At 41.1% G+C, this 52,987-nt stretch overlaps 2 protein-coding genes across 3 annotated transcripts; one reads left to right on the top strand and one right to left on the bottom strand.

The window, feature by feature from the left end:
- Nucleotides 1–545: 545 nt before the first annotated feature.
- On the bottom strand, nucleotides 546–33,604 carry TDRD5 (tudor domain containing 5). Its single transcript, XM_081121440.1, has 17 exons — nucleotides 33,556–33,604; nucleotides 32,746–33,012; nucleotides 31,742–32,149; nucleotides 29,847–30,040; nucleotides 24,770–24,853; nucleotides 23,240–23,296; nucleotides 20,290–20,443; nucleotides 17,430–17,638; nucleotides 16,126–16,346; nucleotides 12,894–13,106; nucleotides 12,307–12,373; nucleotides 10,539–10,739; nucleotides 9,892–10,047; nucleotides 6,200–6,382; nucleotides 5,319–5,459; nucleotides 3,671–3,881; nucleotides 546–1,108 (listed from the first exon to the last, which is right to left on the bottom strand). The coding sequence occupies exons 2-17, from the start codon at nucleotides 32,975–32,977 to the stop codon at nucleotides 861–863; spliced, it is 2,979 nt and encodes a 992-aa protein (XP_080977566.1). The 5' UTR covers nucleotides 32,978–33,012; nucleotides 33,556–33,604; the 3' UTR covers nucleotides 546–860.
- Nucleotides 33,605–38,808: 5,204 nt separating this feature from the next.
- Nucleotides 38,809–51,767, top strand: NPHS2 (NPHS2 stomatin family member, podocin). Of its 2 annotated transcripts, XM_081120268.1 has the most exons (9): nucleotides 38,809–39,097; nucleotides 40,966–41,069; nucleotides 42,877–42,949; nucleotides 44,575–44,657; nucleotides 46,747–46,950; nucleotides 48,004–48,059; nucleotides 49,354–49,432; nucleotides 50,561–50,652; nucleotides 50,916–51,761. In XM_081120268.1, the coding sequence occupies exons 1-9, from the start codon at nucleotides 38,836–38,838 to the stop codon at nucleotides 50,962–50,964; spliced, it is 1,002 nt and encodes a 333-aa protein (XP_080976394.1). In that variant the 5' UTR covers nucleotides 38,809–38,835; the 3' UTR covers nucleotides 50,965–51,761. The 2 variants fall into 2 exon arrangements, with proteins under 2 accessions (XP_080976394.1, XP_080976393.1); XM_081120267.1 differs by having other exon boundaries at nucleotides 50,561–51,767.
- The last annotated feature ends 1,220 nt before the right edge of the window (nucleotides 51,768–52,987 follow it).

The following is a 52,987-nucleotide window of genomic DNA, read 5'->3' as shown; positions in this document are numbered from 1 at the left end:
CTGGTATTTTACCACAAAAAAATGAGTATCATTCACATTCTTTAATTTCACTTTTCTAAGGCTTTTCTTTTCTCTTGATGTATGATTCATACTATGAGCTTAATGGAATGTCATAGTATTTCACACAATTGGACTTCAGAGAACATAATGTTATATAAATGCTTAAATACCACTGTGGAACTACTGCTACATTGAGGTTCCTGGGAACTGTGGTGACTACAGAGATGGCTCAGCTAAGTTTCAACAGTCAGCCTCTAACTTCGTTATCAGTCTCCAAGGATTTGCCTATACTGAGAGACAGCTTAATTTTTTTAATGTAAAAGTATTTCTATGACAAAAGCTTCAGGTATGGATTTTCTTACTGATCCTGGTACTGCAAAGAAATAAGGATGGGAAGGATTCAAGCCCTGAATTCTTTCTCTGATATGGAAGATTCCAAATGAAATAGAAAAAGCACCTTTAACATTCAGACATCCTTTTTCTGGAGACAGGGCTGTGAGATCATTTTTGCCTTACTAAGTATGGGTCATAAAACATTAGTTTTTCAGTTTTCATTTATCAGTCATGATATGTACAAGAAAAACATTTATATGGAGCAACATAAAAAATAAAAACTACATTAAACAAAGGTGAACAAAACTATACAGAATAAAAAACATCATCAATAAAAATAAAATTAACAATAAATACCAATACTTACACAACAAAGTAGACTTAGCACAATAAAGGTAACATATAGTCACACAGAGAGACAAAGGCCTCAACTACCAAAATACTATTTTGCCTCAGTGGGCGCTCGCTTTGGCCTGGGAAGTCACCAAGCCCGAGGCAGTGGGTTTATTTTCTAAATAACCGCCCCCTCACGCTTCCATTCTTTTCACGCTGGGGTACCAGTGCAGGAAGCTCCTGGATGTGGCTAACCGCGCAGCAGCTCCTAGGGCGGCAGTGGCTGTACTTCGAGGAATGTAGAACTTCTGAGAAATCTGGTGCTCAGGAGACAAAATCAAAGAGAGCTGGTCCATGGCTCCATAGCTCTTGTCTTTGAACACTGTGACCTCATGGCTGCCGGAAGAATCTTCATTCCTGAGGCTGTCTGGAGAGCTCTCCACTAAAAAAGCAAGCACAAGGCTTTTCAAGGGGTTCTCACACTCGCCGCCTTCTCTCTCCTATTCTAGATCTCTACTAACGTGTCACAATCATCTTTTGTTAGATGGTGACAGGACGAGACTTAGAAACCAGTCAGCAAACGGAAAGGATACGAGGATGAGGAATGGCGCCTTGAGATAAAGTAAACACCTGTCTCGATGAGGACAGAGAGAGGAAACGCACTCTCAGCAAGGGAGGGAGGTTTTCTTTCTGGGACATCATGAGACAGGTTGCAGAGAATTCCAATTCCAGGAAAGAGTCTTAAGCTGCCCTATTTCCTTCCCTGGGCATTCTCTATTGCCAGAGCGGCCCCAATTCAGTCTGTGCCAGTGTGAAAAAACTGACCAAGACTGGCTGCTATGAAGTTCTAAAAACCAGTTATCAGCTATAACATGAATTCTTTAGGAATTAGTTTCAACTAAGAAGAAGCTTTTAGGTGAAGGGATTAAGCAGTACAAATTGGTAGCTGTAAGATTAGCCACAGAGACGTGGACTGCAGCATGGAGAATGGAGTCAGTGATGTTGAGAGAACGGGGCATGGGGCCAGGGGGTGCCTGGGGCGGTGGGGGGACCACTGTGTAGAGTGCGTGGTTTTCCGGCCTCTTTGCTGAACACCTGAAACTGGTGTGGAATGGTATTGAATGTAAACCATGGTTGAAAAATAATAACAAAAAAGAAGAAAGAACCTTTTAAATTAAATAAATTGCTGGGAGCTCATATTTCTCAGAGTCCCGAATAGCCAAAGAAGGGAATGCTAGGTTCCCACATGTGTACTCTAGACAGTTCTACTAAAAGCAGCTGGTCTATGAAGTGTTTACTTGCCTACAATGAGAGAAGGAGCTTTTTCCAGCATATTGCTTCCTTTACACTTCACACACTGGCACCCGTATGCTGACTACATTTTGAAAACACTGATCTATACCTTAAAAACACAGATTTTTAGAGAAATTTAGAGGAAAAAGCAGGCATAATCCAGTATTTTATTCTCCTCTGCCTCTTTAGCTTGAGCTACTGCAGTAGCATATGGTATATGGTCCATGAATTTGTGATGAACTATGTTCAAGGAGGATTTGACAGGTTACTCTAAAAAGTAATACTGCAACCACAAAACTGTAACTGATGCCCACTAAGAGGAAGAGATGGTGAGTTCTACTGCAATCATGTGGTTTGACAGGAAGTCTTCAGTGAGCTCAGGTTTTCAAAGGTATAAAAATATGAAAGCAGGGTCACATGATTAAAAAATTTAAAAGAGAGGCAAAACTCTGCTTTTAAACAAGATGTTAATTTAACAAGGATTGAAAAACAATCTCTCCTGCTTTAAACAACTGGGGAACTGGACAAAATATACGAAACAACAGCTTTCAGACCTGAATAAGTATGCAGGACAGAGATGCTAGAGAGGAGGGGAAGAACAAAGTGAGCCCTACAAGTGCCTTAGCTCACTGGAGATAGTTTCCAGGCTCTACTACAGGAGGGAGAATTTTCCAAGCTAAGCCTGAGAGTCTTACTGGGCTCAGAAGACAGAGTCTGGAATTTGTGGGGAAAATACCAGAGATGAGGCAGCTGTGGAGAGAGAAGCAGCTGGAGGTCTGCAGAGAGGTACCTTTGAATCTTAGGCCAAGTAGTGCTCTGGCCACAATGTAAAATTCATAGTGTCTGCCATCCAATAAAAAATTACCAGTTATGCAAAGAAGCAGAAAAACATGACATGTTATCAAGAGAAAAAACAATCAATAGAGGCTGATTCCAAAAATGATACAGATGACAGAATGCAGAAACAATACATACGCTAGAATTGTAAGACAAGAGTACAACAACAGTTGTTATAAGAAAACACCAGGTTTTCAAGAAGGCAGAGGAAAAATATGACTATGATGAGGAGAGAAATGGAAGATATAAAAAATACCCAAACCAAATCTCTAGAGATGAGAAATATAGTTTCTGAGATGAAAAATATACTGGATGGGAAAAGAACATATTACACACTGAACAAGAAAAGGTTAGTACACTCAGTGACACAGTAATACAATATATCCAAAATGAAACAGGACAGCAAAGACAACTTGAATCAATCTCTAAAACATTTTGCTAAGTGAAAGAAGTCACTTTCTTCTTCACACATAAAAACTACATACTTTATAACTCCCTTAACATGAAATTCTAGAAAAGGGAAAGTAAGGTGTCAAGAGCCAGAAAACAGGGGGAGGGAATGACAGCCCAGAAACACGACAAAACTTTCAGACTGATGAAAATGTCCCATATCACAAGTGTGGTGGTAGTTATGAGACTGTATACATTTGTCAAAACTCACAGAATTGTACACTTGAAAACTGGCAAATTTTACATAAGCCTGAAACCTCCCAAATTGCAGGAGAAAAAGAAAAGTGGCAAAGTAAAAGGGGCAACTGAGTTCAGGACTTGAGACAAAGGCTAAAGTCAGCATTTTTCAATTTATGTTCTGAAAAAGATACGGTTTTTAGCTATATGGCAAGCCACTGTACTTGTGAACTTTATGTAAACCTACCTGAACCAGAGGGTTTTTCTGGGGAATCAACCACTGTTGGGGTTGAAGCAAGTGCTGCTGCAGAGAGCTGAACCTGCTGTGGCTGAGTCTGCACGTTGTGAGGCTCACACTGGCTCCCTTCTGCTGACTGCTGTGACTGGATGAGAGAGATGTAGAACTCTTCCAATTTGGGTAATGTGGAAGAACTGGAAGAACCTTCTAAGTTTGGTTGCTGCAAAATGGGAAAAATGAGGCAAAAGCATGAAAAGTAACTGTTAGTATAATGGAAGAATTAAGCCTGTTTTGTTTCCTTACTTATAAATAAAAGGCAAATATTTTTCATATCATAAATAAAACTCATTTTTACGAAACTAGATACTTTCTAGAAAAAACAAGTTCACTAACTTAGTGACAATTAATTCATAAAACATTCATTAAACACATATTATGAGCAAACATGCACCTAACAAACGCTGCCATCCACAGCTAAGGAAGAGTGGCAGGAAATGAGACACAACACTCACTGAGCATAGTGCTAGGTTATTTGCATGTGTTTCTTCATTTCAGCATCAGAATGACCACTTTTTGGTTGGGTGTTATGTTTTTGTATTACAGTGAGCTGGAATAAGTTATCCAACGTCAATCAAATAAATGACGACGCAGAGATTTAAACTCAGTCCAGTCTGTGTTCTCTGTGCCCAATCACACCACCTCCCAGGAAGACGTGATCCTGGTTCCTAAGGAACTCACAGTCCTCAGGGAAACAGTGTGTGTGCTGCAGCAGCCATGAAGACAGACATTAACTCAACACAAAGGAGCTAAACAAAGGCTCCTCAGAAGAAGTGACACAATGAAGTACTAAGGAACCATGGTTTTGACAGAAAAAGATGAACGTCCCAGAGACTGAATTTGGCGTAAATGAATGGAGTGTCAAATTTTAACACACAAAAGTAGAGAGGCCTAGTGGTCAAACTTCATGATTCACACAAATTGTCCTGCTGTTTTCAGGACGCTCATAACACAGTTGAGAAACAAGAAACAAATGTATTTTGTTCCAGGATTAGTGCGTCTGCCAAAGCAACATGAAAGAAGAAAACAGGCCTACATGATAAGACAGGTAAGAGTTTAAAACATATAGCTAAATTATACAAAAATAGCTGTTTCTCTACCCCTAACATAGACGTTTAATCAATCTTTTAATTTTAGGCTCAGGATTTTCTTCTGAACAGATGAATAACTATATTAAGTTCACTGAAATTTTAAAATCAACATACATTGTATATATATGTATTATACGAAATGCAAGGGAAGGATCATTACCCAGAATTTACTTTCTAAAAATGAAAGCACTTCCCCATGAAAAGCTGTGAAAATAACATTAGACATTTACCTTTTTTTTTTTTTGTTAAATCTCACCTTAGGATATTTTTTCCATTGATTTTTAGAGAGAGTAGAAGGGGGAAGTGGAGTGAGAGAGAGAAACATCGATGTGAGAGAGACACATCAATTGGTTGCCTCCTGTATATGCCCCGACCAGGGCCAGGGATTGAACCTGCAACCCAGGTATATGCCCTTGACCAGAACTGAATCTTCAACCCTTTGGTGGGGTGGGGGGCACAGGGATTGATGCTCTAACCACTGAGAACACTGGCCAGGGCTAGACATTTACCTTTTGAATGCTGGTTGTCCCAGTATTTTTTTCTTGAACATCCAGTCCTTCTGGTTTTTGAACTTCTCCCTGCATTCCATTCACAAGGCCTAAAGGCTGACATGAATCATCCCATGTATCTTGTGTAGAAAAACACCAATCCTACAGAGGAAAAATTGCAACAATAAACTGAGATACAGTGCCACAAGGCCCAAACAAAGGATAACTTAGGCAAGGTAAAGGCAAGGAGGGAATGTATATTAAACAAGAAAAAGTACTTATTAACTTTCTGTATCAGTGACTTTTCCTCCTGGCGTTATTGATCCATACCCAGTATTCTGAATTCCTCTGAATATACAGATTTCATAAAAACAAATGTGGCTTATTTGAAGTATTTTCTTCAATACTGTTTTCATGGCTAAATATTTCCATGATCATATAGTATTTAAATGGCATAAATGATAAGAAACACCTTAACTGCAGACATTTCTTATTTTTCATAACCAGTGAGAAATAAATTAAAATTTAAATATATAGTTAGGACCAATATTAGCAAATGTTCTCTCACTGTAGACATCCAGAAGTTATATTACAAGACTAGTGCAACAAAAATAAAATGGGGAAAACAGTTTATTTATATACCCTAAGGCCCTGACCGGATGCCAATGATGAAACAAAAATCACCATGGCTGAGGGTAGACAGGCACCGCATGTCCACGGTCTACTCGGCCCTGCTTCACCCTATCCCCTCCTACCACTACTATTTTTGAAAGAAACAGTGCATTTTTCTGAATTATCCTCTGATAAATCATTTTGAATTGCATAATGTATAGCTTCTTTGAGGTGCGAACAATTGAGTTTACATTTGCTTTTTTCAGTAGTGATTTACTCATGGATCTAACCTTTTCTGGCATTTCTTTACATGACAGGTATGGCTTCTTCCCACCACGGCTGGAGGTAAATAAGTGAGAGGCAGCATTGCCCTCTTTTCCCATTTTAGGTCGCAAAGGTAACCAATTCTCATCCCAAATATCATCACCTATGGTCACTGATTCTAGGCACGGCATTCCAGTGGGGATCTCATCCTAGAATGTATCAGAAGATTAAAAAAAGCTTTAACTTATAGTTCCTATATGAGCACATCTTAAAATTTAGGTTTATCATTTCTTCCTGACTCCAGGTAAAGATGGCAGTTTGAATACATACTTTATTACTCACTCCCTCCTGAAACATCACCGAAATAAATTTAAAGATTTAAGGTATAAACTCATGGTCAAAGAGAACAGAAGAGCAGAAAACACAGTCTACATTCTGGATACAGGAGGGCAGATAAGTGACAGTTGAGTAAGCAGTACTGAGAAAGTGGGATCCTAAGCTTGCAGTGGGAAAAACTGAGAACCACCCCAAATTTGTACCACAAAAGTGCAGGAATGGCACACAAACTTTTTGGAAGTGAGGGGGCAAAGTGAAATGAAAACAAAAGCATGGGCTGAAAGTCTGAGTAAGAAGCAGTTAGATCCAAACAAAATTGAAACAGACTCATAGACACAGAGAGTGGACTGATGGTTGCCAGATGGAAGTGGGGTTGGGGGACTGGGTGAAAGAGGTGAAGGGATTAAGATGTACAAATTGGTAGTTACAAAACAGTCATGGGGATATAAAGTACAGTATAGGGAATATAGTCAATATTATTTCAATATCTATGTATGGTGCCAGGTGGGTACTGGAAATAGCAGGGGGAACCCTGTAAAGGATATGATTGTCTAATCACTATGCTGTACACCTGAAACCAACACAAAACAATACTGAAAATAAACTGTGATTGAAAAATAAAAACAAAAAATAAAAAAATCCAGTAGTGGTTAGATGACCAGATTCCATCACCACCTCAGCCCCCATTTCAAGGACCCAGGCAACTACAAGTCTTCCTCCTTCTGGAACACCAGAGGGTATTCTCAAGAGTACAACTGAGGGTGGAGCACAAAACTATACATGTGATAAAACTGATAGGACAGTACATCAAAAGAAAGTCAATTTACTGTATGCTAGGTTAAAAAGAAATATTAACACTAAAAGAAAAATTATGCAGGGAAGGAAAAGCACTTTGCAGTCAGTGAATAGCATTTACAGAGTCATAACACTGTAAATACTGAATGGTGAGCTAAAAGGAAGTATGATAACTGTATTAGTGAGATAGTGGGGGGAGACAAAAAGGCTATGTTTGTGTGTGGTGGGGGGAAGTCCATATATACATATTTAAAACCAAAAAAACAAGAAATAACAACACAAGCATGTTACTTAATGAAAGAAATAGGAGTAAATTCCAAAAGCAGCAGCTAAAAGAGATGACAGCCCCCTTCACTTACGGGTTATCTGAATTACAGTAATTACACTTTAAAAAGCTACCTTTCCTTCTCCTACCTCATTTTCTTCCTTCAGGCCCTGCAGCCCTGGGAGAGGGCACTTGGCGTCTTCTTCACGGCTCTCATCTTGGGTTTTCAGAGAGCAGAACTCAGGACCCTTTAATGGCTTCTTTGACTGGTATTCAAGGTCAGTGACAGCCTTTGCATCACTCATATCCTGCTGTAGATATAAAGATAAATTATTTTACTTTTTTATACTAATGCTGTTTCCAAAAGCTGCATGCCTATATTCGGGGAGGGGAGGATTTTTTGCTATGGTTCACACAAATGCTAAGTTATTTGCTAACTTTATTCATGAACCTCAGACTTCCCATCCTGCTAAAGTAGTTCAGGCCAATAAACATTTACTTAGTACATACTATGAAATGTGTACAGGGTAGCTCTGTGAATTTAAAGATGAGTACAACAGGTTCCAGCTCTAAAAGAACTCAAATACAGCAGGAAAACACACCATCGGGTAATCACAGAACTACCATTAGTGCAGAGTCCTCACAGTGAAAGGACCAAAGAATGCTTAAAAGAAGAGTGGAATTACAGGGAACTAGGTGAAAGAGGTTGGGGGGTGTGTGTGTCTCTCTCTCTCTCTTTCTATATATATATATATATATATATATATATATATATATATATATATATATATATATATATATAATGTGTGTGTGTGTGTGTGTGTGTATGTTTAGCACACAGGAGTATTGATATGTTAAAATATGGAATAGGGGAGTTTTAAGACTTACTTCTTTTGCAAAAAAGATGGCCTTATTTCATTTTTAGGACTGAAATATGATTATCTGAAGACATCAACAGAGAGATGATAGGATAGTCTCAAAATTTTGAAGGTTGAATTCAATTCACTACTTAAGAATCAGGCCCGACCAGGCGTGGCCCAGCAGCTGAGCATCGACTTATGATCCAGGAGATTCCCCGACAGGGCACATGCCTGGGTTGTGGGCTCGATCCCCAATAGGGAGCATGTGGGAGGCAGCCGATCAGTAACGATTCTCTCATCATTAATGTTTCTCTCTCTCTCTCCCTATCCCTTCCTCTCTCTGAAATCAATAAAGACATTAAAAAAAAAAAAAAAAAAAGAATTAGGACATATTATTGTTCTAGTCAAGTAATAATGACTAAGAAAAGTTCAGGCGTCAGAAAGCCAAACAAGTCCAATTAATTTTAATGTAAACTAGAAACAGAAAATCCTTATATTGCTTTAAACATGCCCAAGTAAACATTCACACATATTTTTCAAAGCCAGTTAATCTCCCAGTACTCAAAATGGCCTTTCCTTTCTCTTTTCTAATAGCTAGTGTCTACTAAAAAAGTACAATCATATCAATAATTTTAAAGCCACATATATAAAATATATTTAAAATATTTTCATATTTTATTCAAAGAAAAGAAACCTTATTATGTTAAAAAAACCCACTTTCTTAGTGCTCCAATTAAACACATCCTATATTCTTAGCCCAGTACTTGCTGACAGGAGGAATATAAGACTCAAAGGACATGTTTATTTGTTCACTGGCGGAAAACCATTTAAGTACTAACTATGTGCTTCACTTACATGGAGTGGGGGTATGAAAGCACCACCCTGGTAAAGTGGCTGTGAAGACAAATTAACTAGTACGTGTGAGTGCTTACAACAGTGCCTGCCACATGGTAGGAGTTCAACAAAGGTTGAACTCATACTATGTTGCTGGTTATTTTATGTTTATTATTGCTACGGGAATAATAATAATAATAATAATATTTTTATTGCTGTGGGTGAGAGTTGCAAAAGTGTTTACAGAGAAAGGGAAAAATAAGAACACCTGAAGAAGCAGTTGAGGGGTGTCAGTATTTGGATTGGTGTTGCTGAAGTCACAGGCAGCTATCAAAGTTGAGTGTAAAGAGAATTCGTACAGGAGGAAGCATGATTGAAACAAAGGTTTAAACTAGCAATTAATGAGAGACATAGGTAAATGTCTCTCATTAGATCATTTCCCAGGTTTGGAAAGGCTCAGTTTCCTCACCTATAAAATAAAGATTATTACAGTAACTATATCTCAGGAATTTTATGAAGATTAAAATATCATACTTCAAGTTCTATGTACAGTGTTTGGCATATAATAAGTTCTAATTAAATGTTAACAATAAAAAGAATTATAACTATATTTGCAAAAACCTATTACCGTGGTATATAAATCACTCTCTTTTGACTGTGGACTTATCTCTTGGTCTTCATTAAAATAGTGGTGCTGGGAAGGACAACCCAATTCTGTCAAGACATCCTCGGGCCCTCCACTGGATTTAGTGTATAAAGCTAAAGGATTGAGTTCGCTGAAACCCTAGGATTAAATAAAGAAGAAAGGGTTTAATTACTCAGAGAAAAGTAAAAAAGTTAGCACTTCATAATTTTCAAACGTTGTGAAAATGTATTATCTTCTGAAATTTAATAGTTAAAACATTTTCTATATTGACAGTTTTTCCTAGTCAGAAAAATTATCAACATTAATATTAAGGGTGATGCAGACACTGCTATCAATAACTGCAAAATAAGAGAGTGTTGTTGTTCTCTAAGTACACCTGAGAGAATGAAATGCTTCAGGGTAAATTCTCAATCAATTATTTAAAACATAAGTATTCACAGTCTAAAGAATAGTAAGCCAAATGCAGTTTTTATAGTCATCTGAAAAGGAAGAGAGCGCCCTGCATTCAGAAGGCAGGAGTCTCACAGGCACCTAAGACTAAAGAATAAATGAAACAACCTTCTGTATTAATTATCTCACACCCTGAAGTGTTGAGATCCAATGGAACATATTAAAAAATACTGCTCCACCTTAGAAGGGACATTTTCTCGGCATACGATAGCATGGCCCTCTGTTCTCAAGACATGATGGAAGTAGATGTCTTCATTTGAGGACGTATCACAAAGAAAAATGTTAAGGATTCCGTCTATGTATTCATCCACTACTCCCACTAGTGGCTTCAAACCACACAACTTCTGAAACTGCAAAATGGCTCTGGATGTCCAATATTCCTGAAATATAATCAAGACATAAGATTCATATGATAAACTCAAACATGAATCATAGCAACCATATGCAAAAATGAATTCCCGAAGAACTAGAGATCTTAGTGGACAACACAATGGAGGATATTTATGATCTGTGGATGAGAAAAGTCAGAAAGAAAGAAAAATAATGGAAAATGCGATTGTAGAAAAATTTTTATATTTTTATTTCGTGAAAACTTTCATTTTCAGATATGATTCAGTCAGATTACTGGACCAGTCCTCTTACAGAAATAACTAAATAGTCTAAAGTATTTTAAAAACATTTCCAAAAAGTTGAAAAACCTTGTGAGAGCAACAAATTATCAAGCGAAAATTAAAGAGAAAGTGGGAACTATTTTTGCCTTAAGGGTATCTGCTAATTCAGGCAAATTTGAACTTTGGTTCTGATGCTCTCACAGGTCAAAGGGAAAAGAAACCAAAACCCATGGTAGTGCGTAGAGAGGAGAATTCTCCTTAATTCCGCTGAGTCCCTGTAGGGACACACACTCAGGATAAGGGGGGAAAGAAACAAACTAGCCTTCTTCACATGGATTTGCAGCTCGATTTTCACATCACCTGGGTGGTACACAAATATGAAATAACAGAATTACTATTTTATGTAACTCTCGAAAAGGCTACAAAAATCTTCATCCCCCAACAACCAAAAAACTAAACTGAAAGAAACATACATCAAACTTCTAAATTTAATGTGTTTGAGTGGTAGAATTATAGGTAATGTTTTTTCTTGTTCTTTCCTCTTTACTGTGTTTTTTGGATTAAAAAGAATTTTAAAGTGAAAAATCCATGTATCTGTAAGCAACTGTTAAGTTATTTGGGTTAAGCAGACAAATACAGTATAACAATATGCTTGGCATGTATAATTAAGAGTTCTGAGGGAAAAACATGTATTAGGTTCATAAGTATAACTACATAAACAAATGTAACTACCTGGGTGAAAATGCCTCCTGCTTCATCCCACTACAATCATCTCCCACAAAGATGTTACTAGACTCACTGCGGCAGTTCCCTATGGATAGCCTGTAGTTGCTCCCCAGCATCTAAAGGCCAACGCCCAGATTCCTGAACATGAACGTGATCTCCGCCTTGGGTTCCTGTCTATTTCTCTGACAGCATTCACCACGCACCAACTCCAGCTCATCCTATATCACGTAGCCAGACAGAACCACTTCAAACTTCTGAAATTTGACATGTTTTGTGCTACTCTCATTTTGCCTGGAATGTCTTTTTTGTCCAGTTACAGTCTTAAATCTTCCTTCGTAGTTCCACTCAAATGCCACCTGTATTGTGGGGCCTTCCCTGATTACCTTAAACAGAGATGTACACTCTCCCTTGGACACTTCTACCATATACAGCAGTAACTACTATAGCAAATATGACACAGTAGTTATTTCTGTCTACATGTCTGTCTTCCATATTATGTACAATGATTTCTTTGAGGGCTCATTTCATGTTTTATTTTTGTTTCCTGAGGACCTAGATCTATTCTTGGCATCACATGTTTTCTGATTAAGGGGAAACCAAGCAAACATACCTCTACTGGTCTCACCCAAGCCAACGAACAAGGGATAGCCTGAGCTGGAAGCTTTGTGTAGCAGCATCTGCAATAGATAATCAAATATATGAATATTTAACCATATTTTAAACTGCATGTTATGGAATTTCTCAGCCATTTCTTGATTTTTAGCTGTTCACACCATTTCAGAATATTTTATTCATACATTTTAAAATTAATGTCTTACACTGTAAAACAATCTAAGAAATAAAATTATAAAATATATTACTTTTTGAAAACCATGCAATTAAAATATAGGTAGGAAGAGGAAAGCTTCATGCTATATAAATGCAACTCTTAGCATGACCTGAAGAAACATTTTCTTAGTAAGAGGTTGAAGTTTAGTCTCATGGTCCATTGAGATTCACCGTCATGTGAAAAAAGACATGCGATCATAATCCAGCTGTGAAACTAAATGGCCATTTGCCAAGTCTGCACTAAGAGGAGGGATGGTAAGCGGGAAGGACAGAGGACGTGAAGACAAGAGGAAACAGAGACCCTACCCCACAGATCTTTGGCATTACGATTCAAAACTTAAGTTGTCCTTACTAAACTTGTTAACTCACTTGAGGAACCTCAAGGAGGACTTCTGAACAGTCCCAATATTTCCAAAGTCCGGGTAGAACACTTCCACTTCCTGCTTCCCGAGAACTCGATGGATAATGACGCGATACCACCACTTATCCTCAGAAATCTTTACACAGCAGAGATGTCCCGGCTGGATAAAATACTCTGGCATGGCGTATCGATCAGAAACCAGTTGATTAGAATAACAGCGCCTGTGGAATTCCATAATATGGAAACCCATAGGAGAACAACAATTGAAGATCATTTTTATTAGTGTATCAAGAGCAAGAAAGTCTGGGCAAAAAGCAAAAAAAATGAAACAAAAAAAACACCCTCGCTTTTTTCTGATTTGTTAATGCTTACTAATACCAATTAGTTTAATTTTCCTTTTTCTTATCTAAATCCCTTCTTGTCACCTATAAATAGAAAACTTACATACTCATTTTGTCTCACATTCTCTGTGGAAGAATGCAATCCAACTTCATTCCCCAGAACTTCCTAAACCAGACATTGTAAAGACATCAACGGCCTGTTAATTCCCAAATCCAGTAACCATTTCTCCTCTGCTTTCAACAACTCGGTCTCTCTGCAGAATGACCCTGATCCTGTCCTCTTTTAATTCTATCCTACTTAGTTTCCAAGACACTTTCTCCTACTTCTTCCTTGTCGATAATTATTCCAATAAAGGCTCTGCAATTACCTTACAGGTTTTGGTTCTCTGGGGGCTTATCTTTCAGGAGTGTAACATACTAAGAGCTTAGGCTTTGAAACCAGTAACCTGGGTTCACATCCTGACGCCATCATTTACTGGCTGTGTGATGACTTGATCTGTGCTTCAGCTTACTTGTTGAAGATGGGATGGTGATAAGCCTTAAATATGTGAACTTTCAGCAGAGTCCAAATATAGTAAACACCTAAATATTAAATACTTATTATTTCCCTTGCTGTGTACCATCTAATCCATTTTCATACCTTATACCACTAATGATAAATTGATGACTCTCCATCTCTGTCTTTAGACGCTGCATCCCTTCTGCACTTTAAAACTTTATTTCCAACTGTATGGGAAAGATGCTAGTTGTTGCCAATTTCCATTCTCCTCCCACTTTTCTGTAGTAATAGAATCCCTATTTTTTTAAAAAATATATTTATTTTTAATTCTCACCCAAGGACATGTTTCCATTGATTTTTAGAGAGAGAGGGAGAGAGAGAGAGAAACATTGATGTGAGAAACATCAATCAGCTGCCTCTCATATATGCCCTAACTGCGGATCAAACCTGCAACCTAGGTATGTGCCCTGACCAGGAATTGAACCCGCAACCTTTTGGTGTATGGGACAACACTCCAACCAACCTAGCCACCTGGCCAGGGCAATAGAATCCCTATTTTTAACTGATTTCCCAGGCTCCCTTACATCTAAATGTGGCTATGTGAATACTAAGTTCTGGCCAATGGGATGCGAGAAAAAGATAAGCATGCATGATTAAGATGGTGAATTAATGTGTATTTTACCACAATTTTTAAAAAAGTAAAGTGCGAAAACCCACCTTGTGTCTTTCAAAGAAAAAAGGATGCCTCCAGCCCTCCACCTTTCCCGCCCCCTTCCCACTGGCTGGAATGAAGACCCAGAGAATCTGGTGGTAAGCTACATTCTCGACCATGTGGATGGGCCAATACATTGTCTGGGGCAGCAGGACAGAAAACACCTTCGTTCCCTAACACCTGGAGCTACCCTATCAGACTGTATTGCTTATACATGGACTATTATGGGAAGAAGAAATAAACTTTTATCTTCATGCTACTACAGCTAACTTATGTCTTTGTAACAGTGGCTAAACCTAATCCTAATATTATCCACTCAGCACTGTCAATTCAGCATCCCATGGTCACCTTAGGTGCACTATCTGTAAACTTCTAACCCCAGCTCAAACCTACCTACTCTCTCAAGTCACCACAGTTTTCATATTTTCCTTTTCTCTATTTTCAACTCCATTCTTGCCACCAAGACTTGACAATTATATTTTCCTAATTTCTCTCTTCCTTTCCACTCTCACTCTCTCTCACCAACACTCGCCTATTAACGGGTCTTCTCCCCTTTGCTCTACCCATCCTCTACATAGCAGCGAGCGCTACCTTCCAACATACGAACTTGATGTTCTTCCTCTTAAAACTTTCAGAGGGGGGTTCCTCACTGTCTACAGCAGTCAAAATCCCTTCCCACAGAGCTCATACTCCAGCCCTTCCCTAGTCTTTCAGTTTCACACTCAGTCACTGTCCGCCCCCAGCCTCACCCAGTGGTGACTTGACTTCCCTATTTGTTGTTCCCAGAGCACACCGCTCACTTTGTTAATGCTGGCCTTGGTGCCAGTGACTGGACCTGCACACACTCACTCACACCTCTTTGGCTGGCAAATTGTGTGATAAAATGTGTCAACATTTGGGAGATATGCATAACTCAGTGAACCAGTATTTTCCAAATGACTAATGCCTGATGTTTTAAAATCATAGAAGGGGGTAAACGACCCATTCAGGATCAGTTTCATTGAGTACACACTTACAAGGGCCTTGTGATTGCTCTAATATTCTGCTATTGCTGCCTTGAACTTCTTAATAATTTTTAAACAAGGAGAGTTGCGTAATTTTGCACTGGAGTCTGCACATCCAATCCTGGATCCACTCAAAGTGCAAAGGCAGACCATATTAGAGTATCAGAAGTTCAAATTCCACATTGCAGCTAATCTTTGAGAAACTACTACCTGTCAAGTTTTGGTATAGTATCAAAGAATATTCACAATATCTGAAAAGACTTTAAAAATACTCCTTTTCCCAACTATGTATCTGGGTGAGGGCAGGTGTACTCATATATTTCAACCAAAACAACATATCTCAAGATACTAAAGACAGAAGCAAATATTAACAAATCCAATTTTCTTCTATTAAGCCAGATATTAAAGAGATCTGCAAAAATGTAAAACAATGCCACATTTCTAATTTACAAAAAAATAGTTATTTTCATAAAAATGTTATTTATATTCACACAAATGGATTTACCATTATTTTTAAACAAAAGATATTTTTAAAATTTTGCCATTTTAATTTCTATATGATAAATATCAATAAACAAAAGCTCTCTCGAGTCCTTAATTTTTAAGAGTCCTGAGGCCAAAATGTTTGAGAACTGCTGATTTAGAATGAGATATGTGAAAAAAATACTGAAAACAGACTCCTACCGCATTTCAATCATCATGTCTTCAAGTAACTCTGATGAATCTCTGCTATAGATTTGGATGTAGAATTGACTAGGAGAGATGATATACTCCACAAAGACTCCCACGAGGGTACTGGTATCTAATGGCGGCAGTCTGCGTAATTTCTTGTCCCAGGCAGCATCTGGTGGGATATCATGATTTGCCATTGCCAGGTTGAGCTGTGATTTGTCAATTTCTACTTGCTATAAGTTAAAAGAGAAATCACTGAAGCCACCATAAATCTTTGGGTGACATTTCAAACTACATGACAACATTCTTCAAAGTGTATTTCATGAGTTACCTTTATCAGAATCACCTAGGAAATTCTAAAAACGAAGGTTCTTAGACTTTAGCCCACACTTACTAATTAAGAATACCTGGAAGTGTGGCCCCCAGTATGAATTTTAAGAATTCCCTAGGTGATCCTTACCTATGGTAAAATATAAAAACCTACTGCCTTATATTAGGTAGAGTTAAAAGTGTATTGCTCAACTACTCTATACAAAACTGAAAACATTATACTTCAAATATTCAGGTTGAACTAAGATTCTCATCCTACCCAACCTTACTAACAAAGGCAACCTGAGAGAATGGGGTCAATTTCAGACTAGTCTTATAATAAAAAATAGGGTTTCTCAAACAATCACTCTAAAATAAATTATTTTCCTTTAGGCATTCCTACTCTCTTCTAGAAAAGACAGCAGGCTCTCCTAACAAAATAATTTCTTTCCATGAAAGCAGCAGATATAGAGGGTAGAAGGGAAGGAGAGTAAGCAATTAATTCCTCAGTAACAGCAGAGTAAGTAACAGGAGATGAGAACACAAAAAGGGAAAATTTGTGTGGAGATGCAATGAAGAGAAAAAATAAAAGCTCCGTGTAACTGAGGATAGTTCAGGGTCATTTGCAGCAGCTGCTGAGGCACAGACATACAACTAACACAAAGCTCCTCAAGTCTTCCCTCTAAAGCTGTCCGGGGTTTTCAAGCCTACATTTTGAAAAACATGGACAGAGAATCAGCAACGTCATTTTTAGAGAACTGTCAAATCTTCAAAGCCATCTGAAAACTTCAAAATGAGGCTTGAGGGAAAGCTACTGATAAAAAAGATTGATAACCAGAATAAATGCTGCATAAGGTGACTTCAGGCCAAAGCTCTAGTCTCTTCCAAGAAATCAAATACCCAGAAATAAGACTTTTCTAGAACAGAATTTTGGTTTAAGGAAACAGTCACCCAGGTACCCTCCATAATGCTGGATCTCAGTGCACAAGTCTGTAAACCTCACTCACCAGCTGTAAAGGCTTCACCACCAGGTTAGGCTTCTTGTAAATCTTCTGTTCTGGCTCTTTATGGTTTTTAAAAGACCAAACCCATGGGGTCTCCTTAATAGCAGCAGTAGACAATGCATTTCTAGGGGGACTGGAGACACAAGTTTTGGCTTCTATTTTCTTATCTGATTGAACTAAATATGAACTTCTTACTGATGAAAGAGCTCCATCTGAAATGACCAATAGAGTAACCTAAGTATATGTGTTAAAATACTTTTATAACTGTTACTAAGCATATTCTATGTGCCAGGCACTGGGCAGACAGTGATGGATAAGAGATATGAACCTGCCTTTGAAGAGCCTTTCAGTATGGAGACATATAAGGAAGTTCTAGATGGTAACAAATCTTAAATTATGTTAGGGGGAGAGGGTGATTCTGGTAAGGCTTCTTAAACTTTGGTGAAAGCTTTTTTTATTTTTCAACATCCTGATTTCAATTTATTTCTTCTTCAACTTTAGCAGTGAATATTCATTGTTACTTCATGCAACGTGTCTGACTACTTAGTAGTCCATAATATGCCTTAATTTTTAGGGAATTCCCAAATCAGTCACATAATTTGTTCAAATTTACATATGTATGATGATTACAAGAGTTTGGCACATTAAGACAGACCCCAGATACATCTAAAACCATAGTGGGTCCTAAAAAATAAAATAGTAAGTGGACAAGTAGACACAATATTTATCACTATATTTTTTCATAATGATGAAAAATGGATAAGATTGACAAGTCCACCAATAGGAGATTAGTTAAGCAAATTATAATATAGTCACATAAAAGACACGTATGTAGTTAAAAAGAATGAAATCTATATATGCTGATACGGGAAAACATCCACAATATATGAAGTATAAAAAGCAAGGACTAATACAATATTTATATATATTGTTTTGTGTAAAAAAAGTTTACGTTATATAACTATGTTATACAGAAGAGGTCCATAAATAGACCCTCTAAAACTAATAACACTAGCTACTACCTCTGCACTGTTGGAATTGTTTAAACAAGCAAATACTACTTTTGTAATATTTTAAAAATCTAGCTATGCTTACATATACACTGAAAAAAGTCTGGAAGGCTATACAAAAATTCTAACAGCATTTTTTGTGGGGGGTAAAATATGAAAAATGTTCACTTTCAACCTTCTACTCACCTGTGCTGTTTGAATTTTTTAGAATGAACATGGGTAATTTTAATCAGAAAAATCAACAAAGATACACTTATACTTTGGAAAAAAAATAGCTGTCCATTATAATCATTTGCAGAAACTTATAAAAATGTAAGTATGTGCCATGACTGGCATGGCTGAGTGTTTGGAGCACTGGATGGGACACAGGAGGGTCACAGGTTTGATTCTCGGTCAAGGGCACATACCTGGGTTGCGGGGTTGCTCCCTGCCCTTGGCTGGAGTGCATGTGGGAGGCAACCAGTTGATGTCTCTCTCTCTCACATCGATGTTTCTCTCTCTCTCCCCTCCTCCCTCACTCCCTTCCACTCTTTCTGAAAAGCAATGGAAAAAATATCAAGTGAGGATTAACAAAAATAAAATAAAAAATAAATATATATAAGTATGATGAGGTACTATTGGTTGGCAAAACATTACCATTAAGGGAACTGAGGAAAGAGTACATGGGATATGTCTGTATTAGTTCTTAATAACTGTATGTGAATCTACAGTAATGTCAATCAAATTTCAAAAGAAAAAAATTAAGCCACATTAAAAACAAAAATAAAATAAACAAAAATAAAGTGCCCTAATTGCAATGTGGTATCCTGGAGTGGATTCAGAAACAGAAAAAGAACAATTTTTGGAAAACAGGTAAAATTGAAATAAAATCTGGAGTTAATGTAATATACCAATGCTAATTTCTTAGTTTTAATAAATGTATCATAGAAATATAAGATGTTACTATTAGGAGACACTGGATGAAAGGCGTATGGAAACTCTGTACTATCTTTTTGTTTAAAAAAAAGTATGTTTTTATTGATTTCAGAGAGAGAAAGGGAGAGGGAGAAAGAAATATCAATGATGAAAGTCATTGATCGGCTGCCTCCCGTAAGCCCCCTACTGGGGATCGAGCCCACAACCTGGGCATGTGCCCTGACTGGGAATCGAATGGTGACCTCTTGGTTCATAGGTCAATGCTTAACCACCAAGCTTCACCAGCGGGGCGGAATTCTGTACTTTCTTTGCAACTTTGCTGTAAACCTAAAATTTTCCCAAAATAAAATAAAAAATCACAAGTGCTGGATGCCAATGCACAGCCATTTATTCTGTATCTCCATATATTTCTAAACAGCTTTTGATATGCAGCCAGAGTTAAGAACTACTTAGCGCTTCCCTATCAGATCACCGTTTCAGAAAACTGATTTCTTCAGAATCATCCAAAAACCTGGGCAATGAAGATATATATATATTTTAAATATATCTTTATTGATTTCAGAGAGAGGGAAGGAGAAGGAGAGAGAGAGAGGTAGAAACATCAATGATGAGAGAGTCATTGATCGAGCCCGCAACCCGGGCATGTGTCCTGACTGGAAATCGAACCCCGATCACCTGGATCCTAGGTCGACGCTCAACCGCTGAGCCACGCCCCGCTGGGCGAAGAAAGTAAATTTTTAAAAATTCAGATGATCTTTTATAATAATACAGGTTAGCCCATTACAAAAAATATCACCAGAAATAAGGTCATTATAGACAAACATTTTCAAGGCTAATGTGTGATCTGTTTGGTTATAATCAAGAATCTTACACAAACAATGCTTTCTTTTTCCTGTCCTTATAGGGACAACTAAAAATCAGGTTGTAACTCAACTCACCACGTGGCAGAGGCTTCATATCAGCATCAAACACTAGTAAGTCTTGCTCTCCTTCCCTGAACTCCACATGGAGAATGTCACTAAGAGCGCCAACAAGTTCTATCACATTTAAGAAGCCCAATTTTTTTGGTGAAAGTTGCTCTTTAAAAATTAACTGTCACAAACAACAACAACAGCACACACACACAGGAATAACATGAAACAGCAATGTTAGATAACAGGAATATAATATCTACAGATACTTGGACAGTGCTTTAATGTGGACTTAGACACATTGATGGTTGCCTCCCACATGTGCTGACAGGGCTGGGGATCGAACTTGCAACCCAGGTGCATGCCCTTGATAGGACCCGCGACCCTTCCAGGTGCAGGGGCCAATGCTCTAACCACTGAAGCACGCTGGCCAGGGCAAAAATGTTCAAATTCTTAACTTTTGAACATCTGAAATTTTTGTCTCCCTAACCTAGGTTAAAGCAGGTGAGCTAATCCTATTACTGCTCTCTTCCTGTGACTGGGTATTAGTAGGAAACCCTTGCTCCGACTTCATTACCCTACATAGTATGGACAGGAACACAGCAGGCGACACTGGAACAGGACTGATCCCTGACAGAATAGGACTGTTTCAAGTGCATACTTTGTTGATTGTGTGATGCTCTAAGACTTGACTCAACTGTTTATGATTTTTCCCAGGAAGCTTGTAAAACTGGGGACCTAGCAGTATCAGTCAGGTCGTGGTTTAGAAGGATCATTCATGTCGTATCTAAAACCAATTATGACTATCCCAAGAAATAAAGAATTGGTCGAGGACACAGGAGGGGTGATGATGAATTAGATTTAGTATCTCTACTTTTTTATACATTACATATGTATTACAGTTTCTTTCCCTTTTATGTTCATTAGTTACTTTAATGGTTTCTCTACCTTCTCTATAGGTGCCCAGTATTATGAAAATGCAATTCAGTTGAACAGGCTAGTTTGGAAAGGATTTTTTTAAATGTAAGTTAATTATTTGAGTAAGTGATATTCAAAAGTCTCAAAAAGGTATACAGCAAAAACAGTCTCCATCCCACTCCCATCTGTCAGTCACCCAAGAGATCACCTCCCCAGAGGTAACCATTTTCTCCAGTTTCTTGTGCAATTTATATTACCCAATTTTACTGTAAATATTGTCTGTGGATTTTGCTCTCTGGTTTCTCTCTCCAGCTTCAGGAAGATCCAAAAGCTATACTGCTGATGTACCATCTTCCCTTCAATTAGCAATTTAATAAAGGATTTTGAAGGAATGGCAGACTGTTGACCAGGTATTTCAAGAGAACAAATCATACAGGTAGCTTTTATATCATGTTTAAATAAGGGGTTAGCAGGTGTTTCTATAATTTAGAATAAAAAAATAAAACCTATACTTACTATATATTTATAATCATAAAGTTGAATTTCTGCCTGTCTGTTTACTAAGAAAGGCAAAGAGCTTTTCTGTAATACTAAAAAATTTGTTTTAATTTCTCCAAGATTATTAACTTGTACCTTAACCCCCTGAACTTTTATTAGAGGAAGCTACATTTGCTAAAATGTTTGTGGTAGAAAACTGCTCAGTCTGAGCTGTGAGTCTGGCACAGGAGGCTGATTTTACCCACAAATTTTGTGATAATTAAATCATATTCTATTACAGACTTTACTTTGTAATTTCATTATTAGATAAGTGTCTTTACTTGTTAATCCAAAACACATCAAGAGCCTTTGTTTTAACTTCTTCATGGGCCTACTTGAAAAACACTTTGTGGCTCTGAAAGATACATTTCTTTCAAACAAGGTGAATTTAAATTTTCTCCATCACTATTTGAGGGATGATGTGTACTTTTCCTAGTGTTCTTCTTTTAACATTTACTGAGCAATTACTACGTGGTAGGCACTGTTCTAAGTACTTTATAAGTCACTGGAAACTTCACAAAACTCTATAAAATTAGGTAACATTATCCTGATTTTATATATCATCCATAAAATAGCACAGAAGCAATGTATCTTAACCACTATGCTATAGTATCTCACAATATCCGTGTTCATATCTGCAAACATATGAAAGTTTTTATGGCCTGGCAGTTAGGAGGTAGGATTCTGAAGCCAGGCTGCCTAGGATTCAAATCTTGACTCCATCCATACTCGCTATTTGACCCTTAGGCAAGTTGTTTCTCTGTGCCTGTCTGTTGTGAAAACTTAATGAATTACTATATGAAAGACATTCAGAACAGAGCATGGCACAGCTAACATATGTATAGGTCGTAACGTTTTTAAAAATTGGTTTATCATACTGCAATTATCATACTGCTTGATTTTTTTCACTAAACACGATGGTTCCAAAAATGTTCTAGGTTTCAGAGCAAATCTAGTTCATTTAGTTTATCTACTACATATTATTCCACTGTATAAATGTCAATCCCAATTTATTTCTCCATTCTCCTAGTGATGGCATGTAATTTGTTTCCAGTTTTTACTATACTGCAATGTGCACACCTTATGTATGTGTTCATGTGCACGTGCGTAAGAGTTTTCTCTAAAGCGTGTGTGTAGAAGGGGAGCTGCTGGATCAGTGGGGTATCTTCAGCTTTACTTGGTACTGCCAAAACACTCTCCAAAGGGGTTTTGTCACACAAGCAGTGTAGAGGTATTGTGTCTCTCCACATCCCTTCTGCTACTTGGTATTAACATTCAAAATAACATTTTTTCTAATAATAATATTAAAATAGTAAGTAAAAAAAATATCCTTCCTATGCATCATGAAGTATTTATTAAGAACCATGTTCTGAACTCTTTTAGTAAAGAAAATGACATCAAAATGCAAAACAAGATGTTTTTCTAGAGCATAGACTTGGAGGTCCAAAAAGTAACAACAAAGTATCTATAACAAAAACATAAGCTATAAAAAACCACGGTTGGTGAAAAAGGAAACACTCACCTCAAACTCTCTAAGCAGTTTGGAAATAAGCAAACCCTCTGGAAACTTGGACACAACCTAATAAATAGAAAATGAAATCGAATATAAATAGATATCATTGGAATGCTGGCTGATAAAATATCAAAATAAGACAGTATAATCTTAAATAGTAACAAAGATAAAAATAGCATGTTATTGAGTGAATGAAATAGTCACATTATAGAAAAGTTTGAAAAATACAGTTAAGCAAAGAGAAAATATAGTTAGCAGTCACTGTTGTCCATGTGTACATAAAAATACCTATATTTAATATAAAAATAGGTCATTATTTCTATAACCAGTATATCAAACCATGTACATCTCACCATGTCAACAAAGATGGATCAACAAGTTTACTGGCTGGAATTTTCAAAATATTCAATATGCTTATATTTGTTTACTCAATCCCCTAGGGTTATTTCCTATTTTTCATCATCACAAACATTTCAGTGATTATCTTCATAGTTGCATCTTGCACACTTATCCAATTATTTTTTTAGGATAAATTCCTAGAAATGGATTCAGTCTATCCCAACAAAGTATAAGAAGTTTTGAGCTGGCCATGGCCAGGTAGCTCATTTGGTTAGAGTGTCGTCTGGATACTCCAAGGTTTCAGGTTCAATCCTCGGTCAGGGCACAAATAAGAATTAGCCAGTGACTGCATAAATAAGTGGAAGAGCAAATCAATGTTTCTCTTTCCCTTCCCCTCTCTTTAAAAATCAATGAAAAAAATTTTTTAAGCTTTGCATTTTCCTAATTTTTCAAGATGCTATGTATTTTATTTAAAATTCGAATTCAAGTTTCAGAAAAATATACAGTAGAAATTATTCTAAAATCCCATGATTCAGAGATAGTTGTTGCTGCATTTCAGAAACCAGATTATGCACAAACATATTCCTATTATTCATGATTTACATTAAAGGATAGCTTGTCACTCTATAAAACCTGTTTTTAAAGTCCAACAAGTTCACTGTCAGTGGGAGTGAAAATTTGTTCAAACCTTTTAGAGGACAATGTAGTAGTATTTATCAAAATTTAATCAATACCTCTGTCAATTCCACTTCTAGATAAATGTTCACAGACATTAACTATAGCATTTTTTAATAGCTAAAGCTAGAAATAACCCAAATGTTAATCAATAACAAATCTCATGAGTGAAATACTGTACAACAACACAATGGGATATCATACACAATTTAGAATAATATTTGACATAAATATATATAAAACTGATATTGGAAAGACTACCCCAATAATTCATTGGGGTAAGGGTAAGGAACTTACATTTTCTAAATAATTTTTAAAAAAATTTTAAGACTATAATTTATTTACTGTTGTTTTTTTCCTGATCTTAAAGGAATAGCTACTCCACCTACAATGTATTTAAAAAGATTAGGCATAAATATAAATATAAAACTAATAAACGCTTACATGCAAATAAAACTTGACCAACACAGGATATATAAATGTACAACTATTCTTACCCATTTCCCAGAAACAGAAAATACTTACAAATTTTATCTTCTGCTTTAGTTCTGGGCTGATTGTCCCACCAGGTCCGACCTGTGCAATAACTGATTTGAAGGTGTTCTCCAGCTACGGAGAAGGAAGAAAAGTTCAAGTTATAGCCCCAAAAAAATTAAAAATCAAAGACAAATCCAAATAGTATGCAAAGAAAACATCTATCAAAGGAAATGTATTTCAATCAAATGGATAAAAGACTGTTCTCAAGAGTAACTGTAAAATTTCATACATATAAAGTTCATTTAGAGTAGATAAAATCTTTATAAAGTTAAACACTGAAATTTTCCAGGATAATTAACATTCTCTATAACAATGAGATTTTAGAGTCTTCAGTTACTCAATCCCATACTCTTACCCAGAAAAAAATTTTGTTACTAATTTTCTTCTCTTTATAAAAGTATTCAATGTTTATTAAACACACACTTAGTGTGTGCCTAATGCAGGAAAGAGGTGGGATGGTGACAGGTCCCTGGGAGGCTGGATTCGGTGTGAGCTAGGGCACTGGTGTAACAACTGGCCCTAAAGGGCAGAAGGAAAAGCTCTTCTGTTCAAAGAGAAATGGAGAGAGAACGGACCAGCAGGGGTACAGGAAGGCTCTGTGAGTGTGGGGCTAGAAGGTACAGAGACTACAATCCGATATATTCTGAGTTCAGAAGCAAAGGCCCACTCCTAAGAATAGAGGGGAAAGGGAGGGAGCTCACACAGTTGAGAAAGTGGAAAAATAAAGTTAAGGAAATAATGGATGATTACCTAAACTTAACAGATAGGGAGTGGACATAGGAGACGCTCAAATTAAGATAGCAGGGGTCTGAGGATTTTAGTAGAGAGAAGCCAAAGGCACAGGGAGACCCCAATAAGGTAAAAAGATGAGCATGGGAATCATTGATAAAATAAGCTGGAAGCACAGGAGGTTATGATCGGAGAGCAGCATGGAGCACATGCAGATAGCCAAGGTCCAGTGCACAGCCACGGCAGGGGAGACCTAAAGTGGAATGAAAGATCACGGAGTTATGTTTAAAGATGTAAGTAAATATAAAATATATATAATAGAAAAGATGCAAAGATATAAAGAAAAACCCAAAATTACCTAAAATCCTATCACAAAGACAATCACTATCAACACTTTTTCCTTCTAAACTTTTTATTTTGTAATCTTTCTTCTTATTGTCATTTGGCCTGTCACTGCTTAGAAACTATGACCTTTTAGGTCTGTTTCTTCATCTGAAAAATGAAGATAATCTCATAAGGTTGACAGGAAAATGGGATCTTGGAGGGGGGATTAGATTCCTATGATTATGTCACTAGCTTTCACAAGAGGCTTCAGCCTTGTGTTCTTTATATTTCTCTGTATCTGCCACGAAATGATTCCTAAAGCTCTCCCAATGAACAGTAACAGAATCTAAAGATAACTGACTTTTCACATCCCAAAAGTATCTCACCATTTGAAGTTTTTACACAACAATTAATTAAATTATCACTGTGATAGGTGTTTCAGGGACAAAAAAAGGTCACTTTTGACAGCGTCATTCCTCTCAACCCACTTACAATTAAATAGAAAATGAGATAGATGCATAAACAGCTATAACCTAAGGCTGACTCTAAGCACCATTAAAGAGGTACAAAAGTGCAGAAGGATACATTCATATTACATTAAATACACACAGAAGGCTCCCTTTTAGAAGGGCCTTGAAGGATGGGGAAAATATTGCAAAGATGGCAACAAAGGTAGAAGGAACTTCATGAAAAAAGAAAAAAATAATAGTTTGCCTGAAGGCGTTAGGAAAGTAGTGGAAAACTGAAAAAGATAGACTTTTACTTTTTAGTATCTTTTCTGGAATTTTCAGTATAATAATTTTAGAAAGTGGAAATAAGAACTTTACATATTGAAAAAGAAAAATTGTAATTAGAGGGCAGAAGTTATAATGTGGGGTAAAGTAAGAGTAGGTGGTGATCAGTGATTGACATAAGGAAAGAAACAAGAGGGTCCCTGATTTCAAAATGCTTTTGTTTCAGATGCCCATATGCCAAATACAAAGAATGGGCAATAAATCAAGTGAACAAAAGATTACAACATAGGGGCATAAATAGTTTTGAGGAAACACCTCGCAAGCGGATAGATCTACAACTTGAAGAAATGGAAAGTTATACTTTTTATAAATAAGGTTATGTAGGGTCTGCTAATTATATAGTCTGTCCTGCTAGGAAATTAAAATATATAGTTTAGGAATTAGAGCCCACTCCTTAGAACAGGATTTAAATAGTTCTGATGGCAAAACCTTTGAAACTAGAAGTGAAATGTAGTTATTAGGTTGTGTCTATGAGGGATTCCTGGAGTGGCAAAACACAGGATGAAACTCAAAGAAAAATAAAGATACAGAAAGGGTGTGTCTGCATCTCTCTCACCCCTCCTAGGGGCCACGCCAGGGGCTAAAGTCCTACACTCTGCATTTGTTACTGCCTGGCTCTGACAGTTAAAGGCAGAGTCTTCCCACTCAATTCTGCAAAGTTTAAAGTCTCTGAAAAAGAAATACGCACTTTCACTTTTTAGTATCTTTTTCTGGAATTTTCAGTATAATAATTTTAGAAAGTGGAAATAAGAACTTTACATATTGAAAAAGAAAAATTGTTTATAAACATTTTCATGGTCTATTTGGAAAACCTATGAGAAAACTATTAAACAAGTTCAAAGTTCAGTAAAGTGGCCAGTTTCAAAATAATATTTCAAAAAACCAATTTCTTGTCTCATAAGCCATAAGTAGTTAGAACCCCATTCTTAATAGCAACAAAAGTGTTACACTATACAATACCTAAGAATACACTTACAAGAAATGTGCCAAACTCTAATAAAGAAAACTAGATATCTCCACTGATGAGCATAAAATACTGAATAGAAAGCTGCATGTGTTACTGAATAAATAAATATATTTAATGTAATATGTGAAGTTTTCAAATTTTTAAAAATTTAATTTTAAGGGAAAGCTCACTGAAATTTTAGAACTTAGAGAAATAATTCTAAACGTCCAGGAAAAAATATATTAGAATAGAAAAAAGTCTGAAAAGGGACTAATCGGGGGAGACTTTCCCTAACAAACATTAAGGTGAATTTAAAAGTACCAAAATAGGCCTGGCTAGTGTTGCTCAGTTGGTTGTGTTGATCCACGAACCAAGAGGTCACTGGTTTGATCCCTAGGAGGAGGCATGAGGGAAGCAGTCAACTGATGTTTCTTTCTTTCTATCATCTATCTATCATCTATATCTATCATCTACCTACCTACCTCTCTCTCTCTCTCTCTCTCTCTCTCTCTCTCTCTCTATCCCTCTCCCTTCCTCTTTAAAATAACAGAACATATTATTTTTTTGGAAGTATGAAAATAGAACTGGCCCAGAAACACGCACACCCAAAATTATAACCCAGTAGATTAAAACTTGACCCATACCAGGTTACCTTATACAAAAATTAACCTGGAATGGATAATAGACCTAAAAACAAAGATCATAAAACTTCTAAAAGAAAACATAGGAGAATATTTTGTAACTCAGATTAAATAAAGATCTATAATGTAGGCAAGAATCAAAAGAAAAATATAAATTAGAGTTCATCAAAAGTAAAAACTTCTGCTCCACAAAAATCAGATTAAAGAAATGAAGAGACAAACACAGACCAGGAGAAAATATTTCTCTGATAAAGGACTTGTGTTTAGAACTATTTAATTCTTCCAACTCAATACAAAGAATACCCAATTTTTAAAATGAGTAAAAAATATGAACAGATATTTCAAAGAAGATATACGAATGGAAAATACACATATGAAAAGACGCCCATTACTCATCCTTAGAGAAATTTCAATTAAAACCATAATGAGATACCACTATGCACCTACTGAAATGGCTAATATTTTAAAAACTGACAATATCAAATGTTAACAAAGCTGCAAAGTAGCTCGTAAGAAAGTAAAATTGTTGAGCCAATTTGGAAAACAGTTTGGCAGTTTCTTATGAAGTTAAACATGCACTTAGTGTATGAACCAGCATTCCTACTTCTACGTATTTACTCAAGAAAAAGGGAGTCATCGGGAGTCATACAAAGTGCATGCAAATATTCACAGTAGACGTATTCATAACACCCCTAACAGGAAACAACCCAAATATCATCTAATGGGGAACTGATAACAAATTGAGGTATACAATACAGTAGAATGATATTCAGCAAGAAAAAGGAACAAACTACTGATATATGCTAGATGAATCTCACTCAAAAGCATCATGCCAAGTTAAAGAAGACAGACACAAAAGGCTAGATGTTATTTAATACCATTGATATGAAACTCCTGGAAAGTCAAAATTATAGTTATAGAAAGCAGCAGCTGTCTGTGGCTGCAGGTGGAGAAAGAGATCAACTACAAAGTGGCATGGAGGAACTTTTGGGGGATGACGGAAATGTTGCTTCTTGATTTTGATGGTTACTGCATGACTACATACAATTTGTCAAAAGTCAAACTGTCCACTTAAAATGGGTAAACTTTATTATGTGTATATTATGTTACCAATAACATAAAGCTAATTTTTTTAACTTACAGAAATAAGGCACTTCTATGTCTTGAATTTAATTTCCATGGGCTTATTCTGAGCTCAACTTGTTATCTTGCTAACTTAACCAGGCCTTTGTTGGTTATACTTTAGTTTTTATTCAAAGTCCTTCAGTATTATAGTCACAGAAAAATACGAGGATTGTAGTGCTCAGGGGCAGCCATTCAGGTGAAGATATTCATGAGGTAAGTTGTAAATAAGCTTCTATAACTTTGGTGAGAAGCTGGAACTACAGATACAGATCTGGGAGTCATCTGTAGAAAATGGTAGAAACCCTGGAATTGACAAAATTGTACTTTTTTCTCACTGCCATCTCTCATTTCTTACTAATCCACAGAACCAAATAAAATACTTGTTACATCTGATCAGTGAATGACTTGAATTTTAAAAGACCAGCTTTTAAATCAGATATACGTAATAATCACTGAATTTAAACACATTTTCAGTGTATTTATATCTCCAAACTCTGATATCTCACCTGGTTTAATTTTTCAGCGTGATTCAACCTTGAAGTCTCTACTACATTTGACTTAGAAGTCTTTTCCATGTTCAATATTTGCTTCAGTGGTTCTATGTTTGAAGTGGGTCGTGAAAAGCGTGTCTTTGCTACTGGGAAGCTTGGGGGGTACGATCCTTCTTGTTTCATTCTAAAAGGCTGGGTAAAAATTTTACCTTTTGTGAATAAAAGGAGAGAAACATTGTCACTAGAAATTTCTAGTTTATTTTCTAGTGGTTATATACAGAGGCTACTGTGAGCTAAATTGCCCTCAACTTAGAACTAAAAATTAACAAAAGTAAGCTTACATTTTAAATATTAAATCAATTAAAATTTATATATAATGGAAGTGATTAGTCTTCAATGGAAGAAAACCAAGAAATCCTAAGTGTGTCACTGAAAAAGTCAGGACTATCTAAAACTCCACTTAAGGTTATCTGAGTATCATTACAGAGAGGCAGGATTCAATAGGTAAAAACCAAAAAGCTGTGTCTAGTTTAGGAGACCAAAAAGTCTCCCAAGCAAGAAGTCTGCTTAGAACTATGCTTCTCAAACTCGGTAAATATGTGGGAGCAGGGAAATGGGTTGGGAGGAATGAAAAGCTACAGAATAAAGGATATTACTCTAGAGTATAGATTTTTTTCCTTCAAGATTTGTAGGCAGGGGTATAGCACTGGAGAGGTGTATTCTGTTGTACAACATGAAAGATGTAACACTGGACCTCCCTCTTTCTTTATCCTAAGTTCAAGCTCACCAAAACACCCAATTACTTCCAAGATATCCTGAGGATAGAAGGAAGGGCCATGGCCTGGGAACATGAACCTCTTGTAAGTCTAATCGCATGAGTTAGTCTCCCTAAGTGTGAGCACCTCAAGACTACTGATACAGTTGAGGACTAGATTCTAAACACACAGCGGCCCCCAAGGCCTTCCCTGACCAGAGCATGTAAACCCCTGGCATATCCCCATCCAACTACATTATCCACCACTGTTTACATGTTGGTTTGTAAACTCATGACATTCTCACGGTTCACCTATTTTAATCTAAATACACATTTTGGAGAAAAGAAAAAACCACTGAAATAGGCATAAAATCTCCCCAAAGGTTCAGTGTATAGATTCTAAACTGTTAAGGGTCTAGAGAAACACTATACAAATGATCATATTGGTTTCTGAGCCTTTGAGAAGGACAGTGATTGGGAAGGAAAAGCACTGGATGAGCAGTAATAAGAGCTGGGTGTCTAACCAGACTCTACCACTTTTCCAACCATGTGATTTTGGAAAAGTCATTTAGCTTTCCTGAGCTTTGGTGTCCTCTATAAGACCGAGTTACTCACCCTACTTGTCTTTGGTATGGCAATGAGAACCCAAGGTAAAATGCTACACAAATAAGGTCATTATCATTACACTACATAAACTAATGCAGTGCCTGCTATGACATCAAAGATCGGTGATGGCAAAGATCAGATGGCAAATGCTACTAACTAGTATGATTTTTAAAACTTCATTTTCCGTGTTTTATCTTCTTTACATGAACACATAAAATTAATGTTCATTTACAGTGCTCTAGAGAGAGCTGATCTTGTGTTTTTATAATAGATACTACTTACTATGAGCTTACTAAATGCCAGGCGATTTACAGTCCTCATCTCATTTTACCCTTAGCACAATTCCAAGAAGCAAGTATTATCACTTCTAGAGATAAGGCAACTAATGCTTAGACATTTTAAGTAACTTGCCTGACATCCCTCAGCTAGTGAGTGGGTAGAGCCAACATTTAACTTCAGCAAACTGGTGGAGCTTAGCCATTACATACCTATGTGTCACGAGTGCTCCAAAATTTGTTCATCCACAAGTTACCAATGCTAACATGCTTACCTGCTGGCCATCCTCTCTGCTTTTCTTCTGATATGCTCTTCTTTAGCATCAACAAAGAACCTGCTCTGGTCTGCTCTACACAAATAACATCCGAAGCAGCATTCAGCACTTCAAACATAGACAGGAACCCATACTGCATGTACTGGAATGACCGTCCAAATCGCTTAGCAAATGCCTTTTCAAAATCAGAAAGGAGAATGGGAGATAATGCCAGGAGGTCCTTCAACTCACTCTTCACAACGGCTGGAAGAATAGGGGGCACCCTTCCTCGGTAAGGTACTCGCCGATGAAAGCTTGGCCCAGAGCAAACACTGGCCCTTCCTTTCTGCATGGAGTTTCGAACCTTATGACCACTTCTCTGTTTTGCAACTAAACTTGCTATTCCTTTGGTAGATTCATCTGGAATGGCTAAAGAGATGCAAAAAAAGAAATCATATGTAGGTGAAAATGTACTCCCGTCTTCATCCTTTGTATCTGTGGTTATATAGACATGTTTAAACTCTCCATGTAGATGTGTATCTAGGTAGCACGATAAATATGAATCCTTGGTTCTTTTATTTTTTGCATTTTGGACAACAGCTTATTAGCTCCTCTACCAAAGGATGAAGAGAGAAAGGTAAAATACACAATATCATCATTACTGCTAATTGACTCCTTGAAAGATCTGAAACTCTTGAGATGAACAACAAACTTCCCTTGGATGTGTGTGTGTGTGCGCTTCATGGAATTAAAAAAATGGTTTTATAATTAAAAAGTCCCATTGTTATGTTTCTCCCAACTTAAGGTACCATAACCTCAAGTCATGTGCAAATACAGTTTTTGTAAATGCACATTTGGGGGGGGGGGGGGTTAATTTTGCTAACGCTCTTAACTTTACTCACAACCTCAAAGGTAGGTGCCTATAATCACCTCCTCCCCACTCCCCGCCCCCCATTAAGATCGCCTGCCTAAGATGCGGGATAATTGCTAAAGCTTTACTAAGTGACTATTATTACAAAGTGTACCTTTCAGTATGACAGTACCATCCCCGCAGGGGCAGACGCTGACAACGTCCGGCATGTCCAGCACCAGCTCCATGGTGGACCGATACCCGAGGATCCGCAGCGGTAAATGGTTCCCGACCATTAAAAGGTACTCTTTTTCCAGCTGCTGCGGGGTCAAACCATCCTTGGTGGAAATGAGAAGTGACCTGATTTCTTTCCTCAGGCATTCCAGTACGCGCTCTTGTTCAGACATTGCACCCTATGGGATTTAAGGCAGAAACACAGCTCCTAAAAAAAAAAAGCAAGAAAACACAAGAGTAAAAAAAAAAAATTTAAAATTAAAACGACCAATAGGGAAACAGGAACTGAGATGTGAGTTTTAAAAGTGTTAAGGCAGGAGCAACAGCACGAGGGTCCCGTGAAACCCGCGTTCGGCAAAGCCCTGCCCCCAGGATCCACCTCGGCCCCTGCGGATGAACCTGCGCGCGCCCCACTGGACGGACGGGCTCCGGGCCCGGGCCGGCAACCAGCCCGCCGCTGCCGCCGCCGCCCGCCGTCCGAGCACAGGCGCTCGCCCCAGCAAACCTTCCCCAGCCCCCACCCACGGGGGCTCCCGCCTCCTCTCACCCGGGTCCTCCCGGCCGCCCCTCCCCACTTCGCGGGGTGAGCCGACCCCTTCCCCGCCCCCAACGTCTCAAGGCCCCCGGGCGGTGCGGGCAGCTGTCCTTCCACCTGCCCGCCGTGCGCACGAGCTGGGGGGCAGAGGCCCAGGGAGGGGCCGGCGGGGCGCTGCCCCGCGGCGCGGCGCGGCCCTGCGTGGCCGCCACTCACCCGCGTCGCCCTGGCGCCGGCGCTGCCGTTGTGGCCCCGCAGAGTCCCGGGCGCTCCGTCCGACGAGCGACTCGGGGAGAGCGCGGTGGAGGCGGCCCGCGCGCTTCTGCGCCTGCGCACGGCCGCCCGACGGTCGACGGCTCGCGCCGGGCCCCGCGCGCCAGCCCCGGGCTCGCGGCCCGCGGGACGGTTGGGCGGGACTGACGGCGCCGGGGTCCGGGCTGGGGCCTGGCGCAGTGGGGGGCCGCTTGGGCCCGCTCACAGGCGGCGTTGCGGCTGCCTCCTGGGGTCGCCGCGGCCTGCCTCCTGCGACGTGGCTGCCGGAGACGCAGGGTGGGGCCGAGCGCCTCTCCGCCCGCCTCGCGCGGGGCAGGGGGCGGGGGGCAGGGGGGCAGGGGGGCCCGCCCGGAGGAGAAGGCGGAGGGGTTCTTAGCCTGGGGGAGCCCCGGAATCACCGGGGGAGCTTATTGAAGAGGGGCGGGGAGCGCGGGGGGAGGGGTGGGGAAGATGCCCAGGGCTGAGCCGCAGGGACGCGGCTTCAGCGGCTCTAGACCAATCGGGGTGACCGCGGGCAGTCCTGGCGCCGGGCGGAGAGTCACCAGAACTGGAGGGCTGCAGGGGACTGAGGAGGGCTTCCCGAGTGAGCGGGGAACATCCAGGAGCCTCTGGAGATGGAAGAGCTGGGAGACTGACGACGAGGATGTTCTTGGGAAACGAACCCAGGATGGCTGTATTGGATGGGTGGGATGAGCCAAATTTATAACGTGCTCGAAAACCAGAAGCCAGTTTAAGGGGTAGAATAGAGAGGCATAATGCACGACCTTAAAATGTACAATCCAACTAAAGGAGCAAGCCAAGCCAAAAGATAACCAAGGGAATTGAATCCAGAAGGAGCCCTGAGCCCTGGCTGGCGTGGCTCAGTGGTTAGAGCGCCCGCGCGTGCCCCGGGAGGTTGCGGGTTCGATTCCCGTGAAGAAAAACAGCTTGGGTATTTTCTTCAGAGCAGTTATCCATAAGGGATCACGCGGCCTTTGGGGAAAGGCTGGGACAAAGGTTTGTAGTGCTGTACTTGGATGCAGTGTTTCAGCAGCATCCCTCTTTAAGAATATCTGGAAATGGGGGACATCTGTAATTATTTCAACAATAAAAGTTTTTAAAAATATCTGGGCTATGCCCAAGAGGCTCTGGGTCTGGGATCTGATTTAGCTCTGCGAATGGGGTGACAAGCCATGTCTCTCATTCATGAGTTGCCTCTGTTCCCCAAACCTGGAATTGTGTTTTCTTGTTTTTTTACTTTTTGTTGTTACATACAGTGGTGCCTCAGCTTTCGAATGTGACCCGTTCCGGAAGACCGCTCGAGTTCTGAAACGTTCAAAAACCGAGGGATCCACAGCCCACAGCTAGGCCTCAGGATCTTGCCCTCAGCGGAAGCCACGTGGCACGTTCGAAAACCGAAGCATTTCCTTCTGGGTTTACGGCGTTCGTAACCTGGAATGTTCGTCAACGGAGATGTTCGAAAACTGAGGTACCATTGTATATCAAAATGTTAAATTCATTCCTTGGATCCTACAATTGATTAAGCATAACCAGAGAGCTCTGTGAGTCAAGACCAACGTGTTTTCCACCCCGCTGCCTATTATGATGACCAGAGCCCATTTTTTTCTGGTAATTAACTGTCTCCACCTGGTCTCCTCCCATTCCTGCTTGCCTCTGGGAGTGTGTTTCAATTGCAGCTGCTCCTACCAGCATTCCTTCCTTAGAAAACAGCCAGTAAGGAGTGTAAGACTGTGTGTGTGTGTGTGTGTGTGTGTGAGAGCCTCTGAAGCTTTAATATATGCCTCATGATGGGGTTGGGTGAAAAAGGTGAAGGTGTTACTGGGCAGGGAACTTCGCCCTGAGTGGGACTGTCTAGGGCCAGCAGGTAGTATGTGGGTTCTTGACTTTGTGCAGGAAAAACTTCATGAGTCCAGGTGGCTATGCAGGTATGTTTATTAAAACTGGGGACAGTGAAATAAGGAAGGACATAGCTTAGAAGAAGCAACGGGCACAGCCGGCATCACTCAGCGGTTAAGCATTCACCTAAGATCCAGGAGACTGAGGTTCGATTCCCGGTCAGGGCACATGCCCAAGTTGCAGCTTGATCCCCAGAAAGGGGTGTTGAGGAGGCAGCTGATCAATGACTCATCATTGATGTTTCTCTTTCTTTCTCCCTCTCCCTTCCTCTCTCTGAAATCAATAAAAGTATATTGTATAAAAGGGGGAAAAAGCAACAGAAGAGCCCAGGCAGGGGTGCCTTAGCTCACTGGGAAGTCAAAGGAAAGGGGACCTTGGAGACAAGTTCAGGAGGTTAACCTGGAATGAGCTGCTGCTGCCCATTGCTACCTGGTTGCAAGTCTCATGGAGTCCTTAAAAGTTTAGGAGATGAGTACCTGTGGGGGGAGAACAGGAGGAAGGGAAAGGTGGGCTTTTATCTCTCTTGCAGGCGGGAATCTTAGGTGAGGTCTCAGGGGAGGGTTTCAGCAGAATAGTCATAGTTTTCCTGGTGTGCCCTTTCAGGGTCATGGTCTCTACAGATTGGTCAGCACCAGGGCTGGCATCACCCACCTGCTTTTACTGCTTTTCTGGGCCTGGAACTCAAATACAACGGAGGCCTAGATGTTATCTAGGGAGGTGACCTTCTGTATCTGGCTATAAATTGCTCGGCCAGTTTGTTCAGGCCATCTCTAATGCCAAAGCCTCGGATCGGCTCTCATCAGTACCACTTTCCTGGCCCACTGCTGTGCCCTCTTGGTTGGTCTCTCTGCCACCTACTAATTGAGAAAGTCAAATTAAAGTGAAGTAGAAAAAATGTCAAACTTAAATCCCCATAGCTTCTTACAGCTCTAAGATGAGATTCACAATTTTATCTAGTGACAATGAATTCCAGCCTTTTCATTAAGTAATTCATACAAGTCAATATTCACTCCTTTGTTTATCCAAACAGATATACAATTTCAAAACAATAAGTGAAATAAGTGTAATGTAAAAAGTCTTGAAATCTTTCATGACCTTTTGACTCAGAAACAAACTGAAAAGTGAACAAATTTAATTGTTCCTCCCCTTCCTCTAGTAACCCCATTCCCATAGACGTCAGTCTCTTAAGTCCAAACAAGGAGTAAAGTATTAAGGGCTTAAAAATGTGTACATATAATATTTTCAACAAAGGGATGACCAACATCAATTAAGAAGGAATCTGAAAGAAAACAGCCACATCATTAAAAGAGTAGATGAGGCCAGCCAGCTGGACTCCTGTTGCTGCCTCAGCTCTCCTCCACCTCTCAGAGATGCTGTGTTGACCTTTTTACCACGGAGTGCGATGCACTTTCTCAGATATCGTCGTCGTCATTTATAACCCCAACAGGCCTGTGTTCTAAGCAGGTGCTTGTAGCGATTGCCGTTACATACGGATATAAAAAATGAAGTAATGCTTATGTACCTTGTCAGTGGCCCTACAGCAAAAGAGACTGAGAACAAGCACCCAACTTAGGTCCAGCACCACACAGGACCTTTTCTCACCAGTTTTTCTTCTACAAGAAATCCCTCTATCTTATTGGGAGACAGGGCACAGTTTTGAGAACATCATTTTCCTAGATATCCTGCCAATTCTTGGAGTAAAAATTGAGCTGAAATTTTAGTTCAAGAGTTTAGGACTCTCAGTCAAATTAATTTGTAACAGAATCAAAGACTGAGGGGGAAAAAATCACTAAGTGCTACCAACACTTTCATACTTTTTCAAATAGGGAAGTCTTTACAGGATGATAAGGTAGCTGTGTTTAATAGCAACTGTTAATTTGAGTGAATGCTAAGCAATGATACTTTTCCCTCTAAGGGCCAAATGCAGCTTCAGAATTTTTCTCACTGTGCTTCTCTGAGCAGGAACATTCCCTGATGCAGGCACATAAGAGGTCCTAGGTTGAGAGTAAAAACCACATCTACTCAACTTGCTTTATTACTAATCTTTTCATTAGTTTATTCCCAGTGGCCTAACTTGGAATATATGGGAGAAAGCAGTGAAATGGTTTTTCCGGGTCCATTGGTGTTATTTGGGTCCTCATTTTTAATACGATTTTTGAGGGGTGGGGGAGGAAGCTATTGCTGTGTGAATGCAGACACTAAAAAAAATAAGTGAACAGCCCGGCCCACGTGGCTCAGCAGCTGATGAACGATCCAGGAGATCGCGGTTGGATTCCGGGTCAGGGCACATGCTCGGTTGCGGCTTGATCCCCAGCAGGGGGCGCGCACGAGGCGGCGGATCAGTGAGCCTCATCAAATGTTCCTCCCTCCCTCCCTGTCTCTGAAATCAATAAAGACATATACATTTAAAAAAAAATAATAAGTGAACATTATTTCTACCATCATATGAGTTGAGCTATTTGAGTAGAACCATAAATCTTGAGTTTGTAGGGGTATCTAGACCAACCTGGCGTTCAGTGAGAAACAAGTTAGGAGCAGAGAGCAAATGAGAACCTATTCACTGGGTCGGGACGCTCGGCAGGGCGCGGGCCGCTCCCCGGCTGGCTGCGGGGGGAGCATTTCCAGTGAACCTCGCAAAGCACAGCCGCCGTCAGCCGGGAAGCCTGCGCGCCCCTGCCCAGGGCGCAGCTGCTTAACCAGGTCTCCTCCCTCCGGTGGCCCTTCGAGAAGCGTCGCGTCATCACCAGGCTCGAGCCCCTGTAAAAATTTAGACGTCAGTGTGTGTGCGAGAGAGGAGGGAGACCCCAAGGCCTTCCCCTTTCCCCCTTTTAGCATTTAAATGCCCCGGCGGTCTGGCCGAGCGCAGCGCCTACGCCGTCGCCGCGAGAGCACCGGGGGTGCGGGGCGGCGCGCGAAGCCGTCGGGGGAGGGGAGGGGCCGGGCGGCCTCGGGCGGGCTCCGCGGCGGGGAGAGGCCGCGCTTGGGGGGCGGTTTCTGACTTCCCCTTACAGTTACCCTAATTGGAAGGCTTTTCTGGACCCCCGCGCTGTCTGGCAGGACCCCAGGGCCCTACGGCAGGGGGCGCTCGCAGCCCCGGCGCGGGCACTTTGGGTACAGGGCCTGCGGGAAAGAGCCGCGCCCACGCTCACCGTGAAGGTCACGCCCAGCCTCGGGCCGCGCCCCGTCTGCGGCTCCTCCGAGGGGCGGCTGTCCCGCGTCGCCCGAGCCAAGCCCCAGCCCCGGGTCCCGCCCTGCCCCGCCCCCGTTCATTACTGTCCCGCAGACGACGCGGCGGGGACTGCGCGCCGGGGCCCTGGCGCTCTGAGGATGGAGCGGAGGGCTCGGGGCGCCTCCCGAGAGCCCCGGGGCAGGGGCGGCGGGGCCCCGCCCAAGGACGGCAGGAGGGCGAAGGCCGAGGGGGGCGGCGGGGGCCGCGGGCGCCGGGCCGCCGGGCGGTCGGGGAGCCCCGGGGAGGCCCGCGCGCCCCCCGCCGCGGCAGCCACCGTGGTGGACGTGGATGAGGTCCGCGGCTCGGGCGAGGAGGGCACCGAGGCGATGGCGCTGCTGGAGAGCGAGCGGCCCGAGGAAGGTACAGCGGACGGCGGGGCTCGGGAGGGGCGCGGCCTTTGCGGGGGGACCCGGGGGGCGTCGGATAAACTGGAACGAGCACCGAGGCGGGAGCCTGCTCGCCCCCCCCCCCTCCGGCATGCTCCCAAACGCTTCGGAAGAAACACAGACGACACAACCCAGTACCCTTGGCTCAGGGGCCAGCCAGGCGCGGGAGGCGGGCCCAGCCCGCGCGGCCGAGAAACCCTGCAGCCGGGGTTCGAGGCCATGGGGGAGCCTGTGGGCGCGTGAGCTGGCGGCCCTGGGCAGCTCTGCAGCACCGGGCCTTCCTCATACCCACCCTGCAGGCCCACCCGGAAGCCTGGTCACGCTTCCCTGGGATGATCGTTTTTCTAAACGCAGAGCCCGGCAGAGAAGAGCCAGACCCGAGTTCAGGTCTCAGCCCAGCCGCGCGCTAGCCACGGGCTCATTCCTAGGCGCCTGCCTCAGAGGGTACCTGTGAGGGTCACAGATGAGGCGTCCAGAGCACTGTGCTCAAAGCCTGGAGCAAGGAGCAAGCTCGGTTAAAACAGGACCCCTCAAGCTGAGAGAGAGCCAGGTTAGGTCAAAGGAGGGACTCGCAGGGAGAGGCGTCTGGCTTCTGCAGGTCAAGCAGCCCTTAGGAACACGTTTATCTGCTTCCAGTCCTTTTAATAATGAGCAAAAGGGGAAAAAATTATTACACCTTAAGTGTAGGATGAAGCTTAAAGGAAATTAAATAAGGAATCGTTGCATTACACTGCGTTCTGCCGGCTGTGACGTTTTAACGTGTCCTGGTGACCAGCAATGCAGTACCTGCTGGAGCACCGACAGCTGTGATTTGAGAAGGACTTGTGCAGTCAGGGCCACGTCGTGCGGACCCTGTGAATGCTGTTTTGCCCACGTGATGCCCTTCCATCGGTCAGAAGGGTCCAGTCATTAAATGGTTATTGGGTTCAGTGCTACAGTGAGGCTGAGATTAGAGGGCTTGTATGGGCTTCAGACCACATCGGAGGGGGAGGCAAGGTGTTTCGCTGAGTATTATCATTCCCATAGCACAGATGAAGGAAAATGCTGAGAAATTAAGAAACTTGCCCAAGACCTACAGCGGGGAAGTGGAGAAGCCGGAATTCTAGAGTAAGACAAGCTGGTGGAAAAGCCCCCCCTTGCATAGTGCTGCCCCTGACTTCTGGTCATGGTCCCAGCACTGCCGCCAGCCGGCTGTGGGGCAAATACCTTCACATGTGTGGGCTTCACTCGGTCTCTCCAGCTACCAAGTGACTGGAGCCTGGGGCCCTAAGCAGTGGATGAGACGACTCACTGAGGATGAGGCAGCCTTGCTGAGCCCTTGGCTGGGAGGTTTCTGTGGCTCCCAGGAGGAAGGGAAGCGAGAGGCAGCAACATCCTCACTCAGCACCGCACACCCCCAGCCAGGCTGCTTAAGATCTGGGAGAAACGAAAAGGAGCTTCCCTTTACCAAAATGCTGGAGATTCTTGGACTGTGTCATGTCTAAAGACTCCTCCTGCTTTAACATTGAATGGTTCGCTAGTCACTTAAATGAAACAAATTGGATATTCAAGGAACTCGTTCCAAGTGAGTAATATTTTGTGAGCAAAGCTTCAAGTTAGGTTTTGGGTCTAGGTATTCGTTTTCTGTTCGCATCCCTGAACTACTGTAGGAAGGAATTTCGAGGCCTTCGCGCCGACAGTACACCAGCCCTGGGAACTGCCTTCTCCGATACCCAGCTCACTCTGATGTTCCCATCAAAGTCTACAAACTGCTCTGACCCTAGCAGCAAGGACTTGACCAACATGCACTAGTCAGTGAAGATGGCGAAGTTTTGATACACTTGTTCTTTTTTTATTTTTAAGGCACCAAGTCGTCTGGTTTAGGGGCCTGTGAGTGGCTTCTTGTCCTCGCGTCCCTGCTCTTCATCATCGTGACCTTCCCTTTTTCTGTCTGGTTCTGCATAAAGGTGAGATCCCATGAGGACCCAAGAAGTAATTGCCCGGAGCCTCTCCCTAACGCTCCCCACTCTGTCCGCTCTGCCTGGAATGCCCTCCCACTCACCGTGCAGGAGAGCGCTTACTCCTCTAAGACGTTGCTCAGCTGTACCTGGGAAGCCTCCCTTGACTCCCCTAGACTGTCATTACCTTCCTCCTGCTTTCACATCCATTCTAGCACACGTATAATATTTGTTGGCACCCGGTCTCGCCCATTACCCTGAGAGCCCTTTCAGGACAGAGGCTGCACCTAGGCCATCTGCCCTCAGTAACACAGAGACCAGCCCCAAAGACGTCATGATGCCCAATCTGACACTTCCAGGAAGCTTCTCAGGCAGCTTCCACGGACCGTGAATAACAATCATCTTGGCCCACAGGTGGGACACTTGCTTGCCCCTGAAGTAAATGGAGACCTGCACCAGTTTGGGAAGATTTAGAAGTGCGAGGGATTTGTGGGTGGCGTTGTCTGTGAAATATTGAGGGAAGGGGAATGAGAGCGGGCAGGGGGAGCCTTCAGGCAGGGGTGCAGGCCTGACACCTTTGCTGTGAGAAGAGGAAGGAAAGGGTTGGACAGAAGTAGCCTCAGACCGTGGTGCAGCTGTAAAGAAAGGCTTGTCCAGCCTACAGGGGAACCCCAGGGCAAAGCCTGATTCAGGGGGGAGTCCCACAGTGGGCAGAAATAGCCCCTGCCCTGCTTAGCCATCACCTGGAGCTGCCAGGCAAGAGCGTACCCTTGACTGGAGCATTAAGGATGCTGCTGGGGCCACTGCTGATTGCTCTTCCTCCTATTTTGGGGGGAGAATTTGTGACTAACTGGTGTTACTTTTCCTTTAAGTGTTTGGCAGAATTCACCAGTGAAGATATCTAATCCTGGAGTTTTCTTAGTGAGAAAATTTTAAGCTACTAATTTAATCTTTTACTTGTAGTTCTTTTCAGTTTTTCTTTTTCTTCTTGAGTCAGTTTTAGTAGTTTGTGTATCTATAGGACGCTGTAATTTGTTGGTGTATAGTTCATGGTATTTTCTTATAATATTTTTTGTTTCCTTAAGGACAGTAGTGATGTCCCTGTATCTTTCCTCTTTGAGTCCTTGTTTTAGCGATTTGAGGCTTCTCTCTTTTTTCTTGGTGAGTCTAGCTAAATATTTGTCAATTTTGTTGATCTTTTCAAAGAACCAACTTTTGATTCTGTCAATTCTCTCTGCTGGTTTTCTGTTTTCTATCGCATTTATTTCCACTCTAACCTTCATTACTTTCTTTCTTCCTGCCTTAGGTTTAGTTCACTCTTCTATTTCCAGTGTCCTGAGGTAGAAGATCAGGGTATTATTTTATGATATTTTTCACAGTTTGAAACAAAATAGAAGAAGTGGTATTAAAATATACTCTCCTTTTCTGTTAACTAATAATTAATACATATCGAAGCTAATTATTCAGAAGTCACAGAAAAATACAAGATTGAACATGCTGTGGTAGACATGCTGTGATTTCTTTGATTTAGGGAATGCTGGACATTAGTGGAGCCATTCTTTTTTTAGATAATCATGACTCTTTAATCAAAATTCTGTTCACAGTCTTGAAAATGAACATGGCCAATATACTTTTTCATTGGTTTCTGAAATTCTACATTTACTAAATGTAGATTTTGGCTGCCTAAGTATTAAGTTTTTTCTTGGTTCTCAAAACAAAAGATTCCTGATACCTAGGATTACTCTCATGTGAAGGCCTTTGGAAGACTCTCTTTTTCTTTCTTGGAGTGATTCAAAAGTATTAAATTTCCTTTTAGATTGTACAGGAACATGAGAGAGTAATTATATTCCGACTGGGACATCTGCTTCCAGGAAGAGCAAAAGGCCCAGGTAAGGAACACTTTTTTTAACTCCCTGTAGACTTACCAATTTCTTTAATCCATGCATATTTGTCATATGAACTTCAGATTACATGAAGTAACTTGATTTATGATATCTCCATTTTCTAATCTGTTACTTGTAACATGGTTTATTAAGAAATTCTTCAGAGAGCATTACTACCAGGTCACAATAACCAAGAGAGGGAATGGCTGCAGAGAGCTAAATGCCAGGGCCAGGCTGGCTGGAGTAACAAGTAGCCTTAGAACCCATGGCCAGGCACCAGTTTTAATAGAATGTGTGTATGGTCAGAGTTCTGTGAATTCTCAGAGCAAAGCGGAGCTAATTCAGAGTCTAGAGGGTCAAACCAAAGTATGGGAGATAGGCAGAGTTCAAGGTCCAAGTAAAAAACTGGTCTTTAGTTGGTGGAATTTAAGATACATAGATTGAGCACTTCTTGTACTTCAGATACTGTATAACTCCAGAGATATAAAGGTGGAGGAATGAGACATGGTTTCTGACCTCTAGGGCCTTAATGTCTAGTGGAGTTGATGTTCGGAGGTCCAGGCTGCTAATGGGCACTGATAGAAGTATGGTTAGTCTGGAAAGTCTAGTAGTTGGGGTTTGGGAATTCAAGCGAGCTAGGAAAGCATGAGGAGGAAAATACCAGGGTGCATATATTGGGAAGGATCCAAGTTCCCAGCCAGCTCTACAGAAACAGGTGGAGAATAGAGACCAGACTAGAAGACACAAATCAAAGTTTGAAGATTCATAATCAACAGATGGGTCCACACAAAAGTAGAGCCAGAGCCAGTAGTTCTAGGACAGGGACTACTGGCTGGCTCTAGTTTTTGGCATCCTCGACTGGGGCTAGAAAGGACTGGTAGCTGGGCTGCTTCCCGGAGAGATCCTGGGCTCTGTGAGCTGCTGCTGCTTCTAACAAAGCTTTGGCTCTAAAGGAGCCCACAGTGTCCAGTGGGATCTCAGAAAAATCTCAATAAGTCAACCTGAAAATATTCATTGCACATTGACCCTGAACATTGCATTGGGTGGATGACGAATAATTAACCAAAGAGAAGGCTGGTATCATGATATCGCGATTCTGATTACTTCTGGGGCTCACCATTTAAGAAATACAACATGGAAGTTGCTGGCTCTAAAGTTTGTCACCTTGGTACAGGCATGGATTCAAAATTAATTTTATGAGCACCTAAAAGGCACTAAGTCAGGTAGTAAAGCTAACACTCCTGTCAGTGCGTAAGACATTCCTGTCAGGGAATTCAAATCTAGGGAAGGAGACAGACATGTCACCCCAGAATGTGGAGCAGTCAGCACCATGACCAAGGTGGCCATACCGCCTATTTGCTGGGGCCCATCTCTGTGTATGCCTGTTGTCCTGGAGTACGTTGTAACAGTGCTTTCTTTTCACCCTCAAAAGTATTCCAGATTGAACAACAATTACATGGTAACCTTTGCAACAAGAAACACACTGTAGGGGCAGTGGTGGGATCACCCCATGGCCTGTATATAGTTGCAGGTTAAGAAAAGCAATGCAGTGTGAAACCTGACCCCCCAAAAGTGAACCCCAAACAGTCTCCATGCTAGCCTTTCACCTGTCACCCCCCCACCCCTTCCAGGGCTTTTCTTCTTTTTGCCCTGCCTGGATACCTACCACAAGGTTGACCTTCGTCTCCAAACCTTGGAGGTACCCTTTCATGAGGTAAGCCAAATAATGGATTTTGCTCTCTCTCTACATTTTACATGGCTGAGCTACCAGTTCTGGTCCAGGGCAAAATGACTACTTAAGAACAAAAGTAGAAGAGATATGGACTACGTCAAAATGAAAACCGTACATCAAAGAACACAATCAACAGAATGAATAGGCAACCTATGGAATGGAAGGAAATATTTGAAAATAACGTATCTGCTAACGGGTTAATATCCAGAATATATAAAGAAATATAACAACAAGAAAGCAAAAAAAAAAAAAATTAAAAATGGAAAAGGACTTGTGATGGTTAATTTTATGTGTCAACTTGGCTAAGCTTTGGTACCCAGATATTTGGTCAGAAACATCTGGATGTTGCTGTGTAAGTCCTTTTTAGATAAGATTAATATTTAAATCAGTAGACTTTGAGTAAAGCCGACTGTGCTCCATAACGTGGCTGGGCTTCACCCAATGGGCTGGAGGCTTTAAGAGAAAGATTAACCTCCCCTGAGGAGGAGAGAGTTCTGCCTACAGACTGCTCTCAGACTTGAGCAGCAACATCTACTCTTCCTTGGGTCTCCCATTGACCTACCCTAAAGATCTGGGACTTCTGGGTATATACCCCAAGGAAAAGAAAGCAAAATTTTGAGGAGGTATTCATATACTTACATGTTCGTAGCAAAATTATTCACAATAGCCAAAAGGTGAGAGCAACCCAAGTGTCCATCAGTGGCTGAACAGACAGACAAAATGTGGTGCATACCTACCACCGGAGGTTACTCAGCCTTGAAAAGGAGATTCAAGCATATGCTACATCGTGGATGAACCTTGAGAACATTAAGCTCCGTGAAATAAGCCGGTCACGAAAACACAAATACTGCATGATTCCACTTACATGAGGTACCCAGAGTCGTTAGACTCAAAGAGACAGAAAGTAGAATGGTGGTTACAGGGGTTGGGGGCAGGAATGGAAAAGTGGTTGCTAAATGGGTTTCAGTTTAACAAGATGAGTTTGGGAGATGGGTTGCACAATATGAACGTACTTAGCACTACTGAACTGTACACTTAAAATGGTTAAGATAATAGATTTGATATGTGTATTTCACCATAATAAAAAATTAAAAGGAGATAACACCTAGATTTTTCTATTAGTAATTTAGATTTACAATCCTTTCCTAAATTGTCCCCCACTTTTAGTTTGAAGTTTTTCTCAATCTTTCTCTTGTTAAATAAAAATTACATATATATCAAAGGCTTATTTTAGATAATAAAATGTAAAAAAGGAAGAAATGAAATTTATCCCCAATCCTATTACCTATAGGTATTGATGTTTTGAAGTGTATCTTTTCAGACTTATCTATGTATATGGTTATATTTACAGAAAGGAATATATATCGAACCATACATTGTTTGGTAGCATGATTTTTTTTACCCAACAATTTTTGTGATCATCTTTTCATGTATTAGCTGTGTTTCTACCCTTTTATTTTAAATGGATACATAGCATTCTATTGTATGGATGTATGTACCACAACTTACAATTCCCCATTGTTGATATTCTTTCCAATTTCTTACTACAGTAAGCAATACTGTGAATAACATTCTTGCAGCTAAATCCTTATACTCTGTCCTTGTGATATGATAGTTTCTAAACACGGAGATGCTGAGAACACGCGTCTGTTAGGGTGCGTGGTGTGCGTCACCAGTCTGCCCTCTAGTGTACACCCAGCACGCAGAACATGCGAGTGCTTGTTTCCCAGACTGTTCTTCTCTTTCAGCATATTTTTTTGGCATCAGTTTAAAAAGACCTGATAAACAACTGATGTTTTCATATAAGAAAATTCTTCCTGATTTTTTTTTACAAAAAGATTTACAACAGGACTTCTTTAAATTGTGAGTTCTTTGGTGTAGTTAATAAAAACTCCATAATCTTCAGAAACATGTCTATTTTGAATAAAGGGTGGGCAACTACTATTTCCTTGCTAAAATCTTGCTCTGAGAAAATTCCCCTTGAACACATTTAGTTCCAGTTCCTCTAACCCCGCATGGGAAAGGAGTCTGAGAATCAGGCCTGTCAGCCATACTTTTTTTTTCTGCCTAGGTTGTGACCAAAGACATGTTTATAATGGAGATAGATGCCATCTGCTACTACCGAATAGAAAATGCCTCTCTTCTCCTAAGAAGTCTTGCTCATGTGTCCAAAGCTGTCCAGTTCCTCGTGCAAACCACCATGAAGCGTCTGCTAGCACATCGATCCTTCACTGAAATTCTTCTGGAGAGGAAGAACATCGCCCAAGATGTAAAGGTACCTTGATAATGTTGAATGTGTTGGAATATCTCTTTCTCTCTTATTCACTTTTTTTGTTGGTCATTTATTGAATCTTCCATGTGCCAGACATTCACTGTTGAAGGTGTCACCCCTTACGGAGCTGATAGCTAAGTAAAAGGCTGCACATTGACCCTGAGCCAATCACAGTAACCGTCTAGTGCAGGTTGGGGAATCGTTGCTATTGCTTTTGCTCTTAACTCTATTCCAGCAGCTTTAGACTCACTGTAAAGTGCCCACATAGCACAAAGTGGTGGGAGTGGGAGCTGGTGTCAGGGAGGGGGAAGGCAGGAGGGGTTAAATGCCACCAACAGGAAGGACATGCAAATACCTGTAATTGAAAGCGATTTGGGAGAGAGACTACAGACTCTGGTCCCTAATAAGTGCATTTTAAAACAGATTTAACAAATACACCATCAGTATCGTTTCCCATTGCTTTTAAATATGTTTAAATTTTTTTTTTAAAATTGATTTCAGAGAGAGGAAGGGAGAGGGAGAGAGAAACATCAATGATGAGTCAGCTGCCTCCTGCATGCCCCCTACTGGGGGTCAAGCCCACAACCAGGCAGTGAGCCCCCCCCCCAAATAAAAATTGAACCATGACCTCCTGGTTCATTGGTCAACATTCAGCCACTGAGCCACACTGGCCAGGCTCACTTCCCATTGCTTTTATAACAAATTACCACAAACTTAGAGGCTAAAAGAACATTAATTTAATCTTTAACAGTTTTGAAGGCCAGAAGTCCAAAGTCAGTTTCACTAGGCCAAAGTCAAGGTGTCAGCAGGGCTGGTTCCTCATGGAGGCTGTGAAAGGAGAATCCGTCCCTTGTCTTTCTCAGCTTCTAGCGGCCACCTGCATTTCTTAGCTCACGGCCCTTCCTCCACTGTCAAAGTGCATCATTCTGCTCTCTGCTTGCATCATCACATCACCCTCTCTTCTGCAGTCAGACCTCCCTCTGCTCCCCTCTTATAAGGACACTAATAAGAACCACCCACAGGTTGTCACTGACATCTCAACTCTTCCCTCCACAGGTCGCCTTGGATTCAGTGACCTGTATTTGGGGAATCAAAGTGGAGAGAACAGAAATGTGGGTAGGAAATTAACTGGGAAGAACAATATGATAAATGGAAACATTTTGGTTTCATTTAAAATTTTTTATTTGATATTTTCATTGCATAAGTATGGCTATAACTATATTAGCATAAATTTGGGGGAGAAAAAAGAAAAAATGCCTATTATTTCATAAGCATAACACGATCACTGTGACATTTGGGCAGATTACTTTCACGTTTTCTATGGATTAAAAAGATTTGAGATAAAATTACATAACATTAAATTCCTCCTTTAAACCATTTGAAAGTACAGTTCAGTGGTTTTTAGTATATTCACAAAGTGGTGCAATTGTCACCACCATCTAATTCTAGATCATTTTCATTACCCCAGAAAGCAAGCCTGCACCCACTAGCAGAAACTCCCCATTTTCCCTTGCCTCCCAGGCCCTGACAACCACTCTCTCTGGATTTGCTTCCTCTGGCCATTGGATATAAATGCATTTATACTATATGCGGTCTTTGTGACTGGCTTCTTTCACTTCGCATGTTTTCAAGGTTCATCCATGCTGTGGTGTGGATCAGTCTGTCATCCATTTTTACGGCCGAATACTATTCCATCGTGTGACTGCACCACTATTTATTTATGTACTCACTGGAGGTGGACGTTTGGGTTGCTTCCACTTCGGGGCTATTATGAATAATGCTGCAGTGAACATTCATGTGCAAGTTTTTCTGTGAATACGTTTTCAGTTCTCTAGGAGTGGAATGACTGGTTCATATGGTAACTCTATATTTAACTTTCTGAGGACCTGCCAGACTGTTTTCTATCTATATATTTTTCAGAGTTACATTCAGGGTAAAAATAAAAGTTTGTATCTTTTATGCAGTACATTAAGTACTGTTCTTATTTGGTCAGTTCTACCCTTTTCAAAGTTAGTTCTCTTGGATAAACTTAGATGACTTCTCTTATTATTAATAGTGTGGCTCTTCAAGGCTTTTTTTCATTGTTCAAATTTAATAGCTGGGATTTAGATTAAACTAAGTGGGGGAAAATCAACATAATCCATCAAGAGAAAATTTGTTCTACATATAAAGAGAAGACCTTAGCTCTACTATATAGCATTGGTGATGATAAAAACCTGCATTCGGGGCACTGACCCTTGAGACACTCAGTCCACTGCCTGCCAGAGGTCTCGGGACGGCGCTCTGTTAATCAGGCTTTGCTGGGCACTTTGAAACAACAGTAGGGAAGGTGGTAAGACTGTCTGAAAGCTCCGGCTGCTGAAAGCAGGGCCGCACACCTACCTGGCTACGTTCTTTCTCTTTCAGTAAGGATGTGAGGCTGCCGGCCGGGCTTCAGCACTCCCTGGCTGTGGAAGCCGAAGCGCAGAGACAGGCCAGAGTGCGGGTGAGCCAGCGCTGAGCAGGCCATCGGCCACCAGAGGCTATTCTTTCAGGAGCACCAGAGAATCCAAACGGCCTGCCGGCGCAGAGCATTTTCCCTCTGCTTCCTCACCTCCGTTTGTCCAAGCACTGAGCATCTGGCTCGTGCCCCCAACCCCAACCAACTGAATTAAAATCTCTCTCTTAAAGTGTGCTAGCAGCTCCTGCCTGGCTAATGCAGCACCTTCTTCCCTGTTACACCCTCTCTCGGAAGCCATTGGTAACAGTGACCATCTCCTCCGGCTTGAGTCTGGCCTTTACTCTCTCTCCCTAAAGGCCTCTCACCAAGCTTCCTCCTCCTTCTCTTGTGCTGGCATTTTTTCCTGAGTAACATCAGCCACCTGTCACCTGTAGGTTAATGCCACCCAGACCTGTCTCCCTAGCTCTGCGCCAGCTCTGAGGGACAGCCGTGACCAGGGCCCAGTCTCCTCAACACCAGAGCCGAGCAGGCTGTGCCACTCGCAGCCGCTGCTCAGACAAGCAAAGATGTGGCTGCCAGCAGCTCCTTTCTTGTGTGGGTGGGGCGGGCTGTTGGGAAGGGAAAATGAGGGTTGAGGGAGGCAGATTTCTTTTAAAGAACAGAAAGGTGGGAAAGACCCCTGACCACGGAGACGGTTGATAACTGAGGGGAAGTGGGGGAGGAAGGCAGGCTTCTGGGCAGAGTTGTGTCTAGTCTTCTCTGCCCCCTGTAATGTGGCAAGGTTGGCGCTTTTCCTTCTGAAAGACTTACCCATTCATTTTGCTGGAGTCAGGAATCACCCTTTCATGGATTCCATGGTTTTGCCTGGAACACTGGCCAACCTTTTCTTTATATGGCAAAATCCTACTGATCTTTCAAGGCCCACTAGACCTAAGTAATAACTCCCCAAACACTTCAGTGTACTTGCCAGGGCCCCTGACAAATCCTGTCCTAAATTATAATTCACAGTGTAGCCCCTGGATCAAGATCCTTGTAAACGAAGACCACCTGTTCTAGGAGCAGCACCTGCCACATAACAGATGCTCAGAGATGTACTCGGGCTGAATAGTGATTGACACTTTCAAGGAACAAAGAAGAAAAATCACTCTGCTTTTCTTCACACCTGTCCTCTAGATGATCGCTGCGGAAGGGGAGAAGGCCGCCTCCGAGTCCCTGAGGGTGGCAGCTGAGATCCTCTCGGGCACTCCAGCTGCTGTCCAGCTTCGGTACCTCCACGCTCTTCAGTCCCTGTCCACAGAGAAACCTTCCACCGTGGTTATACCTTTGCCATTCGACATGATAAATTTCCTGTCTTCTCCCAGCAATAGGTCTCAAGGGAGCATCCCCTTCCCAAATCCTTCCAAACTCGTTGAACCACTGAATCCTAAAAAGAAAGACTCTCCCATGTTATAGGAGGAGCGAAGGGTAGGATGACCATGTAGGGGCATCCTTGGGAGTGCTCATGTCCCGCCCTTCCTTTGGTTGCCAGGGAGAATGCCCTTGAAATGTGTGAAGTTACAATGCAGCGACCTACATGAGAGGACAATGAATCGTGTAATGACGGAGAAGCCATCATCCAGTCGGAGTAATTACGCGAAAGAGCTTTAGCCAACATTCTAGTTTGGAAAGAATTTCGAGTCAATATATGGCTAAACTTAGAAGATGTGGTTCAAATGTCCTTTTAGCTGTAGGCCCTCCGGCCCCTTTGGCGAGGTCTTTGCTGCTCCAGGGCCCTTTCTACATGCCCCTGTCATTGTGCTTACCCCACTGTATTGTAGAGTCCTGTACCTGAGATGCAGGCTTCTCTCCAGCTACACTATGAACTCCTCAAAGGTGCATCTTAGTCATTTTCCCCTGGCCACACTCAGCCTTGCACACTCCACCCCCCATAGTCCTTACTCCTAACCCCGATACCTGCACCACAGTGACACTTAAATGTCCCCGAGTGAATGAAAGTAAAAGAGATTTACTTGGTCTGAATATACATAAAGAATTTAAAAGGAATTCTTTTTATGGACACTCCTTTTTTAAATAGAGAAATAAAAGGACAAAAACATTTATCTGATACATGTTGCTTAAAATCTGAGGAAGCATCAATATAAATATGGAGCCAATGTATTTTCAGTGTAGAATCGACCAGCTTGCTTATTTCTCAAACAGTAATAACATTATATGATCTATACATACCCTGAAGTATTCTTTTCTTGTCTAGATATTCCTTACTGTGAATATATTTCTATAATATAATTGGTGTTAATTTCCATTAACTTGCCTTATACAATTAGAAATATATATCTACAGAAAAAAATTAGCCAAGTAAATAAGAATAAATATATATTTATATATCATGAATTTTTTTATAAACTTTTAAAAAAAATCAGTAACATTGCCCTGGCCTGTGTGGCTTAATTGGCTGGGCATCGTCTCATGCATCTTAAGGTCCCCGGTTCCATTCCTGGTCAGGGCACATGCCCAGGCTGCAGGCTCGATCTCCAGTAGGGGACGTGCAGGAGGCAGCCGATTGATGACTCTCATTGATGTTTCTATCCCCCCCCCCTCTGAAATCAACAAAAACATTTTTTAAAAATCAGTAACATTATAAAATATTACTAACATTAAAAAATGTGACTAAAAGGCGTTATGTTAGTAAAATGGGAATTTGCATGTCGCTATAACAGAAAGAAATGGTGGTAGGACCCCCAGTGCTCACTAGTTGGTGATTTCTCTCCTTCAAAGTACCTCTTTACTCTTCATGTTATCTGATGTTGTTATTGGAGATGTCTTCCTGCTCTCCCCCATGGTAATTTTAAATATTCTGCGTAGAAACACCCATAAAGGAGTTTTGCTTATGAATGTTATCCCATTAAACCCTGCTGAACATTATTTCAGAGAGAAATGTATTCTGAGCTCCTAACAGTGGACCTAGAAATTTTTAAAGCATTTTGTCTGTTGAAGACTGGCTGTTTTCTATGTTTAAATAACAGAAACAAGGCCTAAAACCAACGGTGCTTTGCCTATCCTGTTATCTCTCAATCACTTCAATACTCTTTCCCCTTTCCCTCTGCCATTCCGCCTGCCCTCTAAAAAACTACTTAGCAGTCTAATATGGCAGTACATCATGATGCCAACCTCAGGGCCATTTGTCATATGTCTCTAGGCCACCTCCTCACCTCCATCCACAGCTGGGATAACACATTCCAGCCCAACCTTGCTATGCCTTTGACTTGAGCCATGCAATGATTCTTCCCAAGATAATGCAGGCCTATCAGATGATTTCAAAACCTATATATTCATATAACCATGCCAAATTCAGAAAAATGTTTCCATATGTTGGGAAAGTTTTCCCAGATCCTGCTCCCAAGGATCAGACTTGGTTGTGGGGGACTGGCAGTGGTGAAAGCCATGGATCGAAGAGTCTGTGAGGCAATGGGAAATTCTGAAGCCAGAGGAGCAAGCAAAGCTCTAAACCATGTTCAAGTGTCAAAATACAAAGTATGTAATCAAATCCAAGTAAGCCAAAGGCAGTTAATAAAATCTGCCCGAGCCAGGAGTGTGGTGCCA

The sequence above is a fragment of the Miniopterus schreibersii genome (assembly GCF_964146895.1).
Source record: "Miniopterus schreibersii genome assembly, chromosome: 19".
NCBI classification, from domain to species: Eukaryota; Metazoa; Chordata; class Mammalia; order Chiroptera; family Miniopteridae; genus Miniopterus; species Miniopterus schreibersii.
The sequence above is the reverse complement of the archived record's forward strand: the minus strand, read 5'-3'. Positions and strand labels throughout refer to the sequence as shown.

What these genes read in the sequence shown, in the direction of transcription:
- TDRD5 (XM_081121440.1), bottom strand. Translation starts at nt 32,977, where the DNA reads ATGTCTGAACAAGAGCGCGTACTGGAATGCCTGAGGAAAGAAATCAGG. An exon ending in TATGAAGCCTCTGCCACGTG is followed by an intron (nt 17,639 to 20,289) that starts GTGAGTTGAGTT and finishes TGGTCATTTCAG; the next exon opens with ATGGAGCTCTTTCATCAGTA. An exon ending in GAGAAAATGTCCCTTCTAAG is followed by an intron (nt 10,048 to 10,538) that starts GTGGAGCAGTAT and finishes ATTTAATCCTAG; the next exon opens with GGTTTCAGCGAACTCAATCC.
- NPHS2 (XM_081120267.1), top strand. Translation starts at nt 38,836, where the DNA reads ATGGAGCGGAGGGCTCGGGGCGCCTCCCGAGAGCCCCGGGGCAGGGGC. An exon ending in CTGTCTGGTTCTGCATAAAG is followed by an intron (nt 41,070 to 42,876) that starts GTGAGATCCCAT and finishes ATTTCCTTTTAG; the next exon opens with ATTGTACAGGAACATGAGAG. An exon ending in AAAGTGGAGAGAACAGAAAT is followed by an intron (nt 48,060 to 49,353) that starts GTGGGTAGGAAA and finishes TTTCTCTTTCAG; the next exon opens with TAAGGATGTGAGGCTGCCGG.